The 71,820-nt window shown below is 50.0% G+C and overlaps 1 protein-coding gene across 1 annotated transcript; it reads left to right on the forward strand.

Annotated features, from left to right (window-relative positions):
• The first annotated feature begins 706 nt into the window (after positions 1 to 706).
• LOC141161352 (cytochrome P450 2W1-like) lies at positions 707 to 23,825 on the forward strand. Its single transcript, XM_073646159.1, has 9 exons — positions 707 to 724; positions 1,979 to 2,063; positions 7,455 to 7,578; positions 10,555 to 10,588; positions 11,122 to 11,295; positions 15,251 to 15,398; positions 20,927 to 21,111; positions 22,143 to 22,284; positions 23,638 to 23,825. The coding sequence occupies exons 1-9, from the start codon at positions 707 to 709 to the stop codon at positions 23,823 to 23,825; spliced, it is 1,098 nt and encodes a 365-aa protein (XP_073502260.1).
• Positions 23,826 to 71,820: the final 47,995 nt, after the last annotated feature.

Here is a 71,820-nt window from a genome sequence, read left to right on the forward strand (position 1 = left end):
GCTCAGTGTCCTAATCCGCATCCGGTGAGGCGTCCTCTGGTGTCAGAACTCCCATATCCAGATCGATGGGCAGCTTACCAGGTCTCGCTCTCATCAGGTAAGCTGGTGTGCAGTTGGTGGAATTCACTGGGATGTGGTTGTAGAGATCCACCAGGTCTGGCAACCTTTCTGGCCACAGGCTGCGTTCCTCCAGGGGCAACGTCTTCAGTAGGTCTATCACCACCTGATTCATCTTTTCACACATCCCGTTGGTCTGGGGGTGATAAGGCGTTGTCCTGATCTTCTTGCAGCTGTACAGGTTGCAGAATTCCTGGAATACTTCTGCTTCGAAGGCCGGACCTTGGTCAGTTAGCACACATTCTGGGTAACCATGCGGGCGGCAGAAGTGCTGCTGGAAAGCTCTGGCTGCTGTCTGAGCCGTTTGGTCCTTGACTGGCACTACTACCAGGAACCGGGAGTAGTGGTCTACGATGGTGAGAGCGTAGACATAGCCTGACCTGCTCGGGGATAGCTTCACATGGTCCAGGGCTACCAGTTCGAGTGGCTGCTTGGTGATGATGGGCTGCAAGGGAGCCCTCTGGCTGTCACGGTCTTTTCTTCTCAGGTTGCATGGTCCGCATTCTCGACACCACCTCTCGACTGCTTTCCTCATGCCAACCCAATAGAACCATTCACGTAGCAGGACTTCCAGCTTCTTCCATCCAAAATGTCCCGATCAATCATGGTACGCTTCCAGGACCATGGACGCATCTCGCCTCGGGACTACCACCTGCCAGACCAGCTCATGTGTCCGGTAGTTGACAATTCTTCGACACAGCTTCCTTTCATAGATGAACAGCTTGCTTTTTTCTTTCCACAGCTGTTTGGTCTCTTCTGGAGCATCTGAATCAGGGTATGAGTCCGCTTGTGTCAGCAACTCTTTGACTAGGCGAACAGCCGGGTCACTGTCTTGTGTTTCTGCCCATCCATGGTGGGGCAATGGATTTAACGTGGCTTCTCTGTTGGCAGAGCACCTGTTCTTCACACAATGGGAGCACTGCTTTATCCCATGGTGGTGGAACGCGGGGATCTCTATCTCTTCCAGCTCCTCTGGGTCTTCTCCCCCGTCTGGCAAGTTAGGCATTCTGGACAGCGCATCTGCGTTTGCATTCTTGTGCCCAGCCCGGTACTTGATGGTGAATTCATAATTAGACAGTCGGGCCATCCATCTTTGTTCCAGGGCACCAAGTTTTGCAGTGTCCAGGTGTGTCAGCGGGTTATTATCCGTGTACACAGTGAATTTGGACGAGGCGAGATAATGTTTGAAGCGCTCAGTCACAGCCCAGACGATGGCAAGGAACTCCAACTTGAAGGAGCTGCAGTTTTCTGGGATTATTTCTGTGGGCCGGAGCTTCCTTCTGGCGTAGGCTATTACCCTTTCTCTGCCTTGTTGGATCTGGGACAGCACCGCTCCCAGTCCCACGTTGCTCGCGTCCATGTGAAGGATGAAGAGCCGTCCATAATCAGGGTAGGCCAGGACCTCGTCTCCTGTGAGAGCCATCTTCAGCCCGGTGAAGGACTCATCTTCCAGCTTGTCCCATTTGAATGGTGGTTTCTGGTTCTTGGACTTTCTGGACTGGCCTATCAGGAGGTCCTGCATGGGTGCCGCCATCTTGGTGAAGCCTGGTATAAACCTTCGGTAGTAGCCTACCAACCCGAGGAACTGCCGCACTTCTTTGATGGTGGAAGGTCTCGGCTAGTCCTTGATTATGGTGATCTTGTCGGGGTCTGGTGCTACACCGTCAGCGCTTACCACATGTCCTAAGTACTGTACTTTAGGCTTCAGCAGGTGGCACTTTGACGGCTTCACCTTCAGGCCAAAGCCAGCCAGGGCTTCAAACACTTCCGCCAGGTGCTTCAGATGATCCTCATATGTCTTGGAGTATACTATGACGTCATCCAGGTACAGGAGGACTGTCTCAAAATTCTTATGTCCTAGACAGCACTCCATCAACCGCTGGAAGGTTCCTGGGCCGTTGCAGAGCCCGAATGGCATGCAGTTGAACTCGCTGAGGCCCATCGGGGTGCTGAATGCGGTCTTTTCCTTATCCGCCTCTGCTACAGGAACCTGCCAATACCCACTAGTAAGATCCAAAGTAGAGAAATAATTAGCAGATTTTAACGCAGCTAGTGACTCCTCTATCCTGGGTAGCGGGTATGCATCTTTATGAGTTATGCGGTTAATTTGCCTGTAGTCTACACACATTCTCATTGTGCCATCCTTTTTCTTTACAAGAACTAATGGAGCTGCCCAGGGGCTACAACTGTCTCTTATTACCTCAGCCTCCTTCATCTCTCGCAACATCCCTTTGGCATTTTGGTAGTGTGCTGGCGGTACAGGCCGGTACCTTTCTTTAAGGGGTGGATGGTCTCCCGTGGGGATATGGTGTTGAACCCCCTTTACCTGCCCAAAGTCGAGTGGGTGTTTACTGAAGACCCTTTCATACTCCTGGACCACCCGGTATACTCCTTGTTTTTGGTGTTGAGGGGTGGAGTCAGTGCCAACATGCAGCTTCTGACAATAGTCCTCCACCTGTCCCTTGGAGCCATTATCCTCCGCCTGTTTGGATGGAGGCAAGGGTTACACTGTCTTTATAGAATTGTGACTGACGGTGAATAGTTTGGCTAGGGTGGCATACCGGGGCAAATGGACTTCTTTTTCCCCAATGTTCAGGATGCGGACTGGCACTCTCCCATGGCGGACATCAACCACCCCCCTGGCTGTCAAAATGGTGGGCCTACTGTCGGAGTAGACAGGCTCTACCAGGGCCTGGTAATCTCTACCCCGGAGACCGATTGCTGCCCGGCACCATATCAGCATTTCACTTCTTGGGGACATGGCAATAGGGAATGGGTCACTCATCCTGACACTGCCAATTTCACCACCAGACAGTTCTACCTGTTGTCTTTTCATCAGGGCTCTGATCTCTCTTTGTAGAACCCGCTGCTGGCTGGAACTGGCGGTCTCCGCAACCTGCTGTAGTAAGACAATTATTTCTGCAAGACAATTTTCAATGACATTAGTGCCTAAAGTTATCATAGGATGACTTTCTCGGCGATCAATGTCGACAATAATCAGTCCTTGTGCTGGCAGTTCGACTTTGCCAACTTTTATGGTCACTTCTTTGAACCCCACCTGAGGTACGGGTTGACCATTGCTGGCATAAATGCTCAAATGTTCATCTGGACGGCGGGTAATGTCAGAGTCAGTCCAGTACCGTTTGAAAAGAATGTAGGGGATGGTGGTCACCTGGGATCCAGTGTCCAGCAACGCGCGCATTGGAAAGCCGTCCAGCACAACAGGTAGGACCGGTCATCCTCCCACATATTTGTCTCGCCAGCTTGATAGGCCTGGTGGTCTTATGCCTGGGGGTTGGCCCTCTGCCCCAGGTTTTGCTAGTTTAAATGACAGTACCTTGCATAATGTCCTGGCTGGTTGCAGCGGCGGCAGATGGGTTGCCCGTCCTGGTCGTAGCGGTCGCTGTTCCTCCCTCTGGATGGTGGAATCCTCTTCTGTCGGAGCCATGGGACGTCCTGCGGACTGGAAGCCAGCTGGATCTTTCCTTTGGGATACACCTGCAAGGACTGCACAGTTTTGGTTAGCGCAGCTACACTTTTAGTTAGCTCTTGGACCTGATGGTGCAGGTCTGTTGACGGGGCACTGTCCAGAGTCTGTGCATCTGTAGCGCCCCGAGGGTTCGGCCGCTACAGGGGTATTGCACCTCAGACCAGAGGTGTGATATTCCACTCCCAGGTAAGGATGGAGTATGGACCAGGGCTCAGTTAGCTGCATACAGCACACACACCCCATTTCCGAGGGACAGCTCAACGGTGCTCCCACTAGACAGAAGTGCAGGCACGACCGACTATGTCCCTGTCTGGAGTGGGGAGGGGGGTGGAACACCCAGTGCTGTAGGGGCAGATAGGGGTTGGTTCCTGAGCGTAGATAGGAGCCCATTGGTTGCTGGTCACCTGGGCTCATGGTCAGAGGGAGGTATAAAAGGTGGGCACCATCTTAGATCTAGGTTCGTTCAGTCAGAGGAGAAGACCGGGAGTGGAGGCTCTGTAGGAGCTCCACTCAGGAGCGGGCCTAGAGAGAGGCCGGAGAAGAGAGAGAGAGGAGGTGAAAGGGAGCTGTGATTAAGTCTCATCCCAGCTCCACGAGAAACGAACAGAAAGGAACAGAGAAAGAGAAGGAGAGACAGAGAAACAGAAGGGCTCAGGAACAAGAAGGTGGAAGGGACCCTAAGAACCCACGAGAATCCAGGGTGAAGGGTCAGGCAGATTAAGGGTACCGGATCCCAAGTTGGTGGAGGAGAAATTACCCTCAGCCAAAGACCGGTCGTCGTGATCATCTATTGGTGCGACACCTCATCAAACCAGCTAGGAAGGCACCATATAGAACAGCAGAGGACGGGGCCCACGTTTAACCGCACAAGTCCGCGGCAGCTGGACAAAAGTGGGCCACTGGTGAGGCAGGCCAGAGAAAGGATTAAAAGGGGTCCTGTGCCATGCTCCTGAACTGCTTGGGAGTTGACCGAGCCCCACACCTGGTGGACGCAGCACGGCTCGGGCGGTCACTACCTGTACAGAAGTGACCCGGAACAAATGAACTGTGAGTAAAGACCCTGGACTGTAACTTGTTGTCTGTGTGCTCCTTCGCGCCTCCAGCACTACCGGTACTGGGACTCTCACCACCATCACTCCCATCATCCACTACACTGCCCTGGGGCCGCACTCTTCCCGTGGGGAGTCACACCATCCCAGCTGCATTCATCATCAGCCCCAGCGGACTGCCTTGCAGAGGCGGTTCCTAATAACCGCAATCCACGGGTGGCGTAGTCGGACATTATCTGAAACATCTAAAAGGCTGCCACTGGTCTGACCACCCTGAGCCACGGGACCGGGTCGCCACTACTACCCCCATCGTCTCCCTATTGCCCGGTTCCGAGTGCCCCACGGCCCAGGGGGCGAGTCACATCAGCTCCTACAGGCTCTGGGGAAAAGGGTACCACCTCCTGGTGGTAGGTGATAGCTGGACGCCGGTGAGCTGTAGCGCCACCTGGTGCTGGTTCTCGTAGCACCAGGATGGCCCTGTCCTTAAACTGAGCAAAGTCCAAGTCAGGGTTTTGCAGAGCCATTATGCGCAGCTGGGTTCGGTGGGCGCTGGACAGTAAACCCTCAATAAATTGCTCAGTTAACATCACGCACACTGTCAGGGTCTACCTGTTTGATGGCCCTCAGCGCCTCCTGCAGGTTTAAAGCATAGTCCCGTACACTGTCCTGTGCCCGTTGTTTGCACCCATAAAACTTCAACTTTATCTCTGCTGTAGTGCGGGTGTCAAAAAGTGTCCTTTAGGTGGGCCAATATCTCTTTTACAGTCCCTTTTTCTCTGGCTGACCAGGATTTTACTTCTCTCTGGGCTGCACCAATCAAGTGGCCTATGAGGATCCTCACTTTCTGCTCTTCGGACAGGGGATACACTTTAAATAAACTGCTTAGTCTCTCCTTGAAGTCACTCAGGGTGTGCGACTCTCCTGAGTACTGGGGCAACCACGCCGCCCCTAGTATATATGGCATGGAAAGTGGCATTACCACGGCAGCGGCCGCGCCGGTGGTTGAAGTTCCCTCCATATCCGGCGTCTTCCTCCCCCCTAGTGAACCGTGGCCTACCTTCCTTCTCTTTTCCTCCGTAGGCCGCAGTTCCACAGGCGATGGTCTCCTTTGAGGACCTGGCATCGCTTGCTTCTGACGTCAGCGCTCGCTGGGGCTCCTTTCAGGACCTGGCGCTGCATCCGTGTGTGGGGCAGGGCTTTGGACTTTGCACGTTTCCAGCGATCACGCCCCTCTTCTTCCCACGCGGTGATAAAGAAATGGCGGCCAATGGCGGGAAACCGGCGACAAATGGCGGGAAATCTTCACCACGGTATGCGACACAGTCTGTGAAGACGCGGAGTACCCGGTGGTAGCGGGCACGCAATCCTGCCGACTACGCCAAAGTTGACGCGCCTCCTGGGCCGTGGGGATACCCGGAGCCGGGTCTTGTAGATGCTGGGGGTTGTAGTCACCGTGGCGGCGACCCGGTCTGTGACCCAGGGCGGTCAAAGCAGGGTAGTTTATGTATAGTCCGACTACGCCACCTGTGGGATGTGATTATTGGGAACCACCGCTGCGGAGCAGTCCGCTGAAGCTGATGGTGTGTGCAGCAAGGTGATGTGACTCCCCACAGGAAGAGTGGAGCTTCAGGGCAGCGGGTATGGATGATGGTGGTGATGGTGCCGGGATCAGTAATGATAACACGGAGTCGTTGCAGTGCAGTCCCAGGGTCTTTACTGGTGGCAATTATATAGGCCTCAACGGGAGTACTTGCTAGGGATGAGGGCCTGGTCAGTCTGGGAGCAATCCTAGAATCCTCCTGGCCAGGTGGAGTTGTAGGCCTGCCGTTCTGAATAAACTCTTTTTCTATTCCGCTTATAGTCGTGTTGTAGCCCACGTCCCTGAGTGTAACGTGCTGTGCTCACCCGTATGGCTGGCGACTCGGACCTTGTGGATTCCTCGCTCCTCTGTGGCGGTACTGGTCCTTTCATGTGGCTGAGCCTCCGGGCTTCTGTGGGCCAGGAGACCTGCAATCCTCTGCCCTGCGGTATCTGCTGCTGGGCCTGAAGGGTCCCACAGCCTCGGACTCCGGTGTCCGGTCCTCTGTGTACACTGGCCAGGACGAGCTAACTCCAGCTCCAGTCCCTGGCTCCTTGCTCCTTTGTGTCCTATCTGACTCCTGACACTAGACTCAACTAACCCCGCCTCCAGATCCAGTTATAAAGGGCAGGATCCTCCCATTTCTGATCTGGAGCAGGAGGTGTTGCATGAAATGTGTTCCTAACCAGGAAACTCCTGTTTTGCTCCCAGACATGGTATTACTACCACTGTGGCAACCAGACCCTCTGGGGTGCCACAGGTGCATAAGCCCAAATCCACTTTTGTGGGGTGGGGGGGTTCGGACGTAAGCCCCAACGGAGCCACTTAACAGGTGCCTGAACGCAGTGTAAAAGCACCCGGAGGATAGACAGTCTGTGGTTTAGGTGTGGTGCATGGAGTATGCACTGGTCTGGCTTCCAGGTCAAGTAGCTACAAAAAAAGTCCAATTAGGATATTCTTCAGCACCAAGAAATAAGAGGGGGGTTGAAACTTAGCTTTTAATAGCATAAGATAAAAAATATACTGTATGCAATGTGCACATTAGTTAAAAATAATCCATTTCGGGTTTAGAAAATCGTGTTTCAGGTTTAGAAAAAAACCTTTAATAATAAGCTGATGATACATAACCATAAGTATAGACTGTAGTTAGGAATGTGGTTTCATCTGTTTGTAGTGTTCGGCCCCCACAATAAGCATCAATCATTATTTGCCTTTCCAGGTAAACCATTTGATAAGAGAGTGCTCTATCTTGCCGCCCCAAACATAACTTTTGGGATTTTGTTTGGGAGACGATTCGACTATGATGACGCAATATTCCAGAAGATGATAACCATCATGGATGAATCATAGAATCATAGAATCATAGAATGGTAGAGTTGGAAGGGACCTCCTGGGTCATCTGGTCCAACCCCCTGCTCAAAGCAGGATTCACTAGATCATCTCAGACAGATGTCTGTCCAGCCTCTGTTTGAAGACGTCCATTGAAGGGGAACTCACCACCTCTCGTGGCAGCCTGTTCCACTCATTAATCACCCTAACTGTCAAAAAGTTTTTTCTAATATCTAATCTGTGTCTCCTCCCATTTAGTTTCATCCCATTGCTTCTAGTCTTTCCTTGTGCAAATGAGAATAAAGATGATCCTTCTACAATGTGACAGCCCTTGACATATTTGTAGACAGCTATTAAGTCTCCTCTCAGTCTTCTTTTTTGCAAGCTAAACATTCCCAAATCCTGCAACCGTTCCTCATAGGACATGGTTTGCAGACCAGTCACCATTCTGGTCGCTCTTCTCTGAACTTGCTCCAGTTTGTCTATGTCTTTTTTAAAATGTGGTGCCCAAAACTGTACACAGTATTCCAGATGAGGTCTGACCAAAGAGGAGTAAAGACCGATAATGACTTCACGTGATCTAGACTGTATGCTTCTGTTAATACATCCCAGAATTGTATTTGCCTTTTTTGCTGCTGCATCACACTGTTGACTCATGTTCAGTCTATGATCTATTAGTATACCTAAGTCTTTTTCACATGTACTGTTGCTTAGCTCTATTCCTCCCATTCTGTATATGCTTTTTTCATTTTTATTGCCCAGATGTAGTACTTTGCATTTTTCCCTGTTAAAAACCATTCTGTTGGTTGCTGCCCACTGCTCCAGTTTATTTAGGTCTTTTTGAATCCTCTCTCTCTCTTCTCTAGTATTAGCTATCCCTCCTAGCTTTGTGTCATCAGCAAATTTAATCAGTTTACCCTCAATTCCTTCATCTAAATCATTGATAAAGATGTTGAACAATACAGGTCCCAGGACGGAGCCCTGTGGTACCCCACTTGAGACATTCATCCAGCTGGATGTGAAGCCATTTACAACCACCCTTTGAGTCCGATCACTAAGCCAGTTATGAATCCACCTAACAGTTGCCTGGTCCATTGCATACTTGGTCATTTTTTCAATAAGGATGATGTGAGATACTTTGTCAAATGCTTTGCTGAAGTCAAGATATACTATATCTACAGCATTTCCCTGATCCACCCAGTCAGTGATTCTGTCATAGAAGGAAATTAAGTTAGTCTGACATGACTTGTTAGTTACAAACCCATGCTGACTCTGGTTAATCACTTCATTCTTATCCATGTACTTACATACATGTTGTTTAATAATTTGTTCAAAGATCTTTCCTGGTATAGAAGTCAGACTCACCGGCCTATAGTTCCCTGGGTCCACCTTCTTCCCCTTTTTGAAGATAGGAACAACATTTGCTCTTCTCCAGTCTTCTGGGACTTCTCCTGTTCTCCAAGAATTTTCAAAGATTATGGAGAGTGGTTCTAAAATTTCTTCTACGATCTCCTTCAGTACTCTGGGGTGTAATTCATCTGGACCTGGTGACTTGAACTCATTTATGTTAGCTAAATATTCCCTCACAATCTTTCTGTTTACAGATAACTTGGATTCCTCTATTCCTTTAAAAGGACAGTGAAGATCAGTTGATGTTACATTTTCTTTCTGAGAGAAAACAGATGCAAAATAGGAATTAAAAAGTTCGGCCTTCTCAACATCCTCTCTTACCATTTCTCCATTTTCATCCTGTAAAAATCCTATAGCATCTTTGACTTTTCTTTTACTTTTGACATACCCCCAAAATCCTTTTTTATTGCTTTTGACATCTCTTGCAAGCCTTAATTCATTGTCAGCTTTAGCTAACCTGATACGTGCCCTGCAGGATTTGCAGACTGCATTATAATCTTCTTTAGATATGCCTCCCTCTTTCCATTTAATAAACATTTCTTTCTTTCTTTTTAGCATGTGTTTAAGTTCTGTGTTCATCCATCCTGGTTTCCTTAAATGCTTCCCATTCTTCCTACTTTTCGGGATTGTTAACGATTGTGCTTTGAGAATCTCATTTTTAAAAATTTCCCATCCTTCCTGGACATTTTTGTCCTTAAGGACATCCAGCCATTGGATCCCTCCTATTCTCTTTCTGAGTCTCTTAAAATCTGCCTTTCTAAAATCTAACCTTGAAGTTTGAGTCTTCACATGTCTTCCTCCTCTAGTTATCCAAAATTCTATAATAGCATGATCGCTGCCTCCTAGGGTCCCAGCCACCTTTACCTCCTCAACCATTTCCTCCCTGTTTATAAGGATTAGATCCAAAGTAGCAGATCCCCTTGTTTTCTCCCCTACCTTTTGGAAGATAAAGTTGTCAGCAAGAGAGGATAAGAATTTGCTTGACCTGTTAGTTTTACTTGAGAGAGATTCCCAACAAATGTCTGGATAGTTGAAATCCCCCATGACCACTACGTCATATTTTTTGGAGAACTTGGTCATTTGATACATAAAGAGTTCATCCATATCTTCAGCTTGCCCAGGTGGCCTGTAGTAAATGCCTACAATGGTGTCCTTTCCGTTGTTCTCTCCTTGTATTCTTACCCAAACAGTTTCCACAGTACTCCCAGTCTCTGAAGCTTCCATCTCTGTGCAGATATACGCTTTTCTAACATACAATGCAACACCTCCTCCTCGTTTATCAAGTTTCTTGCAAATAAGTTGTATCCTTTTAGCCTTTTATTCCAATCATGTGTATCGTCCCACCAAGTTTCAGTGATTCCAATGACATCATATTCCTTTTCCTGCATTAGTAGTTCCAATTCTCCTTGTTTGTTGCCCATGCTTTGTGCATTTGTATAAAAACATTTTAGTTTGTGATTGGTTTCTCTTCCTCCCATATTTTTATTATTTAAATTGTTTTGTCTTTGTTCTTCCTTTCCACTTCCAGTAGCAGAGATCTCAATAGTATTTGTCAGCTGTATGGCTTTTTCTGGCCTTTTGCTTGTTGTCACTGCTGGTACTCAAAATGCAAAGGTAAAGTTCAGAAGATTCTAAATTCAGTTTTCTGGAATTCTCCAAGTTATTTATGGTCACAGTCAACATGGTGTATGTAAACTTCTAATCCACTGGAATTTTTATATAGTGACTCATAAATTACATTATCCATTTGTTAGCATTTGTTGGAAAAATTGCTTGTGTCATATACAAAGTAAACACCCAAAACAACTTGCTAAAACTTTTGGGAGATTGTGACAGTGACAGTATGGGTGTGTGCACCCCAGAGTGTTGACAGAAAAAACGCTAAGTTTTTGCAAGTAAAAAATAAGTAACATGTACATGAGGTTTCAGAAATTGAATTCCAGGTACTGTAAAACGCTGCGTTTTTTTTCCTATGATGAAAAAATGCAATGTGTGAACAAACCCTATTAGTGCAAGCAGTAATTTTACTGTATATTACCATATAGCTGATGTTAAACCAAATATGTACCCACTTTCAGCATCTCTTTTTGTGACATGGACTAAAGATACCTGCTCAGAATGTCATTAATTGTATGTTTCCTCTTCAGTTGTATAATGTCTTCCCGATCTTGAAATATTTTGTCAAAGAACCTGGATTTGTTCTGAACAGGATTAATCAACTAAAGGAAATTTTGAAGGTTCTCATTCAGGAAGCGAAAGAAGTTCAATGTGAAGATTCTTTCAGGATGTACACTGAAGCGTTCGTGCAAAAGGATGAAAGGGTAAGGCTCTTCCTGATATCTTGGCTGATTTCTTTAGACTTTCCCATGATTCTACATAAAGAAGCAGTGTGTTTCAGGCATAGGCGGATTATAATGAGGGCAATCTGGGCTACTGCCCGGGGCTCCGGGGTGTCTATGGCCAGATTGCCCTCATTATATGTGCAGCGCCACGGCAGATACCAGCAGACAGTGGCGGGGGGGGCCCCGGACCTCTCCCCCAGCAGCGGCGCACTGCCGCTGCTTCTTCTTCGGCCGGGCCAGCACTGCAGCAGTTAACTTCCCTGTGCTGGCCCGGCCGCGTCACTGCTAAGAGACATGGCCCTGTGCGTGGCCGTGTCTCCTAGCTGTGACGTCACACAGTGCACGCCCGGCCTGCACTGCTGCACCGGAAAAGAGCATGAGGACTGGAGCCGAGCCGGAGGATGGTGAGTGTGTGTGTGTCTGTGTGAGTGAGTGTGAGTGTATGTATGTATGTGTGTATGTGTGCGCAGGCAGATATCATTGTGTGATGTCTGTTTTTATGTATTTTTGTGTTTCAAATGTGTTTATGCGTGTCTGTATATGTCTGTATATGTTTGTGTGTGTGCGTGACTGCGTGCGTGACTGCGTGCAGCCTCCTGCTGAGTATAGATGGCGCCGTGCGGCCTCCTGCTGTCTCTGGGGGGGGGCGCCGTGCGGCCTCCCGCTTTGTATAGATGACGCCGTGCGGCCTCCCGCTGTGTATAGATGGCGCCGTATGGCCTCCCGCTGTGTATAGATGGCGCCGTGCGGCCTCCCGCTGTGTATAGATGGTGCTGTGCGGCCCCCTGCAGTGTATAGATAGCGCCATGCAGCCCCCTGCTGTGTATAGATGGCATCGTGCGGCTTCCCGCTGTGTATAGATGGCACCCTGCGGCCCCCTGCTGTATATAGATGGCGCCGTGCGGCCTCCCGCTGTTTATAGATGGCTACGCACATCCTCCCGCTGTGTATAGATGGCGCCGTGTGGCCTCCCGCTGTGTATAGATGCCGCCGTGCCGCCTTCCGCTGTGTATAGTTGGTGCCGTGCGGCCTCCCGCTGTGTATAGATAGCGCCGTGCGGCCTCCCGCTGTGAATAGATGGCACCGTGCGGCCTCCCGCTTTGTGTAGATGGCGCCGTGCGGCCTCCCGCTGTGTATAGAAGACGCCGTGCGGCCTCCCGCTGTGTATAGATGGCGCCGTGCGGCCTCCCGCTGTGTATAGATGGCGCTGTGCGGCCTCCCACTGTGTATAGATGGCTCCGAGTGGCCTCCCGCTGTGTATAGATGGCTCCGTGCGGCCTCCCGCTGTGTATAGATGGCTACGTGCGGCCTCCCGCTGTGTATAGATGGCTACGTGTGGCCTCCTGCTGTGTATAGATGGCTACGTGCGGCCTCCTGCTGTGTATAGATGGCTACGTGCGGCCTCCTGCTGTGTATAGATGGCTACGTGTGCTCAATATTGAGTCATACAATTAATGTAAGGCTATGTGCCCACGATGCAGAAATGCTCCAGATTTTTTTTGAGCGTTTCTGCATCTCCCTGGCAGAAAATCGCATGCGGATTGTACATGCGGATTGTACATGCGTTTTTCCTGCCAGCGACTTGCAGATGTGAAGAGTTCTTCACATGCATTTCCGCATGCGGCTTGACAAGCGCTTTCCAAGCGATTTTAGCATCACTTGGAAAGTGCTTGATAACTTGGTCACACTATATAAATCCATGCAACCGGCATGGATTTATATAGTGTGACCGTAAAAGAATGGTAAAAAATAAATATATAATTACCTTCTGATGTCCTGCCGACGTCAGTGGTCGCGTGACCTGTCACATGACTAAATGACGTCACGGCAGGTCCTTTTCAGACCATCGCGAGCTGCTGGCAAGCCAGGACGCATCAAATAAAGTCACTGGGGGCTATCAGAAGGTAAGTATAATATTTATTTTTTATTTTATTCTTTTTTTACAGGTTCTATGGTACCCGGGTGCGGAGGAGAGTCTCCTCTTCTCCAAACCCGGGTACCATCAGCACATTGAAACGCATGGATTCTGCATGTACAGATGCAGTGATGCGGATTCCATGCGTTCCAATGCAAGTCAATGGCGGCAAAAGCGCTGCGCTTCCGCAAAATAATTGGTAGTCTGCGGATTTTTCGGCAATGATAATCCGCAGCGGAAATTTCCGCAGCATGTGCACAGCACATGCGGATTATCATTGGGGAACATGGCAGACCTTCTACTAAGCGTTTTTTAAGCGTTTCTGCAGCGGAATTGCCGCTGCGGAAATGCTTAAAAAACGCATAGTGGGCACACAGCCTAAAAAAAAATATTATAATTAATATTGTGCCAAATTAATTTCACGTGAACTATCACATGATCTATCACAGGGGATCATGGACATGTCACGTGATACATCAGGTGTGTGTGGGGGGGGGGCCCGCGCCTTCTAAACTGCCCAGGGCCCTTGCTACTCTTAATCCACCCCTGGTTTCAGGTGTGCATTAAAATACATCCACGGGTGTGTCTCTAATTAACTTAGATGTTGCCAAAAATCCTATCAGAAGCTTCCAAACCCATGACATCATCATATGGGCAGTCCAGAATTGTTTAAAGGCATAGTAATCTTAGTGTATGTTAACTTTTGACTTTGCAGTAAGTAATAAAAATGCCTTAAAACATTTTCTCTCTCTCATTATTCTGCCATTTGGCAAATATTAAAAAGTATGGTAATCCTTACTGACCTAAAACGGGAAAGGTTTATTCTGATTTCATGTCAGATATTGAGAAAAACATGTATATGTGTCTTTTTATATAGTGTATGTAAACTTCTGGTTTCAACTGTATATAGCGTTTTTTGTGGGTGACAAGTTTCCCTTTTTTTAGTTGTACTATCAGTGATATAGCCTGTTTTTTATTGTAGAAAAAAATGTAATTATAGCTTTAAGACACTAGATGGTACACGACTTCAACACTCCGAAGTGGAAACATCTTGTCATATTGCATAAAAGCCCTAAACTTAATTTTTGTAATGTTTCTGCAGCATTACTACAACTTACCCTTATTGGGCGAAAAAGAAAACACAAACAGCCGACTGCTGGAAGTTTTTGCAAATTATCTGGTAATGCTGACTTAAAGGGGTATTCCCATCTCCAAGATCCTATCCCAATATGTAGTAGGTGTAATAATAATAATATTAGCAAATATCTTCAATTAGAAATGTAGTATAGATTTTATGATGCGCTACGTCGCTTACCCCATGTGCAGGGCATTGCAGGACCTAAGGTATCCATGGTTACGACCACTAGCAAGTAGCTAACTAACTGTCACTATATCAGTGGTCGTAACCATGGATGCCTAAGGTCCTGCACTGCCCTGCACATGGGGTAAGCAACGTAGCGAATCAGAAAAACTATAGTACATTTCTAATTGGAGGTATTTGATAATATTATTATTATACCTACTACATATTGGGATAGGATCTTGGCGATGGGAATACCCCTTTAACTCTTCGATCACTCCTTCTTTGACGCAGACCTCCCTGGTCTGAATGTTGCTGGGATGAGCACCCAATGAGGCAAAATGAAGTTCTTCCATGAGGCTCGAGGGCAGTGTCGGACTGGGCTGGCAAAGGCCCACCAATAACATTGACTCTTGGCGCCCACTGTTCAGCTACATGCAAAAATGACCTGACCCTAGTATGCAAATTTACTTTCGCTTCCAAGTAATATTAATTTGTCTAGCTTGTTTTTCTGAATGATCAGATGATACCTTTTTCTGCAAATACGTCAAGTTCAATAGCACTGCTCATCAGCAGTCCTTCACAGGGGTCTACCGGAGGATTCTCCTGTTCCCCTGTGGGCCAGTCTGAGCAGTAGGTTCCCCTGTGTGATCCTATTTAGTGGCCTGTAAAAACAAGAAGATTAAAATCACTTTTTCATGTCTTCGTGTCTTTTTTAGGAAACAGTAGAAGATAAGAAAGAAAAAATGTTTACAGAAAAGAACTTATTGGCTTCGGCATTTGATCTCATGTTTGGTGGGACAGAGACTACGTCATCTACGATACAGTGGGGTATTCTGTTCATGATGAAATATCCTGATATACAGAGTAAGTTGTAAATACACAAAGGTAATTCCAATTAATTCAATTTTTAAAAGTTTAGAAATATTTTAAACATGTTTTGTATTACCATAATACCATGTGATTCCGTAGAAATGTATTGTTTACTTCTGTGTTGATGGGTCACTACAATGTAACGGGGCTTACATAACTAGAATGATGAAAAATATGGACACCTTGATGCTGTTAAAGCGACCCTCTACCATGGCATTAAATAGTGATTATACATTTGTTATGTATAGTCACTCTACTTGGTGCCCTCCATTTGGCATCCTCCATCCTTCCAGACCTCCAACTGCAGATTAGTCCCATCTAACTTCAGTAGTTAAAGAAGTTTTGTCTTCAGATGAAAAGTGACCAATTTTTGCCATTTTTTTTTATTCCCGCTGCTCCCCTGAGTATTCCGTTTTTTACTTCTTTTTTTGTTTTGTTTTTAAATCCGCTATACTGTTTCAGAGATATGGGCCTTTTTGTTTAGTGCTAATGTTTATGGTCCTTACTAACGGGGCATAGCTCACATAGAGCAGCCTAAAGACAAGCCCCCAGGGAATCCTATGAGACACACCCCCTTAGTAAAGATCATAAAAATAAAAAAAAATTACACTAAATAAAAAGGCCAAACTCTGGAAACACATAGCAGATTTTAAAGGAATAAAAAATGGAGCTCTGAAAAAGGCCAGATGTAAACTATGTACAGAATTGATCTGCAGTACTAGGCAGCGGCCACTAAGCAGTGTTGTTCTGCTTCTGTAACCTGTTTATATCCGGGCTCTGCCGGCCGGATCGGGGTGCCTGATAGGTGATTAATATCAAAGTGGTAGAGAAACCCTTTCAGGAATGTTTTCAACAGTACCATAAGATGAGTTTACCCAGAGGAAGATGTAGCGTCTTCGATTGTAATGCTGATCTATCCCTCTGCATAATGCAAAGTTAGGACTGTTCTTCCTAAAATAAATGCTCCCTTCGGGATACAACTGTCTCTTGGGCAGTGGCGTACGGCCAATGGCGAAAGACCAGGAGGCCGCTATGGGGCCCGTGAGTCTTGGGGGCCCGGCATCACAGTTTCAACTGTATTGGCATCCTGGTTGCAGATACAGTTCAAAGCAATGATGGAGGAGGGAGCCATCAGCTGACGCTCCCTCCTCCATCATTCTCCCTCTGAGTCTGAAGACTCAGCGCAGCAGTCGCGATGACTTCACAGCACGGCTGCAGAAGATACGCTAAGATTTGGAGGGCTATGTGGGGGCCGTTTTACTGTTTGGAGGGCTGTGTGGAGCCGATGTACTATTTGGAGGGCTGTGTGGGGGCCATTTTACTGTTTGGAGGGCTGTGTGGGGCCGTTGTACTGTTTGGAGGGCTATGTGGTGACATTATACAGTTTGGAGGGCTGTTTGGGGTCCATTTTACTGTTTGGAGGGTTGTGTGGGGGCCGTTATACTGTTTGGAGGGTTGTGTGGGTCCGTTATACTGTTTGGAGGGTTGTGTGGGGCTGTTATAATGTTTGGAGGGTTGTTTGGGAGCCATTTTACTGTTTGGAGGGCTGTGTTGAGCCGTTATACTGTTTGTAGGGCTATGTGGGGCCGTTTTACTGTTTGGAGGGCTGTGTGGGGGCCATTTTACTGTTTGGAGGGCTGTGTGGAGCTGTTATACGGTTTGGAGGGTTGTGTAGGGCAGTTATACTAATTGGAGGTTTGTGTGGGGGCCGTTTTACTGTTTGGAGGGGCTGTTTGGGGGCCGTTATACTGTTTGGAGTGTTGTGTGGGGGCTTTATACTGTTTGGAGGGCTGTGTGGGTGCCATTTTACTGTTTTGGTGGGTTGTATGGGGGCCGTTATACTGCTTGGAGGGCTATGTGGGGTCGTTATACTGTTTGGAGAGCTATATGGGGATGTTATACTGTTTGGAGAGCTGTTTGGGGGGCATTTTACTGTTTGGAGGGTTGTGTGGGGCTGTTATACTGTTTGGAGGGCTATGTGGGGCCGTTATACTGTTTGGAGGGTTGTGTGATGGCCGTTATACTGTTTGGAGGGTTGTATGAGGGCCGTTATACTGTTTGGAGGGTTGTGTGGGGGCCATTACACTGTTTGGAACGTTGTGTGGGGGCTGTTATACTGTTGGAGGGCTATGTGGGGACGTTATACTGTTTGGAGGGCTGTTTGGGGGCCGTTTTTCTGTTTGGAGGGTTGTGTGGGGCCTTTACACTGTTTGTAGGGTTGTGTGGAGGCCGTTATACTGTTTGGAGGGCTATCCATTTACTTCCAGTTATTTGGGTATTTTTCTTGTTTTTGGTTTCTCTCTGTTTAATGGCCTTGTGTGAACATGCATTTACATTTTGCATGCACATCAATTTACGTTTCAGTTCAGACCTCCAGGTTTTTTCTTTGCAGTTCAGTATGCTTTAGTGCATATAAAAGGGTGTGGCCGCCCTTTGTCTGAGCTGAGACGCTCATTCTGCCTCAGGCTTATGCTTACACTAGGGATCCAGTCTCTCTGCCCTTGTCCATATGTATGTCACTTGACAAATGGTAAGGTTTTTAATATTACAGTTAGGACTGTCCCATAAGGGTTGCCGTGACGTTGCGGGATAGCTTTTATATTATTTTGATCAAAATTATGTTAACTAAATACCCTTTATTATTTATTATTATTTTTGCACTGTGCGATCTATCTATTTACTTCCAGTTATTTGGGTATTTTTCTTGTTTTTGGTTTCTCTCTGTTTAATGGCCTTGTGTGAACATGCATTTACATTTTGCATGCACATCAATTTACGTTTCAGTTCAGACCTCCAGGTTTTTTCTTTGCAGTTCAGTATGCTTTAGTGCATATAAAAGGGTGTGACCGCCCTTTGTCTAAGCTGAGACGCTCATTCTGCCTCAGGCTTATGCTTACACTAGGGATCCAGTCTCTCTGCCCTTGTCCATATGTATGTCACTTGACAAATGGTAAGGTTTTAAATATTACAGTTAGGACTGTCCCATAAGGGTTGCCGTGACGTGGCGAGATGGCTTTTATATTATTTTGATCAAAATTATGTTAACTAAATACCCTTTATTATTTATTATTATTTTTGCACTGTGCGATCTATCCATTTACTTCCAGTTATTTGGGTATTTTTCTTGTTTTTGGTTTCTCTCTGTTTAATGGCTTTGTGTGAACATGCATTTACATTTTGCATGCACATCAATTTACGTTTCAGTTGAGACCACCAGGTTTTTTCTTTGCAGTTCAGTATGCTTTAGTGCATATAAAAGGGTGTGGTCGCCCTTTGTCTGAGCTGAGACGCTCATTCTGCCTCAGGCTTATGCTTACACTAGGGATCCAGTCTCTCTGCCCTTGTCCATATGTATGTCACTTGACAAATGGTAAGGTTTTTAATATTAGAGTTAGGACTGTCCCATAAGGGTTGCCGTGACGTTGCGGGATGGCTTTTACATTATTTTGATCAAAATTATGTTAACTAAATACCCTTTTTTATTTATTATTATTTTTGCACTGTGCGATCTATCCATTTACTTCCAGTTATTTGGGTATTTTTCTTGTTTTTGGTTTCTCTCTGTTTGGAGGGCTATGTGGGGCCGTTATACTGATTGGAGGGTTGTGTGGGGGCCATTATACTGTTTGGAGGGTTGTATGGGGCCGTTATACTGTTTGGAGGGTTGTATGGGGGCTGTTATACTGTTTGGAGGGTTGTGTGGGTGCCGTTATACTGTTTGGAGGGCTATGTGGGGCCGTTATACTGTTTGGAGGGTTGTGTGGGGTCCGTTGTACTGTTTGGAGGGTTGTGTGGTAGCAATCATATAGTACGGAGGGCTGGGTTCGGGGTCACCATACTTTCCTGGGTGGGTACAGTAGGGTCATCATATTGTGCATCTAGAGGGTGCTGTGTAGGAATTCACTGGCATCATACTTTATGGGGGCAATGAAAAAGGAATCTAGGGCTTCTGACTCACCCCCTGGGCGGTGGGGTACTCGGTAGACGGGCCGGTCGTTGCTAGGGAAGATGTCACAGTGGCGGTGACCCGGTCCGTGACCCAGGGTGGTCAATAAAAGGGGATTGATAGAAAAGGATTATAGTTTTTATGTTTAATGTTCGTGACGCCACCTGTGGTATGCGGCTATATGGAGCCACCTCTGCGGTGCAGATCTCTGGAGCTGTTGGTAATGCAGCAGAGTTGGTTCCGCTCTCCACAGGTAGAGCTAAACTCCAGGGCGTTGCTGTGATGATTATAGATGAGGTAGATGTTGTTGTGCAGTTTAGTGCAAGGGATGATGGCGCAGCAATAATTCACAGGGACAGTGGGGTGCAGTCTTCAGGGTTTACTCACGATTATCATGTTGCTCCTGGTTACAACTGCAGATTATAACCACCCAAGTCGTCCTGCGTTCACCACAGGAGGGGTTCAGCAATCGCTCAGGTAATTCAAGAGCACTTAACAGGACCCCTTTCTGTGTGCCTTTCTCAGTCATCTTCCTGCGCTGGCTCTCACCCTCCTGCCCTGCGCCTCGCAAACAGTGTCCCAAGCCAGTAACCTCAGATCTTGGCGGGCAACCTGGAGTTCCCTGGATCCTGTGTGGCTACCTTTTTGGCGATTAATTGCGTCTGTGGCAACTACACCCTGGAAATGTAGAAGCCTTCGGTTTCTAGCTGAATATTGCAATTCCCACTAGTTAGGGGCCGGTCCCCTCTGCGGCTTGATCCCTCCACGTCCTGGTAGATACAAGCGTACGGATGGCCTCAAGCATTTCCCGTACCCCTAGGATCCCCTCTTTCTTTCTGGAGCCTTCCTTCCAGCTCCTCTCCTCAGTCTCACCTCCTGGGCCTCTCTCACTCAGGCCCACTCCTCCTGAGCAGAGCTCCTGCAGAGCTCCTGCTCCTCTCACTGTCCTCCTCTCTGTTCTCTGCTCTGTTCTGTTCTCACCACACCCAAGATGGCTGCCCTTTTTATACTACTCCTGAAGTGCTCCCCTGTACCTTTTCCTCTACCCACACCCACTACAAGGTTCCGCCCTCCAGCCAGGGACCAGGGACTGTGCTCTCCCTTAGGAGCAATCTCGCCCTGCCCTCTGAAGTGGAGTGTAATGTATGCAAGTGGTTGGGTCCCGGGCAGTACTCCATCCTTACCTGAGAGTGAGATACCACACCTCTGGGTGAGATGCAGTACCTCTGTGGCCACTGAACCCGCAGGGGCGCCACACTTCAATAGGAGGAAATTTACTCTGTAAGGGCTGCAAAGTTGTGAGCTATGCTCTTCTGTGCCCACCGAATATTCTTTTTTTGGGGGAAGAGGGGTGGGCATTAGAATTTCCCCATGCTCTTGGGTAGTTCGTTCTGTAGATTACAAGATACACGATCTGAGAGATTGGACTTTATCCATAACAAACCATTTACCTGTGAAATCATTACATGATCAGGATAAGTTGAACATCCCATAATTTCCCACAGGACATGGCATGCATATTTCCGGATAAATCAATGGATAAAAGGAATATCACATTTATTTTTGTATTTTTCAGAGAAAGTTCAAGATGAAAGTGAAAATGTGATTGGGCTTGAACGTCCTCCAAGATGGGATGACCAGAAAGTCCTTCCATACTGCTTGGCCGTAGTCCATGAAATTCAGCGGTTAGGAAACATCTTCCCGTATTTCCCACATTCAACATCCACCGATGTCCATTTCAGAGACTATTTTATCCCGAAGGTAATTCTTTATTTGATAGTAAATATAAATGTTGCAAAACACCATAAAAACGTGTTACAAATACGTAACCAAAATTATAAATTGTTCATCGCAATGTGATGCCCTTGATGGCACTATTCTATACCATATTATACTCGGTACTCTCTACATCTCTTACACTTTTATTATCAGCACAAGATGTAACGTCACCTATTTACACTGCACAACATATTCAATGTTTGCATAAATCTTTGCTCATGGAGTATAACGGTCTCCACACAGCCCTCCAAACAGTATAACAGTCCCCTTATATCCCTCCAAACAGTATAATGGTCTCCACACAGCCCTCCAAACAGTAGAACAGTCCCCTTATAGCCCTCCAAACAGTATAACGGTCTCCACACAACCCTCCAAACAGTATAACAGTCCCCTTATAGCCCTCCAAACAGTATAACAGTCCCCTTATAGCCTTCCAAACAGTAAAATGGACCTCGACATAGCCCTGTAAACAGTATAATGCTCCCCCCCACAGAGACATGCAAGCAGTATAATGACCCGCAACCAGGATGCCGATACAGTTGAAAGTACAATGTGGGGGGGGGGGTGACAACTGACGGGCCCCATAGCAGATGCATGGTCTGCCGCTATTGGTGGTATGCCACTGCATGTGTGTAGTATAGGGTATCCTAGTGATGAAGCCAAAAGAGCAGATTTTACCTGAATTCCCCCAAAATAGTGTTTTTATGTTCAATATTGAGGGAGGGACTGAGTCCTTGGTGATAAAGGGTGTAGAGATGGTAAGCACCCCATTATACATGTGATATAATAATAATCTTTATTTATTTATATAGCGCCAACATATTCCGCAGCGCTTTACAATTCAGAGGTTCATATACAACAGTCATAAGTAACATAGCTAAAGATAGTACAATAATTACAGCAAAAATGATGACGACCCTGCTCGTAAGAGCTTGCAATCTATAAGTACATATACTTGTAATATCTGTAAAGCTTTGGCACATGTAACACGTCTGTCTTTATACATATATTAGGGAACAATAGTGATTCCACTCTTCATATCTGTTCACTATGATGAAACCCAATGGGCGACTCCCAGACAGTTTAACCCCAATCATTTCTTGGATGCTGATGGAAAGTTTTTGAAGAATGATGCCTTCTTTGCATTCTCCAAAGGTGAGTAGATTGTACTCATTTATTACTATCACCACTAAAGTCAATAGGAATTTTTGTTTTAATAGGGTAAAACACTTTTAGCAAATATGGCTTCAAGATATTTGTTCCATGTAATAATTTAGATAAAGCACTGCACTAAGTACATTGAATTAAAGCATAGACCGGGGATCAGCCACCTGGGGGACTCCAGCTATTGTGAAACTAGGACTTGGAACATTCCCTGACATCCACGAGCTGTCAGGTGGCAGTATGGACATGTTGTTAGTGCTGACGGTTGCTGATTCCTGACATAGACTTTACTATTCATTGTTTGACAGCCTTTACAGCACAGCTGTATTAATTTGCCACGACCCAGTGCCTGAAGATTCCCGTTTAAAGAAAATCTGTCAGCAAGTTTTTGCTTTGTAATCTGAAAGCAGCATGATTTAGGGGCTGAGATTCTGTTTCCAGTGATATATCACTTGCAAGGCTGTGTGATATTTCAATAATAATAATCAGTGTTTTTTCAACAGGAGGTTATCACTAGAGGACTAGGTGTCTCATGCCTCTTGGTCCAACCAAGTCCAACCACTGATTAGTAGCTTTCTGTCAATATACAGAGTACACAGAAAGCAGCCAATCAGTAGTGTGGGCGGGGTTATACAGGGCTCAGCATTTAGAGCACTGCTAGATCTGCAGCAGAGAAAATTGTAACTTTATCAGAACTGCTGCTGCAACCACTAAAATAAGTGATACATTTCTGAAATCAGGGTCTCTACCCATACATCATGCTGCTGTTAGATTACGTAACAAAAACCTGCTGACGGATTCCCTTTAAGGTGTTCTTCCACATGATCGCTGCTGGCACCCGAAGATTAAATTTGCTTAGACCCTCAGAGTGAACAATGGCCAGTTTTTACATTCTAGAAAAAAAAGTTCTCCTGCTCCACCTCTAGAAAAAAACAGTTCTTCTGCTTACACCCATTGCACATTAGCACATTTTATCTTCATAGAGGATTATAGACTATGTTGATGATCTTGATAAATGTTAGGACCATCTCCAATCTTGAGAACAGGGCTCTGTAGTGCCCCCTTTACATGGAATGATAGTCTTGCTCAGTGCTTCTTTGGACACCATGTCATATTTAGGTCCAAAAGTCTGTGCTGGCTTATTTCTTAATATATTTTTTTAGCAGTCAAAACTCTTTTTTTCTGTTACAGTTCTACAAATCCCCTTTCTGCATACTGATTGTACATTGAACTCAATAATAACTCTGTGTAAAGTAATGTCAGCATAGTGGTTGAAGCAGTTCTGTTGTGTTTTTTTTAGTATTAATTAAAACCCCATAAGGTGACTATTTTCTGTATACACAGGGCGCAGGGTGTGTGCTGGAGAAAGCCTTGCCAGAATGGAGCTATTTATTTTCATCACTGGATTGCTGCAGAAGTTCACATTCACACCTCCTCCAGGAATGAGTACGGATGACTTGGACCTCACTCCAGAAGTGGCCTTCACCATGAGGCCTAAAAGTTACAAACTTTGTGCAACTCCCAGGCAGTAAGCAGTGTATAATATATTGCCAATATATTCCACTTATATACTGTGAGTGTGTTTAAGAAGGTCCCCCGTCCCCGCTCCATGAAGACCGCTGGGACCTCAGTGCTCCACCACTGGAGACTTAGCAGCTTTTAACATATGCTTCATCCTCTATGTTGAAGCTAATTAGGCAAATGTAAGTCTATTAACCCCTTCACGACCTTGGGATCTTCCGTTTTTGTTTTTTGCTCCCCTTCTTCCCAGAGCCATAACTTTATTTTTCTGTCAATATGGCCATGTGAAGAGGAGTTGTGCTTTTGAACGACACTATTGATTTTACGATATAGTGTACTGGGAAATGGGAAAAAAAATTCCAAGTGCCGTGAAATTGCAAAAAAAAGTGCAATTGCACAATTGTTTTTTTGGGTTTGTTTTTACTATGTTTAATAAATGCTAAAACTGACCTGACATTATGATTCTCCAGCTCATTACGAGTTTGTAGACACCAAACATGTATAGGTTCTTTTTTATTTAACTGTTGAAAAAATATCCAAAATTTGTAAAAAAAAAAAGACATTTTCCAAGATCGGTAGCGTCTGAATTTTTCGTGATCTGGGGCTGGGTGATGGTTTATTTTTTTGTGCCCTGAGCTGACGTTTTATTGATACCATTTTGGGGTAGATACAATGTTTTGATCGCCTCTTATTGCATTTTATTGCAATGTTGTGGTGACCAAAAAAACCCGTAATTTTGGCTTTTTGATTTTTTTCTCGTTGCGCCGTTTGCTGGTCGGATTAATTCTTTTTATATTTTGATAAACCAGGCATTTCTGAACACGGCGATACCAAATATGTGTATATTTTATTGTTTTATTTTAAATGGGGCTAAAAGGGGGATTTTAAATTTTGTTTTTTTTTATATATATTTTTTAAAACTTTTTTTTTTCTACTTTTTACTTGCTTCAATAGTCTCCTTAGGAGCCTTGAAGCTGCAATCTCCTGATGTCTTGTGCTACACACAGCAGCTTCAGCCCTGCTATGTGTAGCGGAAATCATCATCTACTATGAACACCGGCCACAAGCCGGCGTTCATAGAGGATCTGCAATGACAAGCATGGGGGTCTTCTGCAGACCCCTGCTTGTCATGCCAACCCATCGGCGCCAATGGGCGGGGATTGTGACGCGCATCCAGTTTGAGTGAGTTAAATTCCGCTGTCAGAGATTGACTGCTGCATTTAACATGTTAACAGCCTTAGGTGGATCAAATCAGCTGTCATGTGCCTGAAAGGTGCGGGCTCAGTGCCGGAGCCTGCACCAAAGGGAGGTGACTCGCCCCCTGGGCCGTGGGGCACCCGTAACTGGGCTTGAGTGCGATGATGGGGGTAGTAGTGGCAACCCGATCCCGTGGCTCAGGGTGGTCAGACCAAATGCTGTGGCAGTCTATTTATAGATTTAGGAATTTCCGACTACGCCACCCGTGGATTGCGGTCAGGGATGACCGCCGCTGCAGGGCAGACCGCTGAGGTTGATGTTGGTGAGCAGCACAGGATAGGATAACTCCCCACGGGAAGAGTGTAGCCTCAGGGCAGCGTATGTGAATGCTGGGGGTGGTAGTGCAGGCCGCAATAATAAGGGTTCAGAGTCTGCTTCAAACAGTCCAGGGTCTTTATTGTAGGTAGAACTAATGACCCAACAGGAGTACTGGGTAGGAATGGGCCTGGGTGTCTGAGAACATTCGGGCGAGCCCCACTGGTCAGGATGAGTGTGAAGGCCTACCCGTTCTCTCTCTGCCCTTGCTGACTATCCCCCTTTTCGTGGTGTGATAGCCCACGTCCCTGAGCTGGCCATGCACTTCGCCTGTATGGCTTGCGACTCGGGCCTTAGGTACCTGTTGCTTCTCCGTGCTGTACTGGTCCCTCTGTGTAGCGGAGCCTCCAGGCTTCTTAGGCGAAGGGACCTGAAATAACTCGCGGGTTGGTTCTCTGCTGCCGGGCTTGCAACCCTGACAGCCTCGGATTCCAGTGTCCGGTTATGTAGTTCTCTCTCAGCCAGGACCGGCTCTTGTCGCCTCTGTCCCTGGCTCGCAGCTGCTCCTCTGCCTCCCAGACTCCTCAGCTGCTGCTGACCTGTCCCTCTTCTCTGGGAACCCTTCTGGATGCTTCAGAAGTGGGTCCTGGTCTCCCTAACCCTGCCCCAGTTCCAGCTTTTATAGGGGCAGCCTGCTCCCCCTACTGGCCTGGGACAGGAGGTGCTGCATGCTAATGGTCCCTGACCAGGGAACCTCCCTCCTGCTCTCAGACACAGCCTTTAATATTTGTGGCATCCAGGCCTGGGGTGACACATTCCCCCCTAGTAAAATTTAGTACTCCGGGACTAAACAGGAAACACAAATGCAGGATATAAATGCATGACCATAAACACAACAGGGAAGGAAATAATAAACAACATCACATATTGAGTTCTTTAGGTCACAGTGTGTCTGTGACCCGGTGTCCATATCACTAACAAAAGGAGAGGGTCACAGTATGATCCGTGACCGGGTGTCCATTTCACCAACACAACGGGAGCCTTAACCAGGTGGGGGTCTGTCCTTGCCCCGAGTCCTTGACAGTCTTTATTCATTCCTTTGGTTAGGCTCCGAACATATTTACAAGGAAGTCCCGGTTACTCAAAAGTTCATAACCTGTTAGTCCATATATCTAGAAAAACTGGGAAAGCAGTATTAATAACCAGGGTACAAACATAAAACATTAAATATATACATTGTGCATTTAGATCTTCCAGCTAGCTGGTACTTGACCCCTAGTGCTCTGGGTTGACCTGCGTAACCCACTGTCTGGTGGTTGTAATGCTGTAATGCACACGCCCGGGCTGAGCGGCGTGTGCGTGTGATTCCACTGGACCGTGCCGGAGAGTGAATGCCTGGAGGGGCGTAACTAGGTATTCACCCGATCCGACCAGGGTCGCACGACGGAATACGACGCCAGTGCACCAAGGAGGAACCGAGCAGAGGGACCAGGTGCTACTCCAGGACAGACCCCGGACACGGCTGTTGACCCACACAGGGGAATACAGGAACAGACTGGTAGGCTGGCACACAGACTGGCGGGAAAAGGCAGGCACGACTGGTATGCAGGCAGGCGGGTATGCAGGCAGGGGGGTACAGGCAAGCACGGCTAGAGTGCAGACAGGGAGGCACTAGCAGGTAGGAACACAGGCGGGATAGAACCCAGTACACACTGGGACTCAGGAACAGAACCACAGATGTGGCGGACAAACACAGCAGAGTGAGGCCGCCCAGAGAGGTGAGCGAGAGCAGGGCAGGACAAGAACGCCTGGAGCGGTGAGCAAGAGTAAAGCAGGACAAGGCCGCCTGGAGCGGTGAGCAAAGGGTCTGAGCTGAGCGAGACTGCCGGAGCAGTGAGCAAGGAGTCAGAGCAGGACGAGACCGCCTGGAGCAGTGAGCAAAGGAGTCAGAGCGGAGCGAGACTGCCGGAGCAGTGAGCAAAGGAGTCAGAGCGGAGCGAGACTGCCGGAGCAGTGAGGTAAAGGAAGAGAGCAGAACGAGACTGCCGGAGCAGTGAGAAAGAGGGAGCTGAGTGAGACTGCCGGAGCAGTGAGGTAAAGGAAGAGAGCAGAACGAGACTGCCGGAGCAGTGAGAAAGAGGGAGCAGAGCGGGCTAGAACCGCCGGAGCGGTGAGTAAAGGAGTCAGAGCAGGCTAGAACCGCCGGAGTGGTGAGCAAAGGAGTCAGAGCAGGCTAGAACCGCCGGAGCGGTGAGCAAAGGAGTCAGAGCAGGCTAGGACAGGGCTCTGTTCACACGGAACAGACAGGAAGGGAAAGGCAGAGCCAGATACCCACAGGGTACTTGCAGTGAAGTAGCGAGTGGACCACAAACTCACAAACGGGAGTACAGAGACAACAAGCAGGAGCTAGGTACGAGTACAGACTCTGCAGAAAAAGGAAAGGAACGGACATAGAGGCAAAACAGGTAAAGGATAGGAGAGAGTTCAGACTGGAACTGAGTGTACGGAAGAGACCGACACTGCAGCGGGATACAGGAGCGGGTCGGGGAATACGGCCCCCAGAGAGGCGGGACGAACAGGCAAGGAGCGTGTTCAGACAGGACAGACAAGATACAGGAGCGGGTCTAGGTAATCGGCCCCTAGAAGGCGGGAGGAACAGGCTAGGAGCGTGTTCAGACAGGACAGACAAGATACAGGAGCGGGTCTAGGTAATCGGCCCCAAGAAGGCGGGAGGAACAGGCTAGGAGCGTGTTCAGACAGGACAGACAAGATACAGGAGCGGGTCTAGGTAATCGGCCCCTAGAAGGCGGGAGGAACAGGCTAGGAGCGTGTTCAGACAGGCCTGGAAATACAGCCTCCATGAAAGGCAGACAAGAGAACACAGAACGGGACCTGGCACCTTCAGAGTGCAAGCACACACTGAATGAAACACAATGCTCAGGCAGGGATTGATTGGAGCAGCTGAGCTATATACCAGGTGACAGACACCAATAGGCTGAGGACGCACAAGGGGTGTGACCCACAGCAGGTACAAAAAGCAGGAAGTGATCGGGCGCCGCCCTTAAGCAGCAGAAACAGACACAAACAGACAGCATGGAGGGAAGCCAGAGAGACATTCTGGACAGGAGATCAAGTGCGCGCTCTTGCACAGTGGGAGATGGACCACTATGCAAGGACGCCGCCAGGTATGTGACGCGCCCCCTGGGACATATTCCTTTTTGAGGGGAATACCCGGCACCGGATCAGATGGGGGGTTGTAGTCTCCGAGCGGCTGTGACCCGGCCCGTGCCCAGGGCGTCAAGCTCAGTGTTATGTGGCAGTCCTACAGATGTTATTAAGAGTTCTTTTGTGTCGACTACGCCACCCGTTGTGATGCGGTCACTGTGGCCGCCGCTGCAGCAGGGTCCGCTGAGGCTGATGGTGCAGGTGCAGCTTGAGATGGTATAACCCCCAACGGGTGGGGTATAGCCTCAGGGGGGACAGGTGCAGAGGATGGGGGTTGTGGTGGTGCAGTGCAGACGGCAGTGAAGACAGAGTCGGGTTGTGCAGTTAAGGGTGTTTACTTACTGCAGATGTTGTACTGGTCACTCCAGCTTCGAGTGACCACCCGAGCCGTGCTGCGTCCACCAGGTCCTGGATCCAGCCAACCCCCAAACAAGTCCGGAGCGTGGCCCTGAGCTCTCCTTCTGTCCCGTTCTCTGGCCGTCCCCACCAGTGATCCACCTAGGTCCAGCTCCCTCGGGCCTTCTGTTGGGACACCCTTGGCCTTGGGTTCCCTGACCCTTCATGTGGTGTGCCTTCGGGGTGGATGTGGTGGGTGACCGTGGCAAACGCTGCCCACGGTCTCCGGTCTCTGGCTGGGGAATGTTTTTACCCCCACCAGCTTGGGTTCCGGTACCCTGTGCCGACTCTTCACCCGGGGTTTTAATTTGGGATCTTAGAGTCCTGTTCTTCTGTGCCTCTGGGTCTCTCTCTTCTCCTCTCTCACTCTGGGTCTTTCTTCTCCTCTGCTCCTGACTTGTTCTCTGCATCTGACCCTGTTCTTAGTTGGTGCCCACCTTATATACACCCTCTATGTGTGAGCTCAGGTGACCAGCACCCAATGAACTCCTAACTTTACCCAGGCTGCTCCCCCTATCTGCCCCTACACTACTTGGGATGTACCACCCCCCTCCCACTCCAGCCAGGAACAGACTCGGTCGTACCTGCACATTTCTAAGTGGGAGTACCGTCGGTCTGCTCCTCGGAAATGGGATGTGTGTAGTGCATGCAGCCTACCGAGCTCAGATCCACACTCCATCCTTACCCGGGAGTGGAATATCACACCTCTGGGTTGAGGTGCAATACCCCTGTAGCAGCCGAATCCTCAGGGTGCTACATATGTTACAGTGGTGGTCTAACCTGGCTTTTCCCACTAGTATTAAGGGCACAGCTACTAGCTGGGTTTACAGGCAGGGCAGGCAGCTGTCTGCGGGTCCTTTGGCTTACCGCAGGCATGGCAGGCTCACTGTCAGCAGAGGGTTGACTCTCCTGGGCTGCTGGCATGGGTTCTTCTGCCTCCGGGGCTGCTTGTTCCTCTTGTTCTTCCTGCTCTCCTGTAGGCTCCTGCTGGGTAGGTTGAAGGAAGTGTAGGACGGGTACCACTATCGCATCATTTATCTGAGTCCAGGTCCGGGGGAACTCTCTGAGAGCGGTGCTGACCATTTCTTCCTTGTCTTCTGCGGGTTCAAGGTCATCTTGTTCTTCACTTGGACTCTGCAGTTGCTCGGGGCACCGTTTTAGGTGGTCTATGGAGACGGTGCTAGTGGTTTCTCCTCCATCCTTGGTAATCACACATACCTTCGGGTTGTTGTGGTCGGACTGCAGTACTGTGTACGGCTCTCTCTCCCACTGGTCGTCCAGCTTGTGAAGCCTTCTCTTCAGCTTCAGGACCTGCTCACCAGGTTCCAGGAGACCAGCAGGGGCGTGTTGGTTGAAGAGCCTCTCCTGCTTTTCTCTCGCTTGAGCCAGACTCCTCTCCACACTCTCCTGTACCTTCTTGTACTGTAGCCGCCGTTCCGTATCCCAGTCCGCGTCTGGGGAGGTGTCCTCGGGTGTCAGGACTCCCATCTCCAGATCTATAGGCAGCTTACCTGGTCTTGCTCGCATCAGGTAAGCCGGGGTGCAATTTGTAGCATTCACCGGGATATGGTTGTCAATCAGGTCTGGCAGCTTCTCCGGCCACAGGCTGTGTTCTTCCAGGGGCAATATCTTGAGGAGATCAATGACGATATTAATCAATTTCTCACATAGCCCATTGGTTTGCGGGTGGTAAGGCGTTGTCCGAATCTTCCTACAGCCGTAGAGGTTGCAGAACTCCTGTAATACTTCAGCCTCAAACGCTGGACCTTGATCTGTCAAGACCTGTTCCGGATACCCGTGTGGATGGCAGAAGTGTTGCTGGAAGGCTCTGGCCGCTGTTTGGGCTGTCAGGTCTTTAACAGGAACCACCACCAGGAACCAGGAGTAATGGTCCACAATTGTGAGGGCATAGATGTAGCCGTACCGGCTTCGAGCCAACTTCACATGGTCCAGAGCTACCAACTCAAGAGGCTGCCTGGTGACGATGGGCCTCAAGGGTGTCTTTTGGCTGGTACGGTCCTTCCTTCTGAGGTGGCATGGGCCGCAGTCCCTGCTCCACTTCTCCATGGCCCCTCTCAAACCGACCTAGTAGAACCGCTCTCTCAGTAGGAACTCCAGTTTCTTCGACCAGAAGTGTCCCGCTCTGTCATGGTAGGCCTCCAGGACCATTGCCGTATCTCGCCTTGGGACCACTACCTGCCAGGTCAGCTTGTGCGTCCGGTGGTTGACAAGCCTTCTGCACAGCTTACCCTCGAAGAGGAATAGCCTGCTTTTCTCCTTCCACAACTGCTTGGCTTCCGCTGGAGAGTCCGGGCCAGGGCTAGCATCTGCCTGGGTTAACAGGTCTTTCACAAGGCGGATTGCACGGTCACTATCTTGCTTTTCGGCCCAGCCGTGGTGGGGTAAGGGGTTGAACATGACGGTGGTTAGGTCTTTGTCTCTTACCCGGTGAGAATACTGAGTGGCCCCATACCGGTGGAACGCAGGGGGCTCTACTTCCTCTAGCTCTTCCGAGTCATCTTCTCCTTCAGGTAGATGGGGCATTCTCGATAGGGCGTCTGCGTTGGCGTTGGTTCTGCCTGCCCGGTATTTGATGGTGAAGTCATAATTGGATAGCCGGGCCATCCACCGCTGTACTAGGGCACATAGTCTTGCATTGTCCAGGTGTGTCAGCGGGTTGTTGTCCGTGTACACAGTGAACTTTGCGGAGGCCAGGTAATGCTTAAACCGTTCTGTGATGGCCCACACCACTGCCAAGAATTCTAGCTTGAAGGAGCTGTAATTCTCCGGGTTTCTTTCAGTGGGCCTCAGCTTCCGGCTTCCGGCTGGTGTACGCGATCACCCTTTCTCTGCCCTGTTCTGTGACAGTACGACTCCCAGTCCCACATTGCTGGCGTCTGTGTGGAGGATGAAAGGCTGGCCATAATCGGGGTAGGCCATGATCTCATCCCCCGTGAGGGTCATCTTCAACTGGCGGAAGAACTCCTCTTCCAGCTTGTCCCACTTGAAGGGTGGCTTGTGACTTCTGGATTTAGACTGGCCTATCAGGAGATCCTGCATTGGTGCCGCCATCTTTGTGAACCCGGGGATGAACCTTCGGTAGTAGCCTACCAATCCGAGGAGCTGCCTCACTTCTTTGATGTTTGAGGGGCTTGGCCAGCTCTTGATTACTGTGACCTTGTCGGGGTCGGGGGCTACTCCTTCTAGACTCACCACGTGTCCCAGGTACTGTACCTTCGGTTTTAACAGGTGACACTTTGAGGGTTTCACCTTCAGGCCATAGCCTGCCAGGGCTTCGAACACCTCGGCCAGGTGCTTTAGATGGTCCTCGTAGGTCTTTGAATAGACAATAACATCGTCCAGATAGAGTAGGACCGTCTCGAAGTTTCGGTGCCCTAGACAGCATTCCATCAGCCTGTGGAAGGACCCTGGTGCGTTGCAGAGCCCGAAGGGCATACAGTTGAACTCGCTTAATCCCATCGGGGTGGTGAAGGCGGTCTTCTCCTTGTCAGCCTCTGCCACAGGAACCTGCCAGTACCCGCTAGTAAGATCCAAAGTAGAGAAGAAGTTAGCTGATTTTAGTGCGGCTAAAGACTCCTTTATCCTAGGTAACGGGTACGCGTCTTTATGGGTGATATGATCTTTCTATAGTCCACGCACATTCTCATGGTACCGTCTTTCTTTTTTACCAAAACTAAGGGAGCTGCCCAGGGGCTACAGCTATCTCTAATGACCCCAGCTTCTTTAATTTCTCTCAGCATGCCCTTTGCATTCTGATAATGAGCAGGGGGTACAGGTCTGTGTCTCTCTTTTATTGGTGGGTGGCTCCCCGTGGGAATGTGGTGTTCTACTCCCTTTACTCGCCCGAAGTCTAGCGGGTGCTTACTAAAGATTCTCTCGTACTCCTGAACCACCCGGTAGACTCCTTGTTTTCGGTGCAGGGGAGTAGAGTCAGCACCCACATGGAGTTTCTGGCACCAGTCCTCCTTGTGTTTCTGGGAGCCATTACCCTCCACCGGGAGATGGAGGCAAGGGTTCCACGACCCTGATAGCCTTGCGTTCGACGGCAAACAATTTGGCTAGTGTAGCGTACCGGGGCAAGTGTACTTCCCTTTCCCCGATGTTTAAGATCCGGACGGGCACCCTTCCATGGCAGACATCAACCACCCCCCGGGCTGTCAAGATGGTGGGCCTGCTGTCTGAGTACACGGGTCCTACCATGGCTTGGTAGTCTCTCCCTCTTAACCCGATTGCAGTCCGACACCAGATCATCATTTCGCTTTTGGGAGGCATGGCAATGGGGAACGGGTCGCTCATCCTCACGCTACCGTTCTCACCACTAGACAGTTCTACCTGTTGCCGTCTCATCAGGGCTCTTATCTCTTTCTGGAGGACCCTCTGTTGGCTGGAGCTCGCATTCATCGCCACCTGCTGCAAAATCACAATTACTTCTGAAAGACAGTTTTCAATCACATTAGTACCCAAGGTTATTTTAGGGTGACTTTCACAACCGTCAATGTCCACAATGATCACTCCCTGTGTCGGCAGTTCAACCTTACCAATCTTGATGGTCATCTCTCTGAAACCTACCTGCGGCACGGGTTGACCATTGCTGGCGATGATGCTTAAGTTATCGTCTGGATAGCGCGTTTTGTCAACGTCACTCCAATCCCGCTTGAAAAGTACGTAGGGGATGGTAGTCACTTGCGACCCGGTGTCCAGCAGTGCACTCATGGGAATACCGTCCAGCACTACGGGTAAGACCGGGCATCCCCCCACGTACTTATGGCGCCAATTAGACGGGCCTGATGACCTTATGCCTGGAGGTCGGACCCATTTAAAGTACAGTACCTGGCTATGTGTCCTGGCTGGCTGCAACGGCGGCAAATCGGCTGTCCATCCTCAGTGTAATGGTCAGCGGGCCTCCCTCTGAACGACGGGATCCTCCTCTGTCGACGCCACAGGACATCCTCCGGACTGGAAGCCAGTTTGATTGGTCTTGACTGTTCCACCTGCAATGACTGTACGGTCCTTGTCAATGCAGCCACACTCTTTGTTAGCTCTTGGACCTGATGGTGCAGGTTTGCAGGCTGGGATGGATTTAGGGCTTGTGCATCAGCCCCCACAAGGTCTGCGGGGTAGGGCGCCGCCCCCTGGTGGTAAGTGATGGCAGGGCGCCGGAAAGCTACAGCGCCACCTGTTGCGGGTTCTCGGAGCACCCGGATGGCCCTATCTTTAAACTGCGCAAAAGTCAAATCGGGGTTCTGTAGGGCCATGAGGCGCAGCTGGGTTCTGTGGGCGCTGGACAGCAGACCTTCTATGAACTGGTCAGTCAACACTTTATCGGTGTCCTGCACGCTGCCAGGGTCAGCTTGTTTAATTGCTCCCAGAGCTTCTTGCAGGTTCAAGGCATAGTCTCTGATACTATCTTGGGCTTGCTGCTTACAGCCATAGAACCGCATTTTGATTTCTGCTGAGGTACGGGTATCAAAGGTACTCCGCAGCCGGGTCAGAATGTCCTTTACAGTCCTTTTCTCCTCATCTGACCATGACTTCACTTCCCGCTGAGCTGCACCGGTTAGCTGCCCCGTCAGAATGCTCACTTTCTGTTCTTCTGTCAATAAACTGTGCAGCCTTTCCTTAAAGTCAGTTAATGTATGGGGCTCCCCTGAGTATTGGGGCAGCCAGGCTGCTCCGGGGATGTAGGGCATGGAGAACGGCATCACCGCTGCTGCAGCCACGCTGGTGGTAGAAGGTCCCTCCGCGTCTGTCATCTTCCTCCCCCCCTAGTTAACCGTGGCTTACCTTCTGTTGATCCTCTTCCGTAGGCCGCGGCTCCGCTGGTGCTGCTCTGGGTGAGGACCTTGCGTCGCATCCTGGTGACGTCAGCATCGCTCTCTTTCCTTCCAGGACCTTGCGCAGCGTCGGTGCGTGGGGCAGGGCTTCAGGTCTCGCGCGGTTTGGACGTCGTCTCCCCTCTTCTTCCCGCGCGGCGTCCCGAAGATGGCGCCCGTTGGCGGGAAAACGGCTGAACATGGCAGGAAAACGGCTGAAGATGGCGGGAAACGGCTCCGGATGGCGGGAAACTTCACTCAGGTAAGTACAAAGTCTTTTTCAGGCACATAATACCCGTTTGTGGTGGGTTGGTCACAATCCTGCCGACTACGCCAAAGCTGACTCGCCCCCTGGGCCGTGGGGCACCCGAAACCGGGCTTCAGTGCGATGATGGGGGTAGTAGTGGTAACCCGATCCCGTGGCTCAGGGTGGTCAGACCAAATGCTGTGGCAGTCTATTTATAGATTTAGGAATGTCCGACTACGCCACCCGTGGATTGCGGTCAGGGATGACCGCCGCTGCAGGGCAGACCGCTGAGGCTGATGTTGGTGAGCAGCACAGGGATAGGATAACTCCCCACGGGAAGAGTGTAGCCTCAGGGCAGTGTATGTGAATGCTGGGGGTGGTAGTGCAGGCCGCAATAATAAGGGTTCAGAGTCTGCTTCAAACAGTCCAGGGTCTTTATTGTAGGTAGAACTAATGACCCAACAGGAGTACTGGGTAGGAATGGGCCTGGGTGTCTGAGAACATTCGGGCGAGCCCCTCTGGTCAGGATGAGTGTGAAGGCCTACTGTTCTCTCTCTGCCCTTGCTGACTATCCCCCTTTTCGTGGTGTGATAGCTCACGTCCCTGAGCTGGCCGTGCACTTCGCCTGTATGGCTTGCGACTCGGGCCTTAGGTACATGTTGCTTCTCCATGCTGTACTGGTCCCTCTGTGTGGCAGAGCCTCCAGGCTTCTTAGGCCAAGGGACCTGAAATCCCTCGCGGGTTGGTTCTCTGCTGCCGGGCGTGCAACCCTGACAGCCTCGGACCCCAATGTCCGGTAGTGTAGTTCTCTCTCAGCCAGGACCGGCTCTCGTCGCCTCTGTCCCTGGCTCGCAGCTGCTCCTCTGCCTCCCGGACTTCTCAGCGGCGGCTGACCTGTCCCTCTTCTCTGGGAACCCTTCTGGATGCTTCAGAAGTGGGTCCTGGCCTCCCTAACCCTGCCCCAGTTCCAGCTTTTATAGGGGCAGCCTGCTCCCCTCTTCTGGCCTGGGACAGGAGGTGCTGCATGCTAATGGTCTCTGATCAGGGAACCTCCCTCCTGCTCTCAGAAACAGCCTTTAATATTTGTGGCATCCAGGCCTGGGGTGACACAGAGGGACACGATCCATGATGTACCTATACGTCATAGGTCGTGAAGGGGTGGGATTTTAATCTTTTGTAACATGGATTTACAAAAAGTAAGTGCAATTGCATTATTTGCAATGTGCAAAATGCGTTGTGTATATGAATGCATCTACTGTACTTCTGATATTACCACAAGGCTTTTAAACTGCGTGAAAATATTCATCTTCAAATTGTAATTTTTGAGCAGCCTGGCTATGGCCTAAAGATTTATTCATAAACCAAGTATGTCTGTCTAAAAATAGGGAAAAAAACTGCTATACAGGGTATAAAGCTATTTTTATTACGTATAGTAATTGTACATTATGTTTATAGCTCTGTATAGACTATATAGGTAAGATTATAATACAGCTTTAAAAATTGCACAAATGTTAATGTTGCTTCTGATTTAATGAAGACATAAGCTATAGTAATAGTACAAGTGTTTTTTACACTATAAATATGAGCTTTACATCACTATTCTGAATCTGTCTTTATCAACATATCATGTTGATAGAAAATAATTCCATATAAATTTTATTAGGAGAAATTTATAAAAATTCTCCGAAAAAATAAAGCTTGACAGGTATAGTACGTCATATGCAGGTGTCGGTTATACCCATCATGACGTTAAGCTATCACTGTGTGAAAACACATATTGACAGCTCTGTGCCGTCAGCGGTCACTGACCGCTGAGCGGCATGGCTAGAGATGCAGGGATCCATTTCAGCGGTCCCTGCTATCTCATTGGTCAGTCAAAATTCTGGTAAAATCACCCAAATTCTGGGCATTGTTCTGCTATAATGACCCCCGGTGTAATGTCCTACATCCTGGGCCCCTGCCTTGTATAATTCCCTCCTATCCTGGACCACTTCATTGTGTAATTCTACCTATTCTGGGCCCTTTCCCTATATAATGCCCCCATCCTGTGTCCCCTCCTTTTATAATGCCCCCCATCCTGGGCCCTTTACATTTATAATGCTCCCCATCCTGTCCCCCTTCCTTGTATAATGTTCCCCATCCTGGGCCCCTTCCTTGTATAATGCTTCCACCCTGTCCCCTTTCCTTGTATAATGCTCCCCATCCTGGGCCCCTTCCTTGTATAATGCTCTTCATTTTGGGCCCCTTCCATATATAATGGTCCCCATCCTGGGCCCCTTCTTTGTATAATGCTCCCCATCTTGGGCTCCTTCTTTGTAAAATGCCGCCTCTTCCTGGTATAATAATGCTCCCCATCCTGGGCCCCTTTCCTTGTATAATGCTCCTCATCCTGGGCCCCTTCCATGTGTAATGCTCCCCATCCTCGGCCCCTTCCCTATATAATGCCCCCCATCCTGTGTCACGTCCTTGTATAATGACCCACATCCTAGGCCCCTTCTTATTGTAATGCTCCCCATCTTGGACCCCTTCATTGTATAATGCTTCCCATCCTGTCCCCCTTCCTTGTATAATGCACCCCATCCTGGGCCCCTTACATTTATAATGCTCCCCATCCTATCCCCCTTCCTCGTATAATGTTCCCCATCCTGGGCCCCTTCCATGTATAATGCTCCCATCCTGTCCCCTTTCCTTGTATAATGATACCCATCCTGGGCCCCTTCCTTGTATAATGCTCTTCATTCTGGGCCCCTTCCATATATAATGCTCCCCATCCTGGGTCCCTTCTTTGTATAATGCTCCCCATCTTGGGCCCCTTCTTTGTAAATTGCTCCCCATCCTGGGCCCCTTCCTGGTATAATAATGCTCCCCATCCTGGGCCCCTTTCCTTGTACAATGCTCCCCATCCTGGGCCCATTCCTTGTATAATGCTCCTCATCCTGGGCCCATTCTTTGTATAATGCTCCGCATCCTGGGCCCATTCCTTATATAATTCTCCGCATCCTGGGCCCCTTTCTTGTATAATGATCCCCATCCAGGGCCCCTTCCGTGTATAATGCTTCCCATCCCAGGGCCCTTCCTTGTATAATGCTCCCCATCCTGGGCCCCTTCCTTGTATAATGCTCCGCATCCTGGGCCCCTAGCTTCTATAATGCTCTCCATCCTGGACCCCTTCCTTGTATAATGCTCCTCATCCTGGGCACCTTCCTTGTATAATGCTCCCCATCCTGTGCCTTTTTCTTGTATAATGCTCCCCATCCTGGCCCCTTCCTTGTATAATGTGCCCCATCCTGGGCCCCTTCCTTGTATAATGCTCCCCATCCGTGGCCCCTTCCTGGTATAATGTCTCCCATCCTGAGCTCCTTCCTGGTATAATGTTCCCCTTCCTGGGTCCTATCTTTGTATAATGCTCCCCATTCTGGGCCCCTTCCTTGTATAATGCTCCCCATCCGGGGCCCCTTCCTGGTATAATGTCTCCCATCCTGGGCCCCTTCCTGGTATAATGTTCCCCTCCCTGGGTCCCTTCTTTGTATAATGCTCCCCATCCTTGGCTCTTTCCTTGTATAATGCTCCCCATCCTGGGCCCCTTCCTTGTATAATGCTCCCCGTCCTTGGCTCTTTCCTTGTATAATGCTCCTCATCCTGGACCCCTTACTGGCATAATATTCTGCTGCTCATTTCCAACAACACATTAAAAAAAAAAGATTCTTCTCGCTTTCCTCCACTGAAAAGAAGTGCGGCGTCCTCTTCTGTAGCTGAGTTCATAGTGCCGGCACAGGCAGTGCATGATGTCACTGCCATGCGCCACTCATGACTGGCAAGCCGATGCCAGCTGCCGGTCCCTGGCAGAGAGCCGGCGGGTCCTGCCCTGCAATACACTTCAGCTGAATGTGCGTCCTGTAGTCCACCATAATTGGGTGTGCCAAACAGATACTAATAACATTTAAAAAATATCAAATACCTCAGCTCAAATCCTGGCGAGTGTGCTGGCAGACAGGGGGTGGACCACCATGGTGAATCACATCAGGGCACGCACAGGATGTCAGAATCCCTGCTCAATTACGTCATTTTGTCCTACTCATCCAATGAGTCAACTTGCTATTTTGTAGACCACAAACCTAAAGGGACCTGTGGCCCACTGAACGGAGAGCGTTAATGCGGCGAGACCATGTACAGTTAAGGATTGTGATTGCCCCAGGTGAGCCCCTCCTGCTGCCCCCGGTAGCTACCCCACTGCCTGCACATCTTCCATTCATACACCGTCTGATGCACTGAATGCAACGTGCTGTAGGTAAAGATCTATGATGATACCCAGTTGTCATTTCATTAATACATTTTACAGAAAATAATTATTCATGAAATTATTATTAGTTGCCCAATTAGGAAACTGAATGAAAGAGTTCAATAAAAGATTTACATCACAACATCTCTATAATATGTGACGACAGTAGAAATGATGCAGTAAGCCGGACTGGAATTTATCATCAATTTATTTACTCCAAAAACAACTAAATCATTGTAAAACCCACACATGGCCCGGATAAGGATCGTGGTGAAGAATATTCCACAACGTAGTAAGGACTTCTCGGTAAGTTTCCATATTACAATGCCAGTAAAGGAGTTGTCTTTTTAGCAGGGTAACTTGTATTTTATCACTGTAGGTAACTCACAGTATCACCTCCGCCTTGCATCTCAACCGCATCCGAGCTGGGGACTCACTGGCATCTCAACCACATCCGAGCTGGGAACTCACTGGCTTCTCAACTGCATCCGAGCTGGGGACTCACTGGCTTCTCAACTGCATCCGAGCTGGGGACTCACTGGTATCTCAACCGCATCCGAGCTGGGGACTCACTGGCATCTCAACCGCAACCGAGCTGGGGACTCACTGGTATCTCAACCGCATCCGAGCTGGGGACTCACTGGTATCTCAATCGCATCCGAGCTGGGGACTCACTGGCATCTCAGCCTCGCTTCATCTATGGCATGAAGAGCAGCCGATACTCGGCATACTTGCTGATAGATGGAGATGTTTTTGTTAGGCTGGTATCTGATGATGGTGATGATGATGGTAATGACAACTGCGGATATCTGATGATAGGTGGGATTTCTCACAGTTGTTTAGGGCACTTGGAGAAGACGTCTTCCTCACATGGGTGGATGGTGATGAAATTGGTAATTTGGCAGATGAAATAGGACATGAAGAGCTGCTTCCACGTCGCTATCCATGCAGGCCACATCACTGAGGACTTCCAGGAATTCATTCTTCTTTCGGTTATACTCTTCTCGGTGCCTCTTTACTTTGTCTCTATATTCCTGGTTATTAATGAAGCTTTTAAGCTTCATCAGGATATACTCTAAAGAAATGTCAATGGATGACTTAAGGATATACCTTTCCAACCAGAACATTTTTGTATCCAAAATGTAATCCAAAAAAACGCAGTCAGTTGTAAGATCCAACCAACCAAATCACTCGCTGTGCAGAAAGTGACTGTAGAACCTTGATGGCAAAGAACCTTGAGAACTCTCAGCAGTGACATCACAATGTGGGTGACATCACAATGCGGGTGACATTACAGAGACAGAAACCAAATACAGAAAAATCATATTATTTAGTAAATATGGAAACTTACCTGATCCCCAACAATATATTATAATTTTCTATAGTTTGTCACTCTCCTGATTTTATCTCAAAAGAATACGGAGAGTCGCAGTTTCCAGCCACTATAGGATTGTTATTAAAGATGACCTGCCACCAGGTCATAAGTGGCCAGTTTTTGCTATCACTTGATCCCTGCTGATCCTCTGACTAATCAGTTTTTTATTTTTTTGTTTGTTTCCAAAGATATGGACCTTTTTTTAAGTGCTAATTTTTATGATCTTTTTCAAGGAGGCGTGACTCATAGGCTAATAATGCAGAGTAACCTTAAAACACGCCCATAGAGATACCTGGAAGCCACGCCCTCTTGGTAAAGACCATCAAAATCAGCTCTAAATAAAAAAGCCCAAATCTCTGGACCTTCATGGTGGAAATAAAAAAAAACAACGAATAATATAAGAATAATATAAGAGTAAAAAATTGGCACTTCTGACCTAGTGACCGATTGTCTTTAGCTTTTTAGTTCAGAAAAGCATAGCAGCAATTCCTCCGTTCCTTCCAGCATGCTAAATCTTTTATCAAATGAACCAATATTAATAATAAAGCGCCAAACTTTTCTTCAAATTAGGACAAGGGCAGAGGGACAACAGAAGGCAAATGGAGGGCACCCGATAGGGTGACTATACATGAGAAATGCATAGTCACTTTTCAGTCCCAGGATGAAGGTTTACTAATTAAAGTGGATTTGTTGGGATGTAATAGTCCCCCGTCAGCTAAACTTTGCCCACTTTTCAAAAAGTTGGTGGCGTTGGCACAAGAATGCTAACGGTTGCCAACTGTTGGCACACTATGCATTGTAGAGAAGTTGCAGTCATTTTCTCCCAAAATGTGCTTGATGAATTAACCCCATTGAGATTCATATAGTGTCAGACTGTGCTGGCATAAAAATGGCAGATAACGCCATACTTTGCTAACACAGACATGGTGCTGAGTACTGGTCAGAGTGCCAAATTGTGCGCATGTATAATTCACAAAGCAAAAAAATAGCGCACATAGAGTGCAAAAAAATTGGCCACGTACTATATTATAGTGCAAATTTATTAATTGTGTCCACATTTCCCTTATCATGGCTCAGACACCACTTACCTCCTTCCTGCTATGACTGAACTTACTTTCCTTGTTTCACTGATATTACTATTATTATTGTACTGCTGATTTACAAGTCCCAAAGTTCTGGTAACTGTCATGATCCAATGGGATGATGAAGATAATCCTTAGCACGATGTAGGACCCACCCCCTTATAAAAACTATGATAGGTAATAAAATTTATAATACACAACTCATATAAAAATGGCACGCAAAGATTCTCACCTGGGGAGGTAAATTCTCCAACCCGTAGGTCTGGATTAGCAACATAGCCTGTAGGTGATGGTGTAGTGAAGCAGCTCTTGACGGACGACACAAGGATCAGAAAGGACTATGACAGCAAGATGGCAGACAAGCAAGGAGAGCAGATAGTACAGAAGAAGAAGAGCTTGGTGTTCGAATACACAGAAGAACAGTAAATGCATAGGAGTTTTCTATTTTCCAGCAGGTATACAGTTAATCCTAGGCATGCAGCCTGGCATCTCCCAGAAGGGCAATGGTTAATCACAGGTATAACAGAGAAATAAATGCAATCTGGTATCTTCCAGCAGGGAACTGGGACTTGTAGAGAGGAAATAGTTATATAGGATAGCAGTATAGTACAGGCAAATTGTAGATTTGCTTGAAGAGGTGTATTACCTTGATTGCAGAGGCCAGGTGTTAATAGAAGGAAAACAGTTGGAAGCAGTTTTGCTGAGCGGTAGGTGTGAACAATGCCTAGTAAACAGGACAAGAACAAGTCTGTGAGGGATTAGATGGAGACAGAAGGATTTGCACAAACCCACATCCACAGAAGATCTGTATTTAGTTCTCCAAGATGTTTGGAACAACTGTCGGGTTCATTCAAAAACTGTGTGCAAGTGTATCTAGAAGAACTGATGCATGCTTTGATGTTATTCTGAATGCAAAGGGCGGTCACACTAAATATTGATTTGATTTAGATGTCTCTTTTGCTCAATCAATTAGCATTTTGTTTATTGTTAAAAATAAAATATTCCTAGTTTTGAAAGCATTTTTAATTTACAGCATGTTTTCCACATCTCCCTAAATTGTTTACACCGTACTTTGGAGAAATGGCCGTACCTGGTTCCACACGCTGTTAGTGTATCTGGAATGAGGACTATAAGGAGCTGGCTACCAAGCATTATCCTACTGACGCGCCCCCTGGGCCAGTGCTGTGCAGGGGGATACCCGGAGCCGGATCGCTGGGGGTTGTAGTACTCCGTGGCGGTGACCCGGTCCGTGCCCAGGGCGGTCAAACCAGTGGCAGTCTATTGGTGTTATAATAGGTGTCCGACTACGCCACCCGTGGATTGCGGTCAGTGGGGACCGCCGCTGCGCTGCAGACCGCTGAGGCTGATGTAGTTTGCGCAGACGAGTATGGGATAACTCATGGGCAGCTAATGTGGATGATGGGAGTGATGGTGTGAGCGTCCCAGTAGTAATGGTGCTGGTGCGGCAAGGAATCACAGAGACGTGTGGTGCAGTTCAGGGTCTTTACTGATGGTATAAAGCAGACCCTCCCGGGAGTACTGGTTAGCAGTAGGGGCCTGGTCAGTCTGTGAGCAAGCAGGATCTCCCCTGGCCAGGTGGAGTTGTAGGCCTCCCCGACTATCTGCACTCTTTCCTGGCTACCTTGCTCTATGCGGGTAGAAGTAGCCCACGTCCCTGAGTATACCATTTGGTGCTCACCCGTATGGCCGGTGACTTGGGGCCTTCCGTCAGCCTTCGCTTCACGATGGCGGTGCTGGTCCCTTGCTTGTGACCGTGCCTTCGGGTTTCTAAGGCCAGAGGACATGGAATCCCCTGCCAGTTGGATTCTGCTGCTGGACCTGGATGTCCCCACAGCCTCGGACTCCGTGTCCGGGTTTAGTGTCTTCAGCCAAGGCGAGCTTTCTAGCTTCCAGCCTCTGGCACTCGCTCCTGCTCCTACAGAGCTCCTGTTGTCACTTTCCCTGTGTCTGCTGTCCTCCAGACCTGACTGCGTCTCTGTCTGGGACTTCACTGTCTAATCCCGCCCTAGACCCAGTTTATAAGGGCAGATTCCTCCCCTCCCAGGTCTGGGTGGGCCATGTTGCATGCTTAAGGCTCCTGACCAGAGAAACCTCCAACTTGCTCTCAGACATAATATCTCTATTACTGTGGTAACCAGACCCCTGGGGTGCCACATTCCCCCCTAGTAAATTTTAGTACTCCGGGACTAAACACATTTTTTTTTTTAAAGAAACATAAATACAGGGTATAACAATAACACAATAACATATTTACAAGAAGCTTTAGTTCTTTAAAGGTCACGGCGTGTCCGCAACCGGGTGTCCATATCACCCAAGGTGAAGTTTTAAGCAAAGTAGGGGACCTGTCCAAAGCAAACAGGCGTTGGACAGGGCGTGGCTGCAAGGCTGGTGCTAGCTACTTTGGGCCGCAAGTAAGCCACGCCAGACAGGTTTTCTCTTCCGCGGCCGTCTTCACAAGAGGCACCAAGGTGCAACTATCTACAAAATTGTTCCGGTTATCCAGCGTCCATAACCTGTTAGTCCATAGAAATCTGCAGGGTAACTGAGAAACATAATTAATAACAGGCAACAAACATAAACCATAAACATTTTCAAGAAACAGGTAAATTCACAGTGCATTAGTTTAGATTCTCCAGCGAGCGGGCATTTGACCTCTAGTGACTCTAGTGGACCTACGGAGCTCACTAATTGGTCCTGCACTACAGGGTGTAGGAGGTGTTATGGGCAAGCTGGGCAGCTGTATGCGCACTCTTTGGCTCACTAGGGGCACGGCAGGCTCATTACTAGCAGAGGGTTGATTCTACTGGTCTGCTGGTATGGATTCTTCTGCCTCCTGGGCCGGCTGCTCTTCCCGCTCTACCTGGTCCTCTGTAGGCACTTGAGGGGCTGGCTCGAGAAAGGTGAGGACGGGCACCACGATAGCATTGTTTACTTGTGTCCAGGACCGGGGAAAGTCTCCGAGTACGGTGGTGATCATTTCCTCCTTTTCCTCTACGGGTTGAGGGTCTTCCTGATCTTCATCCGTGCTTTGCAACTTCTCGGGGCACTTTTTCAGGTGGTCTCTGGAGACAGTGGCTGTGGTCTCTCCTCCATCCTTGCTGATGACGTACACCTTTGGATTATTGTGGCTTGAGGGCAGTACGGTGTACGGGTCCTTTTCCCACTGGTCGTCCAACTTATGGAGCCGCCTTTTTCTTTTCAAGACCTGCTCTCCAGGTACCAGGGGAACAGCGGGAGCATGTTGGTTATAAGTCCTCTCCTGCCTTTCTCTTGATTGACAGAGACTTCGCTCGACGCTCTCCTGTACTTTCCGGTACTGTTGCTGCCGTTCTGTATCCCAGTCTGCTTCTGGCGAGGTGTCCTCGGGTGCAGGACTCCCATATCCAGGTCAACAGGCAGCTTACCAGGTCTTGCTCGCATTAGGTAAGCCGGGGTACAGTTGGTGGAACCTACCGGGATGTGGTTATACAGGTTCACCAGATTGGGCAGTTTCTCAGGCCACAGACTGCGTTCTTCCAGGGGCAGTGTTTTTAGCAGATCTATCACCACCTGGTTCATCTTCTCGCAGAGTCCATTGGTTTGGGGGTGATAGGGCGTTGTTCTTATCTTCTTGCAGCCATACAGGTTGCAGAACTCCTGGAAGACCTCCGCTTCGAAGGCTGGTCCTTGGTCCGTCAGCACTTGGTACGGGTACCCATGTGGGCGGCAGAAGTGCAGCTGGAAGGCTCTGGCTGCTGTCTGAGCCGTCAGGTCTTTGACAGGGACCACCACCAGGAACCGGGAGTAGTGATCCACGATGGTTAGGGCGTAGACATACCCGCTTCTGCTTGGAGCCAGTTTAACATGGTCCAGAGCGACCAGTTCCAGCGGCTGCCTGGTGATGATGGGCTGCAGGGGAGTCCTCTGGCTGGCACGGTCCCTTCTTCTTAGATTGCACGGGCCACAGTCTCTACACCACCTCTCAATGGCTCCCCTCATGCCTATCCAGTAGAACCGTTCACGCAGCAGGAACTCCAGCTTCTTCCATCCGAAGTGTCCTGCCCCATTGTGTTAGGCCTCCAGGACCAGAGCTGCGTCCCGTCTCGGTACCACCACCTGCCAGATCAGCTCATGTGTCCGGGAATTGATCATTCTGCGGCACAACTTCTCCTTGTAGAGAAACAGTCTGCTCTTCTCCATCCACAGTTGCTTGGTCTCTTCCGGAGCGTCTGGGTCCAGGCGGGCGTCAGCCTGGGTCAGCATCTCCTTCACCAGACGGACTGCGGGGTCACTGTCTTGCGTCTCCGCCCAGTTGTAGTGGGGTAAGGGGTTGAACGTAGCGGATCGCTGGCCCCTCACACGGTGGGAATACTGGGTAATCCCATGACGGTGAAACGCAGGGAGTTCGATCTCTCCCAATTCTTCTGGATCCTCCCCTTCGTCCGGTAGGTTTGGCATCCTGGACAGGGCGTCCGCGTTGGTATTGGAGCGTCCTGCCCGGTATTTGATCGTGAACTCAAAATTGGACAGGCGGGCCATCCATCTCTGCTCCAGGGCACCCAGTCTTGCAGTGTCCAGGTGTGTCAACGGGTTGTTGTCCGTGTACACGGTGAACCTGGAAGAGGCAAGGTAATGCTTGAAACGTTCGGTTACTGCCCACACCACTGCCAGGAACTCTAGCTTGAACGAGCTGTAATTCTCAGGGTTTCTTTCCGTGGGTCGCAGTTTTCGGCTGGTGTAAGCAATTACCCGTTCTCTCCCCTGCTGGATCTGGGACAGTACGGCTCCTAGCCCGATGTTGCTTGCGTCCGTGTGGAGGATAAAGGGCTGGCTGTAAACAGGGTACGCCAGGATTTCATCCCCCGTGAGGGCCATCTTCAGCTGGCGGAAGGACTCCTCTTCCAGCTTTTCCCATTTGAAGGGTGGCTTCTGGTTTTTGGCCTTCCTGGACTGGCCTATCAGGAGGTCCTGCATAGGAGCTGCCTTCTTGGTAAAACCGGGAATGATTCTTCGGTAGTAGCCTACCAACCCGAGGAACTGCCGCACTTCCTTTATGCTGGATGGTCTTGGCCAGTCCTTAATCACGGTGATCTTGTCAGGGTCGGGGGCTACTCCGTCAGCACTCACCACGTGTCCCAGGTACTGTACCTTTGGCTTCAGTAGATGACACTTTGAGGGTTTTACCTTTAGGCCATAGTTTGCCAGGGCTTCAAACACTTCTGCCAGGTGTTCCAGATGGTCCTCATAGGTCTTGGAATAGACGATGAGATCGTCCAGGTATAATAGAACCGTCTCGAAGTTCCGGTGTCCCAGACAGCATTCCATCAACCGTTGGAAGGTTCCTGGTGCGTTGCAGAGCCCGAACGGCATACAGTTAAATTCGCTGAGTCCCATTGGGGTGGTGAATGCGGTTTTCTCCCGGTCCGCCTCTGCTACAGGAACCTGCCAGTACCCGCTAGTGAGATCCAAAGTAGAGAAGAAGTTAGCAGATTTTAATGCAGCTAAGGACTCTTCTATCCTTGGTAACGGGTACGCATCTTTGTGTGTGATACGGTTGACCTTCCTGTAGTCTACACACATTCTCATGGTGTTGTCTTTCTTTTTCACTAGGACTAGTGGAGCTGCCCAGGGGCTACAGCTGTCCCTAATTTCCCCAGCCTCCTTCATGTCTTTTAGCATCCCCTTGGCGTGTTGATAGTGTGCAGGGGGTACGGGTCGGTATCTCTCCTTTATGGGAGGATGGTCTCCCATGGGGATGTGATGTTCTACCCCCTTTACTCGCCCGAAGTCTAGCGGGTGCTTACTAAACACTCTCTCGTACTCTTGAACCACCCGGTAGACTCCCTGTTTTTGGTGTGAGGGAGTGAAGTCAGTACCCAAATGCAGTTGCTGACACCAGTCCTCCATTGGTTTCTTAGAGCCGTTACCTTCCTCTAGTTGAGTTGGAGGCAAGGGTTCCACGGCCTGTACAGAGTTCTGGTTGATGGTGAACAATTTGGCTAGAGTGGCATACCGGGGCAGGTATACTTCTCTTTCCCCGATATTGATGATGCGGACGGGCACCCTCCCATGGCGTACATCGACCACCCCCCGTGCTGTCAAAATGGTGGGCCTACTGTCTGAGTAGACGGGTTCTACCATTGCTTGGTAGTCTCTACCTCTTAGACCAATAGCTGCCCGGCACTAAATCATCATCTCACTTTTTGGGGGCATGGCAATAGGGAACGGGTCACACATTCTCACGCTACCTATCTCACCACCAGATAGTTCCACCTGTTGCCGCTTCATCAGTGCCCGGATCTCTTTTTGGAGCACACGCTGCTGGCTGGAACTGGCGTTCTTGGCAACCTGTTGCAAAATAAGAATCACCTCTGCAAGACCATTTTCGATTACATTAGTACCTAGGGTTATTTTTGGGTGACTCTCGCAACGGTCAATGTCCACAATGATAAGTCCTTGTGCCGGCAGTTCAATTTTACCGACCTTGATGGTCACCTCTTTAAATCCTATCTGTGGCACGGGCTGACCATTGCTGGCTATAATGCTCAGGTCGTCATCTGGGTAGCGGGTTATGTCCGAGTCATTCCAGTACCGCTTGAAGAGCACGTACGGAATGGTGGTGACCTGTGACCCGGTGTCTAGTAGGGCACTCATAGGAATGCCATCCAGTACCACAGGCAAGACCGGACGTCCCCCTACGTATTTGTCACGCCAGTTTGATGGGCCTGATGATCTTAAGCCTGGGGGTTGGCCCTCTACCCCAGGTTGTGCCCGTTTAAATGACAGTACCTTGCCATATGTCCGGGTTGATTGCAGCGGCGGCAGATGGGTCGTCCGTCCTCGTTGTATCTGTCGCTGGGTCTTCCTCTGGCCGGTGGGGTCCTCCTCAGTCGGCGCCACGGGACGTCCTCCGGTCCGGATGCCAGCTGGATCTTTCCTGGAGAAGAGACCTGTAAAGACTGCACAGTTCTGGTTAGCGTGGCAACGCTCTTAGTCAGCTCTTGGACCTGATGGAGCAGGTCTGTTGCCGGGTTATTGTTCAAAGCCTGTGCATCAGCTCCCACAGGCCCTGCAGACAAGGGCGCCGCGTCCTGGTGATAAATGATGGCAGGGCGCCTGTGGGTCACAGCGCCACCTGGTGCCGGTTCTCGAAGCACCTGGATGGCTCTGTCCTTGAACTGTGCAAAGTCCAGGTCAGGGTCCTGTAAGGCCATAGCCCGCAACTGGGTTCGGTGGGCATTGCACAGTAGACCCTCAATAAATTGTTCAGTCAACAGTTTGTCTTCATTCCCCACGCTGTCAGGGTCTGCCTGCTTAATGGCTCTCAGGGCCTCTTGAAGGTTTAGGGCATAGTCTCTTATACTTTCATGTGCCCGCTGTTTGCACCCGTAAAATCTGAGCTTTATTTCGGCTGAGGTGCGGGTGTCAAATGTGTCTTTCAGCCGGGCTAGTATTTCTCTGACAGTCCTCTTCTTCCCGGGTGACCAGGACTTTACCTCCCTTTGGGCTGCCCCGATTAACTGGGCCACCAGAATGCTCACTTTTTGCTCTTCCGTGAGGGGGTATACCTGGAAGAGGCTATCAAGTCTTTCCCTAAAGTCACTCAATGTATGCGACTCCCCTGAGTACTGGGGTAGCCAGGTTGCCCCCGGGATATAGGGCATGGTGAAGGGCATGACTGCAGCAGCGGTTGCGCTGACGGCCGGTGTGGCGGTGGAGCTCCCCTCGGTGTCCGACATCCTTCTTCCCCCCTAGTGGACCGTGGCCTACCTTGCGATGCTCTTCTTCCGTAGGCCGCGGCTCCGCAGTCGATCGTCGGGGTTGAGGACCTGGCGTCGCGCTCCGATGACATCAGCGTCGCTCTTCCTCCCTTCCAGGACCTTGCGCAGCATCAGTGCGTTGGGCGGAGCTTCGGATCTCGCGCGCTTTCGGCGTCCACGCCCCTCTTCTTCCCGCGCGGCGTCCCGAAGATGGCGTCCGAAGGCGGAAAGCAGCTGCGGATGGTGGGAAGAAGGCAGAAGACGGCGGGAAACGGTCCAAGATGGCGTCCGATGGCGGGAAACGGCTCCGGACGGCGGGAAACTTCACCACAGGTAAGTATAAAAGTCTCTTGTTCAGGCACGCAGTACCCGGTGGTTGCGGGCACGAAATCCTGCCGACTACGCCAAAGTTGACGCGCCCCCTGGGTCAGTGCTGTGCAGGGGGATACCCGGAGCCGGATCGCTGGGGGTTGTAGTCCTCCGTGGCGGTGACCCGGTCCATGCCCAGGGCGGTCAAACCAGTGGCAGTCTATTGGTGTTATAATAAGTGTCCGACTACGCCACCCGTGGATTGCGGTCAGTGGGGACCGCCGCTGCGCTGCAGACCACTGAGGCTGATGTAGTTTGCGCAGCCGAGTATGGGATAACTCCCCACGGGAGAAGTATTGCCTCAGGGCAGCTAATGTGGATGATGGGAGTGATGGTGTGAGCGTCCCAGTAGTAATGGTGCTGGTGCGGCAAGGAATCACAGAGACGTGTGGTGCAGTTCAGGGTCTTTACTGATGGTATAAAGCAGACCCTCCCGGGAGTACTGGTTAGCAGTAGGGGCCTGGTCAGTCTGTGAGCAAGCAGGATCTCCCCTGGCCAGGTGGAGTTGTAGGCCTCCCCGACTATCTGCACTCTTTCCTGGCTACCTTGCTCTATGCGGGTAGAAGTAGCCCAAGTCCCTGAGTATACCGTGTGGTGCTCACCCGTATGGCCGGTGACTTGGGGCCTTCCATCAGCCTTCGCTTCACGATGGCGGTGCTGGTCCCTTGCTTGTGACCGTGCCTTCGGGTTTCTAAGGCCAGAGGACATGGAATCCCCTGCCGGTTGGATTCTGCTGCTGGACCTGGATGTCCCCACAGCCTCGGACTCCGTGTCCGGGTTTAGTGTCTTCAGCCAAGGCGAGCTTTCTAGCTTCCAGCCTCTGGCACTCGCTCCTGCTCCTACAGAGCTCCTGTTGTCACTGTCCCTGTGTCTGCTGTCCTCCAGACCTGACTGCGTCTCTGTCTGGGACTTCACTGTCTAATCCCGCCCCAGACCCAGTTTATAAGGGCAGATTCCTCCCCTCCCAGGTCTGGGTGGGCCATGTTGCATGCTTAAGGCTCCTGACCAGAGAAACCTCCCACTTGCTCTCAGACATAATATCTCTATTACTGTGGTAACCAGACCCCTGGGGTGCCACACTACCATACACAATAATCGTGAAAAAGGAACAGTGTGACTTTTCCTCTGTACGATCTTTTCATGGCATTGCCAATGTGATCTCCAGGCCAATCTCTGGTTATCATCGCATCCACAACAAAAGTGGGACTCATCGTTGAAGAGGATAGATCTCCATTCCAGCCTACAATGCTTGCTCTGCACTATGATAGTCTTTAAGAGCAGTGGTGAAACACTTGTAGCTGGACGTCTGGTTGTAGCCCAATGTCGAACCGGCACCTTCTGGTTGTTTGTGTAGACACTGTTTGACTTCTTAGGCTGAATATGTGACATCTAATTTCACTTGCAGTACACAATGGATCAATCGTGGAACAATTGATTTGGCCATTTCTCCAAAGTGTCCCAGGAGCCGTTTCTCAGCACAACAACATCAGGCCGTTTGCTCCTCGTGCTACTGTGAGCACACTGCGTAGCCTAAATGTGCTACCATGGCCTGCGGCTTCTCCTGACTTGCCTCCCATGGAGCACAAGTGTGATGTCATTAGTCAGAAATTGCAAAGACAGCTGCCAACATCTTGATGATTTGTCCAAGTGCATTCAGCATGGTAGAACATCCCACAGGCAACCAATAATAACCTAATTTATAGCAGCCAAGGCTGTAAGTGCGGGGATTCCTGCACAGGGTGCTCACACTCGATAGTGAATACATCCAAAGGTTTCGAAAATTTTGTTTCCACTTCACCATCGTTTGCATATCAGTAACGTCTATCCATCCTGTGATTTCCATAATGCCACAACTTTTCCTTCTGAGTGTTGCAATTTCAATGTTGAGAGTAGTGTACATACAGTATGTTCAGACTAAACAAGTCAGAACATCAACCAATCTTAAGAACAGAACAGGCGAGATAAGAGATGACTAAAAGCCCCGTCACACTTAGCGACGCTGCAGCGATCCCGACAACGATACGACCTGTCAGGGATTGTTGCTGCGTCGCTATGTGGTCGCTGGTGAGCTGTCAAACAGGCAGGCTCACCAACGATCAGGGGAGGAACGACATCGTGGAAAGAAGCAGAAGCAGGCTGGTAACCATGGTAAACATCGGGTTACCAGGGGCACACGCGCACCTAGTAACCCGCTGTTTATCATGGTTATCACTCTGCTACGTTGAGCGGGAGGTTACCGCTCACTTTAGCAGGCTCGTAACCATGATAAACAGCGGGTTACTAGGTGCGCGTGTAACCCTTTATGGGGGCAATGAAAGGGCAATCAAGGGGCTTCAATATGAGGAAAATGACTTTGTAATGGCTGCAAAGTATAAACCATCAGAACACTGCCAAATATATCAGTGTTCTGACAGTCGGCACCCACATAGAATGGAATAGAAGTTCACTCCCTTCCCTATAGCCATGCCCCTGATGCCATTGGACCTCAAGAGACAGCAATACTAAGCACAGACCCCCTTCTCTAGTTCATACTAAAGAGTGCAGCAGCATACTCCATGAGCAAAGATTTATGCAAACATTGAATATGTTGTGCAGTGTAAATAGGTGACGTTACATCTTGTGCTGATAATAAAAGTGTAAGAGATGTAGAGAGTACAGAGTATAATATGGTATAAAATAGAGCCATCAAGGGCATCACATTGCGATGAACAATTTATAATCTTGGTTACCTATTTGGAACACGTTTTTATGGTGTTTTGCAATATTTACTGTCAAATAAAGAATTACCTTCGGGATAAAATAGTCTCTGAAATGGACATCGGTGGATGTTGAATGTGGGAAATACGGGAAGATGTTTCCTAACCGCTGAATTTCATGGACTACGGCCAAGCAGTATGGAAGGACTTTCTGGTCATCCCATCTTGGAGGAAGTTCAAGCCCAATCACATTTTCAATTTCATCTTGAACTTTCTCTGATAAATACAAAAATAAATGTGATATTCCTTTTATCCATTGATTTATCCGGAAACATGCATGCCATGTCCTGTAGGAAATTATGGCATGTTCAACTTGTTCAGATCATGTAATGATTTCACAGGTAAAAGGTTTGTTATGGATAAAGTCCAATCTCTCAGATTTTGTGTCTTGTAATCTACAGAACGAAATACCCAAGAGCAGGGTGGGCACAGAAGAGCATAGCTCACAACTTTGCAGCCCTTACAGAGTAAATTTCCTCCTATTGAAGTGTGGCGCCCCTGAGGGTTCAGTGGCCACAGAGGTACTGCATCTCACCCAGAGGTGTGGTATCTCACTCTCAGGTAAGGATGGAGTACTGCCCAGGACCCAACCACTTGCATACATTACACTCCACTTCAGAGGGCAGGGCGAGATTGCTCCTAAGGGAGAGCACAGTCCCTGGTCCCTGGCTGGAGGGCGGAACCTTGTAGTGGGTGTGGGTGGAGGAAAAGGTACAGGGGAGCTCTTCAGGAGTAGTATAAAAAGGGCAGCCATCTTGGGTGTGGTGAGAACAGAACAGAGCAGAGAACAGAGAGGAGGACAGTGAGAGGAGCAGGAGCTCTGCAGGAGCTCTGCTCAGGAGGAGCGGGCCTGAGTGAGAGAGGCCCAGGAGGTGAGACTGAGGAGAGGAGCAGAAAGGAAGGCTCCAGAAAGAAAGAGGGGATCCTAGGGGTACGGGAAGTGCTGGAGGCCACCCGTACGCTCGGATCTACCAGGACGTGGAGGGATCAAGCCGCAGAGGGGACCGGCCCCTAACTAATGGGAATTGCAATATTCAGCTAGAAACCGAAGGCTTCTACATTTCCAGGGTGTAGTTGCCACAGCCGCAATTAGGCTGAGTTCACACGATGCGTTTTTCATGCGTTTCCGCGGCGTTTTTGCAGTTGCATAAACGCCGCGGAAACGCATGAAAAACGCATGGTAGAAGGGCAGCAATGTTCCCCAATGGAAATCCGCATGTGCTGTGCCCATGATGCGGATTTTTCCGCAGCGTAAACGCTGCGGTCAAAAATCCGCAGCATGTCAATTAATTTTGCGGAAACGCTGCTCTTTTGCCGCCATTGACTTGCATTAGACCACATGGAATCCGCATCACTGTATATGTTGATGCGCTTTTCATGCGGTCTAATGTGCGGATGGTACCCGGGTGTGGATGAGAGGACTCTCATCCAGACCCAGGTACCATTAAAAAAAAAAGAATAAAATAAAAAATATATATATTCTCACCTTCTGACGGCCCGCGCTGCGTCCTGCCGGCTTCCCGCGCACTTCGCGGTTGAATGAAGGACCTTCGCTGACGTCAAAGTCATGTGACGCTGACGTCGGAAGGTCCTACAGTCTTCACTGCCGGCAGCCGGGACCGATGAAGCAGAACACCGGGGGCCATCAGATGGTAACGTATAGATTTATTTTTTATTTTTTGACATCACACACTATATAAATCCATGCCGGTTGCATGGATTTATATAGTGTGAAGTTGACAAGCACTTTCCAAGTGATGCTAAAATCGCTTGGGAAGCGCTTGTCAACCCGCATGCGGAAATGAAAGTGAACACCGCTTCATTTCCGCATGTCCCTGGCAGGAAACCGCATGTACAATCCGCATGCGTTTTTTCCTGCCAGAGAGATGCAGAAACGCTCAGGAAAAAATCCTGAGCATTTCTGCATCGTGTGCACATACCCTTAATCACCAAAAAGGTAGCCACACAGGATCCAGGGAACTCCAGGTTGCCCGCCAAGATCTGAGGTTACCGGCTTGGGACACTGTTTGCGAGGTGCAGGGCAGGAGGGTGAGAGCCAGCGCAGGAAGACGACTGAGAAAGGCACACAGAAAGGGGTCCAGTTAAGTGCTCTTGAATTACCTGAGCGATTGCTGAACCCCTCCTGTGGTGAATGCAGGACGACGTGGGTGGTTATAATCTGCAGTTGTAACCAGGAGCAACGTGATAATCGTGAGTAAACCCTGAAGACTGCACCCCACTGTCTCTGTGAATTATTGCTGCGCCATCATCCCTTGCACTACACTGCACAACAACATCTACCTCATCTATAATCATCACAGCAACGCCCTGGAGTTTAGCTCTACCTGTGGAGAGCGGAACCAACTCTGCTGCATTACCAACAGCTCCAGAGATCTGCACCGCAGAGGTGGCTCCATATAGCTGCATACCACAGGTGGCGTCACGAACATTAAACATAAAAACTATAATCCTTTTCTATCAATCCCCTTTTATTGACCACCCTGGGTCACGGACTGGGTCACCACCACTGTGACATCTCCCCTAGCAACGACCGGCCCGTCTACTGAGTACCCCACCGCCCAAGGGGTGAGTCAGAAGCCCTAGATTCCTTTTTCATTGCCCCCATAAAGTATGATGCCAACAAAAGGCCCCCCCAACTCAGTATGATTCACACACAGTGAATTCCTACACAGCACCCTCTAGATGCACAATATGATGACCCTACTGTACCCACCCAGCAAAGTATGGTGACCCCGAACCTAGCCCTCCGTACTATATGATTGCTACCACATAGCCCTCCAAACAAAATAACGGCACCCACACAACGCTCCAAACAGTATAACGGCCCCCACACAACCCTCCAAACAGTATAACAGCCCTCAAACAGACCTCCAAACAGTATAACGTCCCCACATAGCACTCCAAACAGTATAACAGCCCCCATACAACGCTCCAAACAGTGTAATGGTCCCCGCATAACCCTCCAAACAGTATAACGGCCCTCATGCAACCCTGCAAACAGTATAACGGCCCTCAAATGCTAATAAGTATAAGGTACAGACCGTATCTTAAAGATAAAGATGCAATAAATAGTATAATACCTGTTAAGGGTGATAGCAGGAGAGCAGGTCACTTCTCACTATCCATTGGTAGATGCATCACTTAAAAGGGCAGTCATCCCTCACCCTGACACGCCACGGGAACAAGCAAGAGGTGAAACGCGCGTCGGGGTCCGCGGGGGGGCGGTACTCTACCCATCTTGTCTGTTCCTGCTCTCCTGCTATCACTCTTAACATGTATTATACTATTTATTGCATCTTTATCTTTGAGATATGATCTGTACCTTATACTTATTAGCATTTCAATATCAGCATGTTGTTTAGGTGGACAATTTATCTTATGAGGATTGTCATTATGGCTATAATTACTTTCATTAGAGTCTGTGGGCTCATATCATTATATTGGTATTAAGCCATTTGATATTACTAGTTCCACTTGCACATTTTTTTTTACCTGTTATACCAGAGGCAGGTTTATTGTGTCAGTTAATACTGCTATATTTTGTGTTCTATTCACCTTTCACATTTTGGATAGATCTTTCTAATGCATACCTTTTTTAAATGAATTCATTGAGTATTCCATCTTTTTGACTTATATGATAAATCTATATGGGAAGTCACTCGACTTTATCTTAAACAAGCATCCCATTGTCTTGAGTGTTACATATTTAGTAATATAGCGATTGATCACTTATCATCCTGGATATTGTGGTGTCCCCACTCTGTCATTTTTAATTATATTTTAATAGGTTTTCCAATAAAGATTTATTGATTTTTAATCTGATGGTTCTCTTCTTTACTATAATCACAGTAAAGCAGTTGTTCGGTGGCCAGGAGTACATGTGCACTGTGCAAGGTGTGGAAGTTAAGCCCCCGTCTCACATAGCGAGATCGCTAGTGAGATCGCTGCTGAGTCACGGTTTTGGAGACGCAACAGCGACCTCACCAGCGATCTCGCTATGTGTGACACTTTGCAGCGATAAGGCCCCTGCTGTGAGGTCGCTGATCGCTGCAGAATGTCCTGGACCTTTTTTTGGTCGTTGCCCTCCCGCTGGTCAGCACACATCGCTGTGTGTGACCAGCGGGAGCAGCGATCAGGCTGGTAACCATGATAAACATCGGGTTACTAGGGGCACACGCGCACCTAGTAACCCGCTGTTTATCATGGTTACGAGCCTGCTAAAGTGAGCGGTAACCTCCTGCTCACCGTAGCAGAGTGGTAACCATGATAAACAGCGGGTTACTAGGTGCGCGTGTGCCCCTAGTAACCCGATGTTTACCATGGTTACCAGCCTGCTCCTGCTTCTTTCCACGATGTCGCTGCTCCCCTGATCGTTGGTGAGCCTGCCTGTTTGACAGCTCACCAGCGACCACATAGCGACGCAGCAACGATCCCTGACAGGTCGTATCGTTGTCGGGATCGTTGCAGCGTCGCTAAGTGTGACGGGGCCTTTAGTCATCTCTTATCTCGCCTGTTCTGTTCTTAAGATTGGTTGATGTTCTGACTTGTTTAGTCTGAACATACTGTATGTACACTACTCTCAACATTGAAATTGCAACACTCAGAAGGAAAAGTTGTGGCATAATGGAAATCACAGGATGGATAGACGTTACTGATATGCAAACGATGGTGAAGTGGAAACAAAATTTTCGAAACCTTTGGATGTATTTGACTCACCCCCTGGGCCAGTGCTGTAGTGCGGCGCGCGTGCGCGCGGGGAATACCCGGAGCCGGATCCGATGGGGGTAGTAGTCTTCGTGTGGCGGTGACCCGGTCCGCGCCCAGGGTGGTCAAACTAAGTGGCAGTTATTGGTATGATGGTATTAGTGTCCGACTACGCCACCCGTTGAATGCGGTTATCAAACCGCCGCTGCAGGGCAGACCGCTGAGGCCGGTGGTATAGGTGTGCAGCAATGTTGATATAACCCCCAACGGGAGAGGTATGGCCTCAGGGCAGCGGATGTGGGTGATGTTGGGAGTGATGGTGTGGATGTCCCAGCACTAACGGTGCGACAAGAAAGCACGGAGACGCGAGGGTACAGTTCAGGGCCTTTACTGATGGTACAAGGCAAATTCCCCCGGGAGTACTGGCTAGTAGTTGGGGCCTGGTTAGTCTGCGAGTAAGCTGGAGTTCCCCTGGCCAGGTGGAGTTGTAGGCCTTCCCGTTAGTCTGTACCCTTCCTGGCTACCCTGCTTTCAGCGGTTACAAGTAGCCCACGTCCCTGGGTATACCGTGTGGTGCTCACCCGTATGGCTGGTGACCTGGGGCCTCCTGCTAGCCTCCGCTCCGGGATGGCGGTGCTGGTCCCTTCGTTGTGACTGAGCCTCCGGGCTTTTATGGCCAGAGGACCTGGAATCCCCTGCCGGATGGATTCTGCTGCTGGGTATATCTTAGTCCCCACAGCCTCGGACTCCTGTGTCCGGTTTTAGTACCTTCTCCCAGGGCGAGCTCTGCACAGCTCCAGCCCCTGGCGCTTCTCCTTGGCTCCTACAGAGCTCCTGATGTCTCTCTGTCCCTGTTTCTGCGTGTCCAGACCAGACTCCGTCTCTGTCTGGAACTCCTCTCTCTAACCCTGCCTCAGCCCCAGTTTATGTAGGGGAAGTTCTTCCCCTCCCAGGACTGGGCAGGAGGTGTGGCATGCTTAGGATTCCTGCCCAGGAGACCTCCCACCTGCTCACAGACGTAATACTGCTATTACTGTGGAAACCAGACCCCTGGGGTGCCACATTCCCACCTAGTGAAATTTAGTACTCCCGGACTAAACATATTTTTTTTTTTTTTTTCAAAACATAACAGGGTATAAACAATAACAATTAAATACATGAGATGGTCACGGCGTGTCCGTAACCGGGAAGCAATAAGGGTGTCCATTTCACCAAAGAACAGGGAGCCGTAACCAGGTAGGGGTCTGTCCTGCCCCGAGTCTTTAACAGTCTTTAGTCCATTCCTGGGTTACGCTCCAAACATATTTACAACAGAGTTCCGGTTACTCACTGTCCATAACCTGTCAGTCCATATAAAGAAATCTGTAACTGAAAAAACATAATTAGCAACGGCTACAACAAAACAGGTAAACATAAAATAGTTAAAGCAACTAGCCAACTTAGATTCTCCAACGTACGGGCATCTGGCCTCTGGTAACCCTAGTGGACCTACGGAGCTCACTAACTGGTCCTGCACTACAGGGTGTAGGAGGTGTTATGCACAGGCTGGGCAGCTTTCTGCGCACTCTTTGGCTCACTAGGGGCACGGCAGGCTCACTACTAGCAGAGGGTTGATCCTCCTGTACTGCTGGCGTGGACTCTTCTGCCTCTTGGGCCGGCTGCTCTTCCAGCTCTACTGGTTCCTCTGTAGGCACTTGCGGGGCTGGCTGGAGAAAGGTGAGGACGGGTACCACGACAGCACCATTTACTTGTGTCCAAGACCGGGGGAAGTCTCCGAGTACAGTCCTGATCATTTCTTCCCTTTCCTCTGCGGGTCGAGGGTTTTCTTGATCTTCTTCTTCAGGGTTTTGCAGCTGCTCGGGACACTTCTTCAGGTGGTCTCTGGAGACAACGGCTGTGGTTTCTCCTCCATCCTTACTGATCACGCAAATCTTTGGGTTCTCATGGCTTGATGGCAGTACGGTGTACGGGTCCTTCTCCCACTGGTCGTCCAACTTGTGGAGCCGTCTTTTCCTCTTCAAGACCTGCTCTCCAGGTACCAGGGGAACAGCGGGAGCATACTGATTATAAGCCCTCTCTTGCCTTTCTCTAGCTTGAGACAGACTTCGCTCCACGCTCTCCTGCACTTTCCGATACTGCTGCTGCCGTCCTGTATCCCAGTCTGCCTCTGGCGAGGTGTCCTCGGGCGTCAGGACTCCCATATCCAAGTCGATAGGCAGCTTACCAGGCCTCGCTCTCATTAGGTAAGCCGGGGTACAGTTGGTAGAACCTACAGGGATGTGGTTGTATAGGTCCACCAGATCAGGCAGCTTCTCAGGCCACAGACTGCGTTCTTCCAGGGGCAATGTTTTCAGGAGGTCTATCACCACCTGGTTCATCTTCTCGCAGAGTCCATTAGTTTGTGGGTGATAGGGCGTTGTTCTTATCTTCGTGCAGCCATACAGGTTGCAGAACTCCTGGAAGACTTCCGCTTCGAAGGCTGGCCCTTGGTCTGTCAGCACTTGGTCCGGGTACCCGTGTGGACGGCAGAAGTGCTGCTGGAAGGCTCTAGCTGCTGTTTGAGCCGTTAAGTCCTTGACCGGGACCACCACCAGGAACCGGGAGTAATGATCTACGATTGTGAGGGCGTAGACATACCCAGATCTGCTTGGAGCCAGTTTCACATGGTCCAGGGCTACCAGTTCCAGTGGCTGTCGGGTGATGATGGGCTGCAAGGGAGTCTTCTGGCTGGCACGGTCCTTCCTTCTTAGGTGGCACGGTCCACAGTCTCTGCACCACCTCTCGATGGCTCCTCTCATGCCTACCCAGTAGAACCGTTCACGCAATAAGAACTCCAGCTTCTTCCACCCGAAATGTCCTGCTCCGTTGTGGTACGCCTCCAGAATCATAGCCGCGTCTCGTCTGGGGATCACTACCTGCCAGGTCAACTCATGTGTTCAAGAGTTAACCATTCTCCGGCACAACTTCTCCCTGTAGAGGAACAGCCTACTTTTCTCCTTCCACAGTTGCTTAGTCTCCTCTGGGGCGTCTGGGTCCAGACTGGCATCGGCTTGGGTCAGCATTTCCTTCACCAGACGGACTGCAGGATCACTGTCTTGCGTCTCCGCCCAGTTGTAGTGGGGCAAGGGATTGAACGTCGCGGAGCGTCTGTCCTTCACACGGTGGGAATACAGGGTAATCCCATGACAGTGGAACGCAGGGAGCTCAACTTCTTCCAGATCTTCTGGATCTTCCCCTACGTCCGGTAAGTTCGGCATTCTAGACAGGGCATCCGCGTTGGCATTTGAGCGTCCTGCCCGGTATTTGATGGTGAATTCATAGTTGGACAGGCGAGCCATCCATCTCTGTTCCAGAGCACCGAGCCTTGCAGTGTCCAGGTGTGTCAACGGGTTGTTATCCGTGTACACGATGAATTTGGAGGAGGCAAGGTAATGCTTGAAACGTTCGGTCACTGCCCACACTACTGCCAGGAACTCCAGCTTGAATGAGCTATAATTCTCAGGGTTCCTCTCGGTGGGTCGTAGCTTTCGGCTAGCGTAAGCGATTACTCGTTCTTTTCCTTGCTGGATCTGGGACAGCACGGCTCCTAGCCCGATGTTACTTGCGTCCGTGTGGAGGATAAAGGGCTGGCTGTAGTCTGGATATGCCAGGATTTCATCCCCCGTGAGGGCCATCTTCACCTGGCAAAAGGACTCCTCTTCCAGCTTTTCCCACCTGAAGGGCGGCTTCTGGTTTTTGGCTTTTCGAGATTGACCTATCAGGAGGTCCTGCATAGGGGCTGCCATTTTGGTGAAACCGGGAATGAATCTTCGGTAGTAGCCTACCAACCCGAGGAACTGCCGCACTTCCTTTATGCTGGAGGGTCTTGGCCAGTCCTTAATCACGGTGATCTTATCAGGGTCAGGAGCCGCTCCGTCAGCACTCACCACGTGTCCCAGGTATTGCACCTTTGGTTTCAGGAGGTGACACTTGGAGGGTTTCACCTTTAGGCTGTAGTTTGCCAGAGCTTCGAACACTTCTGCCAGGTGTTTCAGGTGGTCCTCGTAGGTCTTGGAATAGACGATGACATCGTCCAGGTATAACAGGACCGTCTCGAAGTTCCGGTGTCCCAGACAGCATTCCATCAACCGTTGTAAGGTTCCTGGTGCGTTGCAGAGCCCGAACGGCATACAGTTAAATTCGCTGAGACCCATCGGGGTGGTGAATGCGGTCTTCTCTCGGTCTGCCTCTGCTACAGGAACCTGCCAGTACCCGCTAGTGAGATCCAAAGTAGAGAAGAAGTTAGCAGATTTTAATGCAGCTAAGGACTCTTCTATCCTTGGTAACGGGTACGCATCTTTGTGTGTGATACGGTTGACCTTCCTGTAGTCTACACACATTCTCATAGTGTTGTCCTTCTTTTTCACTAAGACTAGTGGAGCTGCCCAGGGGCTACAGCTGTCCCTGATTACCCCAGCCTCCTTCATGTCTCTAAGCATCCCCTTGGCGTGTTGGTAGTGTGCAGGGGGTACGGGTCGGTATCTCTCCTTTATGGGAGGATGGTCTCCCATGGGGATGTGGTGTTCTACCCCCTTTACTCGCCCGAAGTCTAACGGGTGTTTACTAAACACTCTCTCGTACTCTTGAACCACCCGATAGACTCCTTGTTTCTGGTGTGAGGGAGTGGAGTCAGTACCCAGATGTAGCTGCTGACACCAGTCCTCCACTGGTTTCTTAGAGCCGTTACCTTCCTCTGGTTGAGATGGAGGCAAGGGTTCCACGGCCTGTACAGAATTCTGGTTTATGGTGAACAATTTAGCTAGCGTGGCATACCGGGGCAGGTGTACTTCTCTCTCACCGATATTTATGATGCGAACGGGCACCCTCCCATGGCGTACATCGACCACCCCCCGTGCTGTCAAAATGGTGGGCCTACTGTCTGAGTAGACGGGTTCTACCATTGCTTGGTAGTCTCTACCTCTTAGACCAATAGCTGCCCGGCACCAAATCATCATCTCACTTTTTGGGGGCATGGCAATAGGGAACGGGTCACACATTCTCACGCTACCTATCTCACCACCAGATAGTTCCACCTGTTGCCGCTTCATCAGTGCCCGGATCTCTTTTTGGAGCACACGCTGCTGGCCGGAACTGGCGTTCTTGGCAACCTGCTGTAAAATGAGAATCACCTCTGCAAGACAATTTTCAATTACATTGGTTCCCAGGGTGATTCTAGGGTGACTCTCATGACGGTCTATGTCCACTATAATCAGTCCTTGTGCCGCCAGTTCGACTTTACCGATTTTAATGGTCACCTCCTTGAATCCCACCTGCGGCACGGGCTGACCATTGCTGGCGATGATACTCAGGTCGTCGTCTGGGTAGCGGGTTATGTCCGAATCATTCCAGTACTGCTTGAAGAGCACGTACGGGATGGTGGTGACCTGTGACCCAGTGTCTAGTAGGGCACTCATAGGAATGCCATCCAGTACCACAGGCAAGATTGGACGTCCCCCTACGTATTTATCACGCCAGTTTGATGGGGCTGATGGTCTTATGCCTGGGGGTTGGCCCTCTACCCCAGGTTGTGCCCGTTTAAATGACAGTACCTTGCCATATGTCCGGGTTGATTGCAGCGGCGGCAAATAGGTCGTCCGTCCTCGTTGTATCGATCGCTGGGTCTTCCTCTGGCCGGTGGGGTCCTCCTTGGTCGGCGCCACGGGATGTCCTCCGGTCCGGATGCCAGCTCGATCTTCCCTGCAGTAGAAACCTGTAAAGACTGCACAGTTCGGGTTAGCGCGGCAACGCTTTTAGTTAGCTCTTGGACCTGATGGTGCAGGTCTGTAGCCGGGTCACTGTTTAAAGCCTGCGCATCAGCTCCCACAGGCCCTGCAGACAAGGGCGCTGTCTCCTGGTGATAAGTGATAGCAGGGCGCCTGTGGGTCACAGCGCCACCTGGTGCCGGTACTCGGAGCACCCGGATGGCTCTGTCCTTGAACTGTGCAAAGTCCAGGTCAGGGTCCTGTAAGGCCATTGCCCGCAACTGGGTTCGGTGGGCATTGCACAGTAGACCCTCAATGAATTGTTCAGTCAACAGCTTATCTTCATTTCCCACGCTGTCAGGGTCTGCCTGCTTAATGGCTCTCAGGGCCTCTTGTAGGTTTAGAGCATAGTCTCTTATACTCTCATGTGCCCGTTGTTTGCACCCATAAAATCTTAGTTTTATTTCGGCTGAGGTGCGGGTGTCAAATGTGTCTTTCAGCGGGGTTAGTATGTCCCTGACAGTCCTCTTCCTCCCAGGTGGCCAGGACTTTACCTCCCTTTGGGCTGCCCCGATTAATTGGGCCACCAGGATGCTCACTTTTTGCGCCTCCGTGAGGGGATACACCTGGAAGAGGCTATCCAGCCTTTCTCTGAAGTCATTTAGGGTATGTGACTCCCCTGAGTACTGGGGTAGCCAGGCTGCCCCCGGGATATAGGGCATGGTGAAAGGCATGACCGCAGCAGCGGTGGCGCTGGCGGCGGCTGTGGCGGTGAAGCTCTCCTCCGTATCCGACATCCTCCTCCCCCCTAGTGGACCGTGGCCTACCTTGCGATGATCCTCTTCCGTAGGCCGCGGCTCCGCAGTCGATTGTCAGGGTTGAGGACCTTCCGTCGCGCTCCTGTGACGTCGGCGTCCGCTGGGCTCCTTCCAGGACCTTACGCAACGTCCGGACGTGAGGCGGGGCTTCAGTTCTCGCGGGCTTTCGGAGTCCACGCCCCTCTTCTTCCCGCGCGGCGCCCTCAAGATGGCGTCCAATGGCGGGAAAACTCCACGGATGGCGGGAAGAAGGCAGAAGATGGCGTCGGATGGCGGGAATCGGCTCCAGATGGCAGGAAACGACTCCGGACGGCGGGAAACTTCACCACAGGTAAGTATAAAAGTCTCTTTTTTCAGGCACGCAGTACCCGGTGGTTGCGGGCACGTAATCCTGCCGACTACGCCAAAGTTGACTCACCCCCTGGGACAGTGCTGTAGTGCGGCGCGCGTGCGCGCGGGGAATACCCGGAGCCGGATCCGATGGGGGTAGTAGTCTTCGTGTGGCGGTGACCCGGTCCGCGCCCAGGGTGGTCAAACTAAGTGGCAGTTATTGGTATGATGGTATTAGTGTCCGACTACGCCACCCGTTGAATGCGGTTATCAAACCGCCGCTGCAGGGCAGACCGCTGAGGCCGGTGGTATAGGTGTGCAGCAATGTTGATATAACCCCCAACGGGAGAGGTATGGCCTCAGGGCAGCGGATGTGGGTGATGTTGGGAGTGATGGTGTGGATGTCCCAGCACTAACGGTGCGACAAGAAAGCACGGAGACGCGAGGGTACAGTTCAGGGCCTTTACTGATGGTACAAGGCAAATTCCCCCGGGAGTACTGGCTAGTAGTTGGGGCCTGGTTAGTCTGCGAGTAAGCTGGAGTTCCCCTGGCCAGGTGGAGTTGTAGGCCTTCCCGTTAGTCTGTACCCTTCCTGGCTACCCTGCTTTCAGCGGTTACAAGTAGCCCACGTCCCTGGGTATACCGTGTGGTGCTCACCCGTATGGCTGGTGACCTGGGGCCTCCTGCTAGCCTCCGCTCCGGGATGGCGGTGCTGGTCCCTTCGTTGTGACTGAGCCTCCGGGCTTTTATGGCCAGAGGACCTGGAATCCCCTGCCGGATGGATTCTGCTGCTGGGTATATCTTAGTCCCCACAGCCTCGGACTCCTGTGTCCGGTTTTAGTACCTTCTCCCAGGGCGAGCTCTGCACAGCTCCAGCCCCTGGCGCTTCTCCTTGGCTCCTACAGAGCTCCTGATGTCTCTCTGTCCCTGTTTCTGCGTGTCCAGACCAGACTCCGTCTCTGTCTGGAACTCCTCTCTCTAACCCTGCCTCAGCCCCAGTTTATGTAGGGGAAGTTCTTCCCCTCCCAGGACTGGGCAGGAGGTGTGGCATGCTTAGGATTCCTGCCCAGGAGACCTCCCACCTGCTCACAGACGTAATACTGCTATTACTGTGGAAACCAGACCCCAGGGGTGCCACATATTCACTATCGAGTGTGAGCACCCTGTGCAGGAATCCCCGCACTTACAGCCTTGGCTGCTATAAATTAGGTTTAAACGGCTCCTGGGACACTTTGGAGAAATGGCCAAATCAATTGTTCCACGATTGATCCATTGTGTACTGCAAGTGAAATTAGATGTCACATATTCAGCCTAAGAAGTCAAACAGTGTCTACACAAACAATCAGAAGGTGCCGGTTCGACATTGGGCTACAACCAGACGTCCAGCTACAAGTGTTTCACCACTGCTCTTAAAGACTATCATAGTGCAGAGCAAGCATTGTAGGCTGGAATGGAGTTCTATCCTCTTCAGCGATGAGTCCCACTTTTGTTGTGGATGTGATGATAACCTGAGATTGGCCTGGAGATCACACTGGCAATGCCATGAAAAGATCGTACAGAGGAAAAGTCACACCGGTCCTTTTTCACGGATTATTGTGTATGGTAGCATAATGCTTGGTAGCCAGCTCCTTATAGTCCTCATTCCAGATACACTAACAGCCTGTGGAACCAGGTACGACCATTTCTCCAAAGTACGGTGTAAACAATTTAGGGAGATGTGGAAAACATGCTGTAAATTAAAAATGCTTTCAAAACTAGGAATATTTTATTTTTAACAATAAACAAAATGCTAAATGATTGAGCAAAGGAGACATCTAAATCAAATCAATATTTAGTGTGACAGCCCTTTGCTTTCAGAATAACATCAAAGCATGCATCAGTTCTTCTAGATACACTTGCACACAGTTTTTGAATGAACCCGACAGTTGTTCCAAACATCTTGGAGAACTAAATACAGATCTTCTGTGGATGTGGGCTTGTGCAAATCCTTCTGTCTCCATCTAATCCCTCACAGACTTGTTCTTGTCCTGTTTACTAGGCATTGTTCACACCTACCGCTCAGCAAAACTGTTTCCAACTGTTTTCCTTGCTATTAACACCTGGCCTCTGCAATCAAGGTAATACATCTCTTCAAGCAAATCTACAATTTGCCTGTGCTATACAGCTATCCTATATAACTATTTCCTCTCTACAAGTCCCAGTTCCCTGCTGGAAGATACCAGATTGCATTTATTTCTCTGTTATACCTGTGATTAACCATTGCCCTTCTGGGAGATGCCAGGCTGCATGCCTAGGATTAACAGTATACCTGCTGGAAAATACCAAACTCCTATGCATTTACTGTTCTTGTGTGTATTCGAACACCAAGCTCTTCTTCTTCTGTACTATCTGCTCTCCTTGCTTGTCTGCCATCTTGCAGTCATAGTCCTTTCTGATCCTTGTGTCGTCCGTCAAGAGCTGCTTCACTACACCATCACCTACAGGCTATGTTGCTAATCCAGACCTACGGGTTGGAGAATTTACCTCCCCAGGTGAGAATCTTTGCGTGCCATTTTTATATGAGTCGTGTATTATAAATTTTATTACCTATTGTAGCATCGGCGTCTCTGCCCCTTGCTAGGCAGAGACGCCGTCCCTCTCACCTCCCCGCTTCTGGCGCGGCGTCCTCCAGCGCTTCTCTCCCCGCTGCTTCCGGCACGCACTCCTTTCCCGGCAGTGTGCTTAGGGCGCGCGCGCGCTCCCCCTCTCTTAAAGGGACCGCGCGCGCCGTCCTAAGGAGTCCCCGGCCAATTGCTGGAGGACCTTCCATATATAAGGCACCTCCTCCAAAATGGAGGTGCCCGAGCAATGTTGTTTGCACTGTGTCTCACCTGTGCTTCAGCCCTCAGGTTCCGCTGCTAGCCTGACTTCTCGTCCTGCCTGCCAGCCTGTTACTTGCCTTGTCCGCCAGATCGCTCACCTGGGAGCGTCTACTAGTTACCAGCTTGTTACCTGCCTGTCACCTGCCTCGTCTGTCAGACCGCTCACCTGGGAGCGTCCACCTGTTACCTGCCAGTTACCTGCCTGTCACCTGCCTCATCTGTCTGAGCGCTCACCTGGGAGCGTCCACCAGTTACCTGCCTGTCACTGCCTCGTCTGTCTGACCGCTCACTTAGGAGCGTCCACCAGTTACCTGCCTGTCACCTGCCTCGTCTGTCTGACCGCTCACCTAGGAGCGTCCACCAGTTACCCGCCTGTTACCTGCTGTCTCCGTCAGCTCGCTCACCTGGGAGCACCCGCCAGTTACCTATCAGGTATCCGCCTCGCCTGTCTACCTTGAGACTGTCCCCGTCACTTGCCGTGCCAACCTGCCTGTCTACCCAGAGACTGTCCCCATCACTTGCTGTGACCACCTGCCTGTCTACCCAGAGACTGTCCCCGTCACTTGCTGTGACCACCTGCCTGTCTACCCAGAGACTGTCCCCGTCACTTGCTGTGACCACCTGCCTGTCTACCCAGAGACTGTCCCCATCACTTGTTGTGGCTGCCTGCTTGCCTTCCCTGGGAGTCACCCGCTTCCTTACAAGGACTTCCCCCTTGTATTGCTGCTCAGAGGTTCCACCTCCCGGACCCGTAACAGTTTGCTCGGGCCATGGAACCCGGTGGCACCCAAGCTCCCTCGCTCTCTGACCTATACCATGAAGTCTCCCGTCAGAGATCCCAGCAGGAGTCCATCCTGAATCACCTGCGAAATGTCAACTCCCGCCTGGACACACTGACTGCTCCACCAGCAACCACCGCTAGTGTCACGACTCGCACCCCGGCAGCGCCGCTGCCCACTAATACCATGGCATCCTGCCCCGGACACCGGATTTCTGCACCTCCTCGCTTCGGAGGCGACCCCGCTCAAGCTCGGGGCTTCATAAACCAGTGCACCCTGCACTTTGAACTCTTGGCTCACCAGTTTATTTCCGACCGGGCCAAAGTGGCATTCATCATGTCCCATCTCATTGGGGAGGCACTGGCATGGCTTAACCCCCTGTGGGAGAGAGGGGACCCCCTGGTGTCCGACCTGTCGTCTTTCCTCACTGCTTTTCGGTGAGTCTTCGATGAACCGGGACGAAAGACCTCATCTGCCTCCTCTTTGCTACGTCTCCGCCAAGGGAGTCTCACCGTGGGCCAATATGCCATACGGTTCTGCACCCTCGCTTCTGAGCTTGCCTGGGATAATGAGGCCCTAGTGTCCGTCTTCTGGGAGGGTCTTTCCGGTCGGATTAAAGATGAGCTCGCCGGTCGGGACATTCCTACCACCCTGGATGACCTGGTGTCGCTGGCTACCCGGATTGACATCCGGTTTCAAGAACACACCAAAAAGAGACCACCCGTGAGAGAAGGTTTCCCCGCCTAGCTCCTACTTTCCAGAGACCTGTCTCCTCTTCTGTCACTCCCCGGGCGCACTCACCCGAGCCCATGCAGATCGACCAGACCAAGATGGTCAAATCTCGCCAAGAGTCACGCCGAGCCGAGGGGAGCTGTTTCTATTGTGGCAGTAAGAAGCACCTGATTCATTCCTGCCTGGAGAGGCCGGGAAACTCCAGTGTCTAGGACCGCTTGGAGAGGTCATCCTAGACAAAAATAAGTCCTCTCCAACCCTGACTTTGTCTGTATCTATCTCCTGGGGAGAGAAAAGCCACTTTGAACTCGCCCACCTGGATTCTGGATCCGCTGGAAACCTCATCTCCCAGTCCCTGGTTGAGAAATACCGTATTCCCACCAAGTCTCTGGCTGAACCTTTGTCAGTCGCCTCCGTTGATGGAAGACTCCTTCCGGTGACCATCCTGCTCGTCACGGAATTCATAACCCTGCAGGTGGGAATGCTGCACTCTGAGGTAATCTCCTTCCATGTGTTGCCCGGACTCTCCCACTCCCTATTGCTAGGTCTACCTTGGCTCCAGACACACGAACCCGTGTTGAACTGGCATTCCGGTGAAGTACTCCGGTGGGGGCCGGTCTGCCATAAGACCTGCCTGGTTCCGGTTCGTCCGGTTCGTCCTCCATCTACCCCAGCTAATTTACCCGGTCTTCCGGCTCCTTACTGGCCCTATGCTGACGTCTTCGGTAAAAAGGAAGCAGAGACATTGCCATCTCATAGGCCATATGATTGCCCGATCGACCTGGTACCTGGCGCCACTCCACCCCGTGGGCATATTTATCCGTTGTCTGCGGCTGAAACCCGGGCCATGTCTGAGTACATAGAGGAGAATCTGGCCAGGGGATTCATCCGGAAGTCTACTTCCCCGGCTGGAGCCGGATTCTTCTTTGTCAAAAAAAAGGATGGCTCACTACGTCCCTGTATTGACTATAGAGGACTCAATCAGATCACAGTTAAAAATAAATAGCCCCTTCCGCTCATCTCTGAGTTATTTGATCGCCTTAAAGGCGCCAGGATCTTTTCCAAGCTGGATCTACGTGGAGCGTATAACCTGGTCCGTATCCGTCAGGGAGACGAGTGGAAAACGGCATTTAATACCCGGCACGGACACTATGAGTACCGTGTGATGCCCTTCGGTCTCTGCAATGCTCCCGCCGTCTTCCAAGAACTGGTCAACGACATCTTCCGTGACCTTCTTTACTCCTGCGTGGTGGTATACCTGGACGACATCTTGGTCTTCTCTCCGGATCTTCCCACACACCGGAGGGATGTTCGTCAGGTCCTGCTTAGGCTCAGGCAGAACCACCTCTATGCTAAATACGAGAAGTGCCTTTTTGAGCAGACCTCTCTTCCATTCCTGGGCTATGTTATCTCCCAGACAGGCTTACGAATGGATCCCGAGAAGCTCTCTGCTGTCCTAAAGTGGCCCCGTCCGGAGGGCTTGAAGGCGATACAGCGATTCCTGGGCTTCGCTAATTACTATCGTCTCTTCATTCCTCACTTCTCGTCTCGGACTGCGCCCATATCTGCGCTCACCCGTAAGGGAGCAAGTCCCAAGGTATGGCCACCCGAAGCTGAGGAGGCTTCCTTTCCCTGAAGCAAGCCTTCTCCTCTGCCCCTGTGCTGCACCGTCCGGACTGCAACTGACGCGCCCCCTGGGCCTGTGCTGTGCAGGAGATACCCGGAGCCGGGCCTCTGGTGGGATGTAGTCTTCCGTGGCTGTGACCCGGTCCGTGCCCAGGGCGGTCAAACCAGTGGCAGTCTTAATGTTGTAACAAGTGTCCGACTACGCCACCCGTGGATTGCGGTCAGTGGGGACCGCCGCTGCGCTGCAGACCGCTGAGGCTGATGTTGTATGCGCAGCCAAGTATGGAATAACTCCCCACGGGAGAAGTATTGCCTCAGGGCAGCTATTGTGGAAGATGGTGGTAGCGATGGTGTGAGCGTCCCAGCACTAATGGTGCTGGTGCGGCGATGAAACACAGAGATGTGCGGTTGCAGTTTCCAATGCTTTACTCACAGTTGTTATTCGTGTCAATCCTGCAGGCGATGACTGCCCAAGCCGTGCTGCGTCCACCAGGCAAGGGACTCGACCAACTCCCAGGCAATTCCAGAGCGTGGCACAGGGCTCCCTTCCTTTCCTTTCTCTGGCCGTCCCCACCAGTGACCCACCTTTGTACAGCTCCCTCGGGCCTTCTATTGGCGAAACCTATCTCCGGTCTCCCTGACCCTATATGGTATGCCTTCCTGGTGGATGTAGTGGGGGGTCGCACCAAGATGTGGTGACGACCTCCGGTCTTTGGCTGAGGAATCTGTTGCCTCCACCAATTTGGGTTCTGGTACCCTGCTCTGCCAACCCTTCACCCTGTATCTCCTGGGCATATGGGGTTCCTTCTGTCCTCGTGTCTCTGGGCCTTTCTCTGTGTTCCTTGCTTCCTTTCTCCTCTGTTCCAGTTCCTTTCTTACTTTTCTTTCCATTCCTTCTCCTCTCTCTTTCTGCTGTTTCTGGCCTCCACTCCAGGCCTACCTCTGGAGCTGGGCCCAGACTGAGCCACAGCTCCCTGTCAGCCCTCTCTGGCTGAACTCCTGACTGAACTGAACCCTGTCCTAAGATGGTGCCCACCTTATATACCTCCCTCTATGTGTGAGCCCAGGTGACTAGCAAACAATGGGCTCCTACCTATGCCCAGAGACCCACCCCTATCTGCTCCTACACCACTGGGTTTTCCTTACCCTCCCCACTCGAGACAGGGACAGATGCTGTCGTGCCTGCACTCCTGTCTCGTGGGAGCACCGTTGACCTGTCCCTCGGAAATGGGGTGTGTGTGGTGCATGCAGCCTACCGAGTCCTGGTCCACACTCCATCCTTACCCGGGAATATCACACCTCTGGTTTGAGGTGCAATACCCCTGTAGCAGCCGAGCCCTCGGGGTGCTACATTCCCCCCTGGTAAATCACAGCACGTCCTTGGGCTGGAAAAGAATAAAACAATTTAAAATTTACAAATTTTTAGAATGCATTCGCATATAAGACATTAACTTTTCGCTCATCCCTTTATGGGAGGTATTCTTCTCTTTTTAACGTTACAGGTATAAAACATTTTACTAATGCCACCGGAACTCTTTTATAGAACATTATATAAAACT

Source organism: Phyllobates terribilis, unplaced genomic scaffold, assembly GCF_046119375.1.
Source record: "Phyllobates terribilis strain yellow unplaced genomic scaffold, ASM4611937v1 Scaffold_9__5_contigs__length_417890890, whole genome shotgun sequence".
NCBI lineage: Eukaryota > Metazoa > Chordata > Amphibia > Anura > Dendrobatidae > Phyllobates > Phyllobates terribilis.

What these genes read in the sequence shown, in the direction of transcription:
- LOC141161352 (XM_073646159.1), top strand. An exon ending in ACTCGCTGAGGCCCATCGGG is followed by an intron (nt 2,064 to 7,454) that starts GTGCTGAATGCG and finishes TTGCCTTTCCAG; the next exon opens with GTAAACCATTTGATAAGAGA. An exon ending in ATGATAACCATCATGGATGA is followed by an intron (nt 7,579 to 10,554) that starts ATCATAGAATCA and finishes TTCTGGCCTTTT; the next exon opens with GCTTGTTGTCACTGCTGGTA.